Genomic DNA, 72,089 nt, shown 5'->3' on the forward strand with positions numbered 1-72,089 from the left:
AATCAATAAATATTAACCTAAATAATAGTACTAATTCTAGATAATATTAATAATAATATCACATAATATTAATATTAATATTAATAATAAAATTAATAATATTAAATACTAATAGTTAGAAGTAATAAAAATTACTAATAATAATCCAAAAAAATGCAAATTGTTAGTAAAAGGAAAATAATATTAACAAATGATGAAACCCTTGAAACACCTGTTAATCGCACCCCATTTATTTCTCAGGATATTTTATAAGAGGGCGGGTTTGACAATAGGAATGTCAAACCCCATGACTCTTAATTTTGACCCTTGATGAATTAAAAGATATAGATCTTATCGGGCAAATTTTGGGGTATGACAGCAGTCTATACTAAAATTATCAAAACTGGAGCTCCGAGAATCCGATTGAGGCATTCTAATAATCGCCGGAAAGCTAACCGAAAGAGCTACAACTTTCGTGTTGGAGTCAAAGTCATATTCGAAGCGCATATTTTCTAGAATTTTGTTTGAAGCTGCAGCATTAGTTTTATTTAATTTTGGATCGTTAGTTTTGGGCCTGAGTTATGTTTATTTGACCCAATTGGGTTATGACCCGAATTATTGTTTCTCCATTTACCTAGGGCTGACCGCTAATGTTCATGGTTACGTTGTTACTATTCACGAAATTATGAGGCAAGCTTGTACGAATTCCATGAAGAACTAATTCCTTTGAGACAATTTGTTGTATTCAGGTTCCGACCTTGAGGTTATTATAATTATAATTCAGTTCTATTCCTTTCAATATTAATCTATGTCTCTTGTTTGCTTAATTCGATTTGCATAGACTATATTGATTTAATTTGATTGGTTGTATGATCCTAACTATAGTCACGTTATCATTTGCTTAATTCGTTATCGTGTCCGTTTAATTCATGTTTGCTTAATTCATGAAACTTAATCTCGTTTGCTTAATTCGGATAATAGGAACATACAACATACACTATCAATTGCGTCTGTCAATGGATAATATAATCGAATAGGAATAGATAATCCGCTTAGGAGGTTGGAATTACAATAATCAATGATAGATAGGAACCGAATCAGCAAATTGTCGTTTCAGCTTATTTTATAATCACTTAATTTAATCGCTTATTTTGTCTAAAATTCCTAAATCGAATCTTAAAACCCCCCAATCGAAACTTCAATTGGTTGATAATATTACAAGAATCCTTGTGAGAACGATATCCGAGTTGTCGTTACCGTTACACTATATTTTCAAAAGTTACTCGTTTTTGATATGTGCGCAACAGCGGATCAATCTGTCGCCGATATAATCAAGATGTTAAAATATCCATAATCATCTAGTATTGTCTACGCTTTGTTCTTTATTATTGTTTTATTGATTTATGTAATTGTCTGTGTTAAGTTATGTTAATTACACAATTAATGGTATATCTTTTGGTAACAACGTCAATAAACCTACAAAATAAAGCAAACAAATCTCTTAATAAAATCTAGAAGTTTGAAATACTTTAAAGTGCTACCAAACAAATATGAAGAAAGATAATAAACCTAAATTTGTATTTTACAAAATAAAGACGGAAACAATAAATAAGAAAAACAAACATCGACAACAAATATGTATACATAAAGATAAAAATATATGTGTAAACGTATTATTATTATTATTATTATTATTATTATTATTATTATTATTATTATTATTATTATTATTATTATTATTATTATTATTATTATTATTATTATTATTATTATTATTATCATTATTATTATAATTACGGGGCGAATGTGGTAACTCAACTAACAGTAACTTATTGGGTTACATGGGTCCAAGCTCTTGGTCCAGGGGATTTTTTTACCTTATACCCCTATCATTACCCCTCTCCTCTACCCTTACTTTTTTTTAAATATTTCAATTCTACCCTTTTAATTTATCAAATAATTTTATTATTTAATATTTACCATTTAACACCCCCACCAAAGTGCATCAGATAACTTACAATCAAGTTTTTCAGTTTGTAATTTTTTTTCGCCAAATAACTTGCAGTCAAGTTTTCCGGTTTGTAATTTTTCTTCACTGGATAACTTGCTGTCAAGTTTTCCGGTATATAATTTGTGTTCACCGGATAACTTGCAAACAAGTTTTTCGATATGTAATTTTTCTTCATCGAATAACTTAAGTTAATGCAACAATGAAAAACCATGTCCTAAAGTAAATAAAACCATGGTCTATTCTAATAGACATGGGATATACAATTTCCCATAAGTTGCAAAAACTATGTCTATTAGAATAGGCTGTAGTTTTATTTACTTTAGGATAAGGTTTTTGATTGTTGCATAAATTATTCGATAAAGAAAAATTACATACCGGAAAACTTGATTGCAAGTTATCCGGTGAAAAAAATTGCATACCAGAAAACTAGACGGTAAGTTATTCGGTGAAGAAAAATTACAAATCGGAAAACTTGACTGCAAGTCATCCAGTGAAAAAAAATTATAAACCGGAAAACTTAATTGCAAGTTATCAGGTGCATTTTGGTAGGGGTGTGAAATGGTAAATATAAAATAATAAAATTATTTGATAAGTTAAAAAGGTAGAATTTGAATATTTTAAAAAATGTAGGAGTAGAGGGATAATAATAGGAGTATGACGTAAAATTTTCGGTCCAGAGCTAATCACTGGCACCGTCATTTATTGTATTTTCTTTCAAACATAAACAAGTTACTGATATTTATAAATCAACATCTTTTATAAAAATAAAATTATTATTTCCAAAATAGAATTATTTTAATGGTATTTTTACAAAAAAAAAATTAAATAGAGAGGTCATTTATTAATATTTGTTTAAAACTTCATTATTATACATATCATGATTAAAAAACATTAATTTTCATAAATAATGATTCTTATTTTAAAATATAAACTTATAATCAGTCAAAAATGTAATATAAATAGTAAATTTTTTATTTTGAAAGAAAGAAAAGAATAAAGAAAGAGAATAACAAATTTTCAAAAAAATCTCATTTTATGTAATAATTGTATTAAATATTAACAAACGAATGAAAGTATAATATTTGGTGTCACTATTTGTGACAAAAGATATTTATATATATATATATATATATATATATATATATATATATATATATATATATATATATATATATATATATATATATATATATATATATATATATATATATATATATATAATATGAGAAGTTTTACAAAAGATATTAAAGAAAATACATTACTTTCTCTCTATCCCATGAACATTATTTACTTAAAAAAGGACTTATACTATTAGTTCTTATTCCACGGAAAGCAATCTAATCGTGATCCTAGGACTCGACATGGTCCTGCTTTCAATATTTTCCAATCGCATGTTTTACAATCAGATGTTCTTCTATTACTATCACTGAATATATCAAACCAATGCAATTGACCATTCCATCCAAAGCCACAAAAGAATAAAGTTTTCAAAAAATAATGTTCACCAAAATTAAAACCATAACTCTGACCATGACGTAGAACATGTTTTCCAAGATCATCATCTCCAGATTTGCAATGAACAGTCAAATCTAAATTACCTTCTAATGAGTTGACAATATTCACACGAATTGCATGGATTTTGTGCATTGATAACAACATCAATACACATAGCAATATGACTTTCTTCATAAATTGAGACATTTCACCTTGAGATAATCTTTAGGTGTAAGTAATATATGATATTTGAATGATGAAAAACATATGCTTATAGTGAACAATATATGCGAGAAACAAATTTTGAGGCGTAAAAGAATGAAAGAATTATGAGTAGAAACTAAAATAGGGATGATTTACCTTATTTGTCGTGCAACAATGATAATAAGAGAGAGAGAGAGAGAGAGAGAGAGAGAGAGAGAGAGAGAGAGAGAATATATTTTTATTCTTGATGCCTCCGTTGCATTAATTTCTATAATTTCTCATATATGCGAATACCAAGAGAGCCCTTAAGATTTTCAAAAAAGGTTGCATCTAAGGCCTTAGTGAATATATTGTCTAGCTGATTATCAATTGCTACATGCTTAAGGTTTTCAACTTTATCTTCCACGTGATTCTTGATTAAATGATGGAGAATGTCAATGCGCTTGATTCAAGTGTGTTAAAATTGCTTTTTATGTTAATAACACTTAAAATTGTCGGAGTACAATGTCATGTTAGACAAGTGACCCAAATCAAAGAGGGGGTGAATTATGGTATTTAAAATTCAAGACGATTTTAATATTTTATTGATTAAGATCATATTATTAATTATTTAGAAGAGTAGTTTGCAGCAAAAGAATGGTTTGAGGGTAAATTGTTGAAAGTAAATAGCGGAAAGTAAAAGATAGAGTTTGAGAGATGGCACCAGAGATTATCCAAGTTTGGCTGAACATTGGTCTAGTCCATAAGGGTTCTTCTTGAGGTTTTTACTATAAACTTTGAGCTTTTGAAGGTTATGCCCAAAAACCTTTAATAGAATATGATATTTAGATTATATAGGCTTATTCATAGCTTTTACCCAAGCTAAACCTAAGAAACCATTTTAAGATTTTATATTAATCTCAAACACAATCTATCAACACTATCGCACTCTTAAGATCAGGAACATACCTCTGATGTCTAATTGGTACCACATGCATTAGAGTCGAGGTGTCGGTCGCATTGAACGCATATCTGCATTGTGACATCATTATTGTTGTTGTGAGTTATTATGTGCTTGGTGACTGAGTTTATTAATACTATCCATTTATTGTTGGTGTACCGCTAACTCTATTGAATGTATTTTTCACCCCTTTCCTGTTTTGTTGTTATACTATGTACTCCTTTGGAGTGCAGATAATCAGGTAGAAGAGTAGTTTTCATGTGAGCTAGAGGATGGCGTTGAGGCCTCCTTCTTTTGTTTATTGCTTTGAATTATTTTAGTTTTGCGTCGCTGTGATATTGTAACATTGGTAGGGATGAAGTTTTTATGTTTTATTTCTTTTAAGTTGTTATGAGTTAAATTTCCTAGGTTGAAAACTGAAGTTTTGTCCAAATAAAATTATTTATTACGAGACTAAAATGAGTTGTTTAAGATTTATATTAATTCTGCTACGTGAGTATAATATTGATGAACAAGTGACAATGAAGTGATTTTGTGACACCCTGTGTGATGTATCTTTTATGCATGTTTCGTTTATATTACAAGTCGGGTTTTTGGATTGTTGCACCTACCACCCTCCAAGATTTCATATTACCCAAAATATCATTTGTCAAATTTTTATTCAAAATTAGCGCATGAAAAATTTGGTAGTGTAAAGAAAAAAATATGGTAGTAACATAAAAACCCAGTAAGCTATGCTAAATGTCCTATTTGTAAATTTAAATGATTTTTATTAAAAAAATCGGTGTGTGGAAAAAATTTAAATAGAAATGTCATTTATTAATATTTATTTTAAACTTCATTATTATACATATCATGATTTAAAAATTAATAATTTTAATAAAATAATTATTCTTATTTTAAAATATAAACTTATAATCAGTAAAAAAAAATGTAATGTAAATACCTTAATAGACCAATAATTTAATTATAAACCTTTAGATTTTTTTGTGGATTTTAATTTTAGGGACTAAATTCAAAAAAAAATAATTATATTTTTAAGAACTTTATCTAAGAAAAATTAGATATAGGGACGAAAATCAAAAACACGCTAACATATAGGACCAAAAGACTATGTAAGCCTAGATTTAAATTAATCCTAATATATTTATAAGGCTTAGTCTCGTGAAAGCAATTGAAGTTTTAGCCATTGGTCTAATCCTCTTATAAGGCTTAATTTTTAATCATTTCATTATGCATGTTTCCAATCATAATATATATTATTTGGAACCCTTGCCATTACCATGTTCTTGCTCATATAATTTAGTGTGTAATAAGTGTATTATTAGTCACACGGGCTTTAGGAATGAATATTTCCAAAAACACATGAATAGGGATCCAGATGGTTATTATGGTAAGGATTTTAAAAGTTCAACTTTTAAAAATAATTTATACACTCTCCATTTTTATTTATAAACAAATTTTGACTTTTTAGATTCATTCAATAATTGTTGTATTTGAATGATATAAAGACTAAATACATTATTTATTCAATGAAATGTAAAAAGTTAAAATTTTCCTATAAATAGAAATGGAAGGAGTATTAAATAATCAAGGTAATCTTTAAAAATAATAAGTATAAAACCACTTCCTTATGCTGAAATCTGTTTTGATGGAGAAGTGTGTGTGGCAAAGGCTGAAGGTAGTAGTGGCAGAGTTCTAAATGTTAATCTTAATTTTGGTTTGAAGTTTTCTCTATTCATTAGTTTAATATTATTATTGATTCAATGAATCAGAACATTGCTGCGAAATAAAGTAATTTATTACATCCATCAATAGTAGATTTTAACTTTGATCATTGTTTGTGTTCACTAAAAAAAGTAACATAATGGACTATTATGCAGGCTGCTGCTGGTTCTATAGCAATTAGGAGATGTAAATCTTCTTGAGGAGATCTATTCACAAGGGGGGTAAAGGTACTAGCTTCTTGACTTCTAGCTTGCTTTGTCACTAGAAAATCACAGTTTTAAGCCATTCATAATGGAGTGTATAAAAAGCTATGGCTTTTAAGGTTGCATTTGGCTCATCATTTATTATCTCTTTCTTTACACGAGTGTTTTGAATTTGACAGGGCGTAAAGATTGACGATTTCATTTTTTTTTTTTTTTTAATAGGCAATTGATTGATAAAGCTCGCACTAGGGGTGCAACCCTTACAAACAGAAAACACTAAAGAGTGGTTGCATCGGATAAAGGAAGTTTAAACCAATCGTAGTAATTGGATCTAAACTTAGAATATCCGCTAGATAACCATCTCCAAGAAAGAAAAATAATATTAGAACAAACGACATCGAAACAAAAAACCTTCCCGTCGAAAATAATTCCATTCCGCATGATCCAAAGACACCAAATCGTAGAAAGCCAAACCACATTGATCCTAGCCTTTCTACTAATGTTCTTCACCTTTTCTTGCAAAACACCAAAATCAAGAAACTCCGCCAAGGTGATCGCCTCCGGTATGCCAAGCCAATCAAACATATGATTCCAAATCTCTTTCGCCATTTGACAATGAAAAAAGAGATGAAAAGAAGTTTCAACATGATCACCACAAAACACAATCCGGATTATCCAAATTAGAAACTCCTCTTAATAATAAAAGGTCTTTGATCGGGAGGCGCTCGACGAAAAATCTCCAAGAGAACATCTTAATCTTTGGCGGTAAAGGAATGCTCCACATAACTTTCAAAGAACGAATCACATGAAACTCCCAAGCTACGGATTTAGATTCATTAATAATCCCCGAAATGCCCGCTACCGAAAAATCCTTATTCGAATTAATAAACCAATCGTAAGTGTCACTCGCCACTTCGCTCGGATTGAAACCATCCAAAAGATCACAAAACCGGTGCCAACTCGGCGAAGAAACCACTGCTGCCCCCACAACCGAAACACTACCTTCCTCCCGGAAAAATAAAGCTTGAACATCCCACACATGTCTTCCATCAACCCAACTCAAAATATCCGCTACCGCACAAAATTTCTTGTGAGATAAATCATACAAATCCGGGAAAGAAGCGCGAAGGGGTTTGTCTCCCACCCACAAGGTATGCCAAAAAAGCGTATCCTTCCCATTCATGCAATTACTTTTGAAACACCCGGTAAAACCGTACTCCGCTTGATCATCTAATAAATTAATCTTGCTCAAATCCCTCCACCAAATCGAGTCGTCACTACTACTCAATTCTCCACTAGAATCTTGCATCTTGACGATTTCATATATTGCACTCGTTGTAAGCTTTGACTAGCGGCAAAGAAAACATCTATTAAGGAAGTTGTGGCAAACTTCTCATGGAATTTTCGATCATATTTGTATTGTTGGTAACATTTGCAGAATTTTTCTTGTCAAAAAGTAATGTTCTTAACTAAATTGATTGTACGTGGTTAATATAAATCGATTTTTCATTTTTTGTCGAAAAAACTAGATAAAAATCCGTTGGATTACTAAAATGTGTTGGATAGATTTATTTTAATCCATTAACTTATTTTTTTTATTTGGTAGATGAATTGGATGGATTTTTTTTATAAATTTATTTTGTCTTAATGAATTCAATTGTCACCCTTAAGTATAACTATACACGAATAAAATCCAATATTTTTTTTAAAAATACACAACACATAAACAAGAAAAAAGGAAATATAAGGCTATGTTTGGGAGTTTGGAGGGGAAGGGAGTGGAGGGCTTTAGAAAATAGAAAGAATTGAGTGAAAAAAATAAAGAGATTTTGGGTATGAGGGCTTTGGAGGGTTTGATTTTCTTCATAACATCAAAAACCCCATAAAATGGGGAACTCAAAAATTGTATTGAATGAGGACTTTGGAGGGTTTTGAAGGGCTTACATAAATTTTCCAAATATCTTTTAGGTTGTTATACTATTTTGAAAATTAAAAATTTTGTAATGATAATGACTTTTTTATAATTCTAAACAAAATCATTTTTTCAAAAAATGCCAAATATTTTTCTATATTTTTTTAAAAATTCGTTTTCGGAAGCCATCCCCTCCAAACTCCAAAACATAGCCTAAGAAAACGAAAGACGAAACACTCGCACTGCCAAGCCTACTCTGGCCATCCATATAACATCGTCCCCAAATCCGTATCATACCCTGATTATCTCTCAGCCACCAAATCATCACCATATATCGCCGCCGCTACATCCTGCAACCATAGACAAAAAAGCAACCTTCGTTACCCACTCGTCTAGTGACCAACCTTCATTGTCGAAGATACATAGTAATCTCTCCACACTTTACTTCTCTCTCTCTCTCTCGTGCACAGCAACCCTCATGTCTCTCTTTCTCTCATACATCGTTTAATTTTACTTTGACTATTATTTCTCAATTTTGATTTGGTATAGTTCAAATTTTAATATTCAGGGTTTTTAGATAAATTTTGTTGAATAAAAAAATTAATCCAAATTTAATTTGAATTTTTGTATTTCATCATTTCAATAAAACATGATACTTTTAAGAAATATGAAAGTTAAGATAAATCGGTCACATGGATGCTACATGAAACTGACAAAGACGCCACATGATAAAAAAAGTTAACTCTATTTGTAGGAAAATGACGAAAAAGACTAATATTATACAGTGAATAGATCAAAATGAACTATGAATACAACAGACGAAAAGAATATTTAACCTAAATATATGTAAAGAATATTGAAGAGTGTTCTGGACTGGGCCGAGCAGGTCCAGCTCTTGTTGCTAGCCGAGCAAGCCCAATACGTTTGGGCCCATTTCCTTGATTATCGTTACGAATCAGTCAAGCATGAAGACCACGTGTAACGCTTCAGCGAAGGATTCGGTCAACCTCCTCCGAATCCTACGCCACGCTCATCCAGAACGTGAGTCACCTGCTGACTCAGCCCTAGCAGAGGGTGTTCTGCCAGTTTCCTAGCACGTGGGCTTCCAACTGGATTTGGCCCAATTAGGAAACCTTGGCCCAGCGCTGGGGGCTATAAATACCCTCTTTCACCAGAGGGTCAGGTATTTATTCTTCACTTCTTAAACCCTCATTCTCTCTGATAGCTGCTGACTTTAGCATCGGAGAACCTTGCAGGTACCCCCCCATCCTGTTCATCAACCTAGATCCTGCTGCTGTGACGATCCACTCTGATCCGGTAAGATCAAAGAGTAATTCAATATTCATAAGATGAGCATCATAAGTTCTGATGTTGGCTGATCTTCTGATGGTTACTCAGAAGATAGTGTTGACCAGAAGTTCTACCTTCTGGGTCCTGTTAGCTTAACTATTTAGTTAGTAAGGGTACTTTAGTATTTTGTAGTACTGTACTGTTTGTACCTTAAACTTGTTCACTAAGTTTAGTCTGTTAGAGCTTAGGTGGCAAATTTTCTTTTGTATAAATAGTCTTGTAGTAGCTATCATTTATTAACAACGGAAGTAGAATATACAATATTATTCTCTCTCATTAATCTTTGTGTCGTTATTCTCTTTGTCATCATCTTTATTCTTTGTGCACCAACAATTGGTATCTAGAGCTCCGGTTCCAAACACAGGGAAACACGAGTGAACGTGAGTTTGTGTAACTGTGTGATTGATTTTGTTTCTGGGAAACAAAGTTGTGTTAAATCACATTTTTCTTGATTGTTTGTGGGTTAGGAAACACTGTGTGAGTGTGAGTGAAATCTAATTTTGTTGCCCAAGTTTAAAGATGAGTGGAAGCAACTTGAATACCAAACTTCCAGTTCTTGATGGCAAAAACTGGAATAGATGGATGATTCAAATGCGTGTATTATTTGGTGCTCAAAGATGTTCTAGATCTTGTCATTGGAGGATATGTTCCGGTTGCAGCGGATGCAACGGAAGAACAAAGAGAAGTGCAGAGAGAGACGAAGAAGAGAGATCAAAAGACGTTGTTCTTCATCCATCAGTGTATGGATGTGAATGTGTTTGAGAAGATTGCTGATTTTATGACGTCAAAGGAGAAATGGGATATACTGGTCAGGTGTTACGGTGGTGACGTATCAGTGAAGAAGGTGAAGCTTCAATCCCTGAGAAAGCATTATGAGAATCTCAACATGAAGAACAATGAGAAAGTTTCTAAGTATATCTCTAGAGTGATTTTGATCACTAATGAGATGAAGGCTTGTGGAGAAACTCTTTCTGAACAAGTAATCATAGAGAAGATATTGAGGTCACTTACTCCTCAATTTGATTATATTGTTGTATCTATTGAACATTCTAAAGATCTGGAAACCATGAGAATAGAAGAGTTGCAAAGTAGTTTAGAAGCACAAGAGTTGCGTCTGACTGAGAGAACTTTTGAGAGAGAAGTTGAGCAAGCTCTAAAGGCTTCTTTTGTCAAGAAACACCAGAAGCATAGACGTGGTGATAGATTCCAGAAGGAAGCATCAACTTCTGATGAGAAGAGATATCAGAAGGGAAAGGATAAGAAGAAAGTTCAATGTTACTGTTGCAAACAGTTTAGCCATTTCGCTAGAGACTGTTTGGAAAACAAAGGAAGGAAATCAGAAGAAGCAAATATAGCTAGAGGTGATTCAGAGGATGAACCTGTGCTATTAATGGCTTTAGAGTCTGACGGAAGATGTTTTCAGAGTGGTGGTATATGGACACTGGGTGTTCAAATCACTTGATTGGAAACAAACAATGGCTGATAGATTTTGACTCTGAAAGGAGGACAAAGATCAGATGTGCTGATGACAAGTACCTTTATGCAGAAGGAATGAGAAATTTCAAAGTCAGAGTGAAGAATGGGAAGAATGTTCTGATCAAAGATGTTTGGTATGTTCCTGGAATCAAAAGCAATCTGATGAGTTTGGGTCAGCTCATTGAAAAAGGTTTCTCAGTTGTTATGAAGAACAACCTCTTGAAGTTGTATGATTTCAATCAGAAGTTGATTATGCAATCTGAACAGGGAAGCAATAGAAAATTCAAGGTGAATGTAGAAACAACTGAAACAGAGTGTCCGAGTGCAGAAGGCTCAGAAGGTGATAGTAAGCTGTGGCATAAGAGGTTGGGGCACTTGAACTATAGAAGTCTAGGGCATCTAAGTTCTAAGAAGCTTGTACATGGCATTCCAAAGATTGTGAAGCCTGAGAAGTCGTGTGAGGTATGCATGAAAGGCAAACAACCCAGACTTCCATTTGTATCAGAAGTTGCTCCAAGAGCAAAGCATGCTCTGGGAGTAGTGCACTCTGATGTGTGTGGACCATTTCCAGAACCTTCACTTGGAGGAAATAGGTATTTTGTGTTTTTTGTGGATGAGTTCACAAGAATGACGTGGGTAACACTTATCAAGTTTAAAACTGAGGTGTTCACAGAATTCCAGAAGTTCAAGGTGAAGGCTGAGAAGCAGAGTGGTCAGAAGATAAAGATTCTCAGAACGGATGGTGGAGGTGAGTATAACTCTACAGAATTCCAGAAGTTCTGTGATGATAATGGAATTGAGCATGAGGTTACTGCTCCTTATACTCCTCAACACAATGGTCTGACTGAACGTAGAAACCGTACTTTGTTTTATATGACGAGAAGTATGCTAAAAGAGAAGAAGCTTCCTCACAATCTCTGGGGAGAAGCTGTTGTTACTGCAGCATATGTGCTCAACAGGATCCAACGAAGAGGCTGAAGGAAATTGTTTCTTTAGAGAAGTGGACTAAAGAGAAGCAAAGTGTTAGTCATCTGAAGGTTTTTGGTTCTGTGTGTTTCAAAGATGTTCCAGAAGCTAGAAGGAAGAAGCTGGATGATAGGAGCAAAGTGATGTTACTGGTGGGGTACCACAATACAGGTGCATACAAGCTCTATTGTCCAGAAACTAACAAAGTTGAAGTCAGCAGAGATGTCATTGTGAAAGAATCAGAAGTTTGGGATTGGAGAGAGTCTCAACCAACTTCTGATGTAGAGATAAATTTTGAAGAAGAGTTAGAGTCAAAAGATGAAGAATCTTATGAAGATGAGTCAGATGGTGAATCTGATTCTGATGATGATCCAGAGTCTGGTGGTAGTCATGATTATGGAAGGGAAAACTCTGAAGACGTAGAGTCTGGAGGACAAGCTTCTGGAAATGATCGTGAAGGTGGTGACTCTAGAGGTGGTGACTCTGGAGTAGGTGACTCTGAAGTAGCTCAAAGGCCACAAAGAGTCAGAACTATACCTAGAAGGTTTGCATATTTTGACATGTTGCAAGACACAAAAGTTGACTCAGAGGGAGATGTCATTCAGTGTGCCATATTAGTAGATTCTGAACCTATAAGTATTGAAGAAGCGCTCAAGAAGAAAGTCTGGTTGAATTCCATAAAAGAAGAACTTGAGGCTATAGAAAGAAACAAGACTTGGAAGCTGTTAGAACTTCCAAAGAAGAAGAAAGCCATCAGCGTCAGATGGGTTTTCAAGTTAAAGCTGAAGCCAGATGGATCAGTTGGTAAGCACAAAGCAAGGCTAGTGGCCAGAGGTTTTCTTTAGAAACCTGGACTAGATTACTTTGAGGTGTTTGCTCCTGTAGCTAGACATGAAACAATCAGGCTGGTGATTGCTTTAGCTGCAAACAGAGGTTGCTCCTTGATGCATGTGGATGTAAAGTCTGCATTTCTGAACGGTCCATTACAAGAGGAGGTATACGTGTCACAACCCCCTGGCTTTGTGAAAAAGAATCAGGAAGGGATGGTGTACAAATTACACAAAGCTCTGTATGAATTAAAGCAAGCACCCAGAGCTTGGAATTTGAAAGTTGATTCATTTTTCAAGAAGCAAGGGTTTCAGAAGTGTGAGATGGAATATGGAGTTTATGTGCAACATTCTTGAAGCAATATGATTCTGTTATGCCTTTATGTTGATGACATATTGCTTACAGGGAGTTGTCCAAAAGATCTGATGAAGTTCAAGAAGGTGCTGATGAATAAGTTTGAAATTACAGACCTTGGGAAAATGTCATATTTTCTAGGGATGGAGATTCTGTACTCAGAAGATGGAATCATTCTGCATCAACTGAAGTATGAATTGGAACTTCTGAAGAAATTCAAGCTGGAGAATTGCAAAGCTGCTGTTACACCGTTAGAAACGAATCAGAAGTTGGACTCTGAATCTGAAGGTGAAGATGTTGATGCTACGATCTTCAAACAACTGGTTTATTCTCTAAGGTATTTGTGTAATATCAGGCCTGATATATGCTATGCAGTTGGATTGGTTAGTAGGTTCATGAGTAAACCTAAGTGGTCCCATTACCAAGCTGCTGTCAGAGTCTTGAGATATATCAAGGGAACTCTGAAGTTTGGCATATTATTTCATTCTAGGAGAAAGGAAGAATCAGAGTTATTGAGTTACTCTAACTCTGATTGGTGTGGAGACAGAGATGATAGAAGGAGTACCTCTGGATATTTGTTCATGTTTCTGGGAGGTCCTATTTCTTGGAGTTCCAAGAAGCAAGCTGTTGTTGCTCTATCAACCTGTGAAGCTGAGTACATTGCAGATGCTGTAGCTGCATGTCAAGCTATGTGGCTTCTGAATCTATTAGAAGATCTGAAGATTAAAGTGAAGAAGCCTCTGAAGCTGATGATTGATAACAAGTCTACAATCAATCTTGCCAAGAATCCGGTGTTACACGGAAGAAGCAAGCATATTGAGACTAAGTATCATTTCTTGAGAAGCCAAGTCCATAATGGAACATTAGAAGTTGTGCACTATAGCACCCAGAAGCAGATGGCAGATGTTCTGACGAAGGCAATCAAGACCGATCAATTTCTTCGCTTAAGGAATGGAATTGGTGTTGTCAGCTTTGATTGAAGAATATGAATTAAGGGTTGGTATTGAAGAGTAATTCAATATTTAGAAGATGAGCATCAGAAGTTCTGATGTTGGCTGATCTTCTGATGGTTACTCAGAAGATAGTGTTGACCAGAAGTTCTACCTTCTGGGTCCTGTTAGCTTAACTATTTAGTTAGTAAGGGTACTTTAGTATTTTGTAGTACTGTATTGTTTGTACCTTAAACTTGTTCACTAAGTTTAGTCTGTTAGGGCTTAGGTGGCAAATTTTCTTTTGTATAAATAGCCTTGTAGTAGATATCATTTATTAACAACGCAAGTAGAATGTACAATATTATTCTCTCTCATTAATCTTTGTGTCGTTATTCTCTTTGTCATCATCTTTATTCTTTGTGCACCAACAAAGAATCATCAATATTCAGAAGATGAGCATCAGAAGTTCTGATGTTGGCTGATCTTCTGATGGTTACTCAGAAGATAGTGTTGCCCAGAAGTTCTACCTTCTGGGTCCTGTTAGCTTAACTATTTAGTTAGTAAGGGTACTTTAGTATTTTGTAGTACTGTACTGTTTGTACCTTAAACGTGTTCACTAAGTTTTGTCTGTTAGGACTTAGGTGGCAAATTTTCTTTTGTATAAATAGCCTTGTAGTAGATATCATTTATTAACAACGCAAGTAGAATGTACAATATTATTCTCTCTCATTAATCTTTGTGTCGTTATTCTCTTTGTCATCATCTTTATTCTTTGTGCACCAACAAAGAATCATCAATATTCAGAAGATGAGCATCAGAAGTTCTGATGTTGGCTGATCTTCTGATGGTTACTCAGAAGATAGTGTTGCCCAGAAGTTCTACCTTCTGGGTCCTGTTAGCTTAACTATTTAGTTAGTAAGGGTACTTTAGTATTTTGTAGTACTGTACTGTTTGTACCTTAAACGTGTTCACTAAGTTTTGTCTGTTAGGACTTAGGTGGCAAATTTTCTTTTATATAAATAGCCTTGTAATAGCTATCATTTATTAACAACGCAAGTAGAATGTACAATATTATTCTCTCTCATTAATTTTTGTGTCGTTATTCTCTTTGTCATCATCTTTATTCTTTGTGCACCAACAAAGAATCCAAAAAGGATTTCTGAATTTTCTACATTCTAATTAATTTACTGAAGTGATTAAGTCTTGCATCCTAGTCAATAGTCAGAAATTATAGATAGTGGAGGTCCACCGTGATAAGCACCTTACTATTAATTTTGTTCTACTTCTAATACAACAAAGAAGCCAATTTGGTAGGCAATTGAATAACTCAAACCGCGTGAGAAAAAAAATCAAATTTTGATCATCTCATCAACTAGTTAAAAAAATATAATCAACGTTTTTTAAACAGAAAAGTATATGCAACTTCAGAAAAATATACAATAGTATAGATTAAAGAAGCACATTCGATTGCAAAATTTTGAACTTGAAGTTCTGAAGGTAACATCCACAATTAATTAGCAACAATAATTTTATTTCAACTCTTTGTCTTGTTTATAATATATACGTTCAATTGGTCTAAGGCAATTCAAGAATAGTTCCTTTCTTCTGAAGAAAATTCAACAACAAATTTTATTTTTTTCATTGAAGAAAATACTGAGAAATTTCTTAAACAGTTGTATTAGCATATCATCACTATGACAGCATAAATATGTTAAGGTGCTTCTAAGATCCACAAATAAATCTTAGCTCTAAACAATGATTCTACCATTCACAATATTTCATATCATTGTTTTAATAATATCTCCTCCACTAGCCTCAGGTTGTAATTCAACATGTGGAAGTTTGTATATTCCTTTCCCATTCGGAATGGATGAACCTCATTGCTATGCACACAAATGGTTTGAAATAGAATGCAAATTAGGCAGAAATTCTTCTGATATTCCTAAACCTTACTTGAAGTCGTTAAATCTTGAGGTAAGAGATTTTGACGCAAACTCGAGCTTGGTTACAATTATGAGCCCAATTTACCATTCCAATTGTAAAAAAAAAACAAAAACAGTAGCAACAGTAATAAAATTGTTACTCTTAGCGACAGTCCTTTTGTCTATTCACAGGATGAAAACACATTTCTAGCTGTGGGATGTAACAATCTTGCTTTTCTTCAGTCAAACGGGACAACTGTTGGTGGTTGTGTATCAATTTGCGACAACGACAACAATAAGAGTAACAATTTCAATTTAGGTAACTACGATTGTAATGGAAAGTATTGTTGTAAGACTTCTTTGCCTTCACATCTTTCAGAGTTTAATGCAACAGTCAGAGGTTTAGGCGAACTGAGTAGTGGTGGGTGTGGTTATGCTTTGATTGCAAGGACTTATTGGATAATATTCGGTAGTTCGGATAACAGAGCATATGAGATTGAGAAATTGAATGAATTGAAGAATATGGAATATGTTCCTGCACTTCTTGAGTGGGAGATTTTGAATGATATGTTAATTAATTCCACATTTCAACTACCTCCAGATTGTTATGACTCCAACGTTACTTCTTTAAGTAGTAAAAACACTGGTAGGCAATGTCGATGCTCCGAGGGTTACTACGGCAATTCCTACCTTGCTGGAGGTTGCACAGGTTTTTCAATGTCTTCCTTTATATAGTATAATATGTCATAATGTTTTATCATTCTCGGGAACAATGTTGCAGACTTAGTTGCTTCTCTAAGAAATCATTAACAAATTTCCTTAGAACATCTTTATTACTACAGAAAGTAAAATAGATGTTTTTGAACTAAACATAGTTTATAAAGTTTATTGAATTTTATCTGGTTCCATGCCCCGTTTCTAATTCAATTTGACTTTAAGAAGAAATATATACGAATTTTAAACTTGGTTCTTTTGTTTCAGAAAATCAAAGATTTTCATATAAGAATAATCGGGTGAAGAAGTGGGCTATTAATGTAGGTATGTACCAAATTCATAAATGAAGAATAATAATTTTATAGCTTCTCATCGACCATGTCTGATGGTAAGCTAGAGCTTGGTAAACATGTATACTCACCACATATTTATAATCACCTAATATATGATGACCGTAGGAATTTCATCAAGTCTCGGATCCATCGGTTTGCTCATTGGTCTATGGTTTTTGTACAAATCTATAAAACGAAGAATGGTAAAGAAACGCAGAGAAAACTTCTTCAAAAGAAACGGTGGTTTGTTGTTACAAAAAAGAATGTCTTCAGGAGAAGTAAATGTTGATAGAACTACTCTATTCACGTTAAAGGATTTAAAAAAAGCCACCGACAATTTCAATAAGAATAGAGTTCTTGGAAAGGGAGGCCAAGGTACAGTTTACAAGGGCATGTTGGTGGATGGTAAAATTGTTGCAGTGAAAAAATTTAAGGTTGAAGGAAAGGTTGAAGAGTTCATCAATGAGTTTGTGATTCTTTCACAAATCAACAATAGAAATATTGTCAAACTATTGGGATGTTGTTTGGAGACAGAAATTCCGTTGCTTGTTTATGAATTCATTCCCAATGGTAATCTTTTTGAGTATCTGCATGACCAAAATGACATGGGACATGCGTTTGAGAATTGCCTGCGAAATTGCTGGAGCTTTATTTTATTTGCACTCAGTTGCATCTCAACCTATTTATCATAGAGACATCAAATCAACAAATATACTATTGGATGAAAAGTATAGGGCAAAAGTAGCAGATTTTGGAGCATCAAGAATAATTTTAATTGAAGATACTCATCTTACCACAATGGTTCAAGGTACTTTTGGATACATAGACCCGGAGTATTTTTACACTAGCCAATTTACCGAGAAAAGTGATGTTTATAGCTTTGGAGTAGTCCTTGCTGAACTTTTAACTGGTAAAAAGCCAATATCTTCTACAACAACATCCGAGGATTCACAAAATTTATCTTCCTATTTTGTTCAGTGTATAGAGGAGAATATGTTGTTTGACATTATTGACAAAAGGACCATAGAAGGAGGGGAGAAAGAACATATCATTGCAGTTGCAAATCTTGCATATAGATGCTTAGAAATAAATGGAAGAAAACGACCAACTATGAAAGAAGTCACATTAGAATTGGAAGGGATCAGTGGATTCAATAACAAGTTTAATGCACAACAAAATGACGAGGAAATTGAGTTTTATGGAATTGAACAATATCAACCTTGGGATGGGTTTTCTGCATCAAATTCATTATCAATTATGAGCAACCAAACACACTCCACAGACTCGAAGCTTATGCACATTCGTGCAATAGAATAGTTTTTTTTGTTTTTTTTTTTAGAATAGTTGATTTGCTTAATTTCTTTTCTTTGGTATTAATTATTGTATCATTTTATTACAAATAAGAGTTTGCTTAGAATTTGAAAATCAGATTTATGGATAGTGAATTACATTTGGTGTATTTTGTAAGCATAAAACTTAACGGTCATTTGCTTAAGGTCTTGTGTGTAAAGATGTGAGAATAATGTTTTTAAAAATAAGATATTACCATTTACTGTAGTTATTCTCCTTTTCTTTCCTTTTTTACATGAATGATGGTAAGATGCCTTGAAAGTCTGTGACAATAAAATGTTATCATGGATGGTTGATTGGTAGAGGAGGTTGATCTCGAAGATGGTATTGGTTGAACAATCCAAAGATGTAGATACTGATTCCTCGATATACCAGTTCACATAAGCCCCTCAAGCACAAGGATTGAAAGGGAAAAATGATTAAGTCTAAAATACAAGCAGTACGACTTGAGATCAGTACGACTTGAGATTGTCTTTAATTAGTAGGAAATTTGCTTCTCTGTAGTTTTAATTCATAATATTTCGTAGGGAGTCGCCCGTAGACATGAGGATACCTTGGAGGGTTTCAACATAATCCACCGAGAGAATAGGTCGCAGGTGCAAGGATACCCTTAAGGGTTCTAGAATAGTGTCCTAAGTATCCCATAGGCTCAAGGATACGTCGGAGGATTATTCCAGTATAATATCCTGTAGGCGCAGGGATACCCTAGAAGATTTCAACATAATTCCTCGTAGGGAGTATCTTGTAGGCACAAAGTTAGTCCGGCGGGTGCCAGCAAAATGCCCCGTATGAAATAGCTTGTATGCACAAGGATATTTTGGAGGGTTCGAACATGTTACCTCTTAAGGCCTTGAATATGTTGTCTAGTCGTGTGCCTGGTTCATAGCATTGATGAGTTTATTTGACTTTTTCATCTTTTATTTGTGAATCTTTATCTTTTGACAAGCTTAGAAATTTATGACATTTATCTTTAATCATACCGGCTTATAATGTTGCAAACTTATCATTGTAAAATAGCTACCAGTGTAACAATAAATAAAACTAAAAATTATGCTTTATTTGGCACACTAGCCAACGGCTGGCTTAACCTGGCCTTACTTACTCTATTGGGCGAGCTATACTTTGCGGCGGCGTTTTTGACTTTGTCCTAATAGGGATAGTCCAATTATTCCCAACTTTAAAGTAAGTGTATAGCCACAAACCTCCCTCATTATGATGGCATATGCCTTGCCGTTGATTTAATTCAATCTACCTTAAAGGCTCATATCATAACAACGGATAGTCATTTATTCATTGATATTTTGCTTTCATATTAACAGAAAAATGTATAATAAAATATAATGCAGTGTAGTCCAACAACTATAGAATAAGCATCCCAAATTCTTAATTATTTTCAATATCATAAAGTAGTATGTTTTGCGGCAAGGAGTTAGGGACATAGAATCTATTTTGTTCAATGGTAGCAAGAGGTAAAATTAGCATATGTAGAAGTTCATATTATTATCACCTTTCCGAGCTACAACTAAAATAAATATATGTACTACCAAAAAAAAAGTTGTTAAGTCGGTTAAAAATAACTTGTTAAGTCGGTTGAAAATAACTTGTTAAGTTCACCAAGGAATTACAGACGTAAGAAGTTTTGTCTCTTAAGTCGGATTTGGATCTGACTTAATAAAACATTATTAGATCATTTAAAGGTCGACTTAATAAGTCTAGGCTATTTGAAAGCTTACAATTCATACCCGACTTAATAAGATTATTTCTTAAATCGAATATGCTTAACCGACCTAAAAAGTTCTATTTTTTGAAATCACATATTTCTATATCACATATATGATATACTTTTATTTAAGACTTTGAATTTTTTTTTAATTAAATGTAATCGAAATACTAAACTGTGCAAGTAAAACACAACAAAAACAATCACACCCATGTATATGTAAATTATTTGACAAAGTAGCATAGAGGAAACAACTGTTAGTCATACGGAAGAAGGCCTTCTTCAAGTGGTTCCCAAGTGTCGGTATATCAGTCCATCCAATTACTGTGTTTTGATGCAGACCAATAATCCTTCTCTGAAACAGGTAGAAAGATCAGGTCACAACAGTTAGGGATGCTCATGGACGGTTTTTGTCCATAACCAATCCATATCCATATATTATCCATATGGTATAACCGAATTTTAAAACCAAATTTCATAACCGGATTTATTTTTTCAAAACCGGTTATAAACCGGATATCCATGACCAAATTTTATAACCGGTTTTAAATTTAAAATTTTCATTTTAAAAATTTAATTTTAAATTAAGTTATTAAAATATTAGTATTTTTGGAAAATCGACTTTTCATTTTTTTAAAGACACGATTTTTCAAAAAAACTCGAATTTTTCATTTTTTCAAAATACTCAATTTTTTGTTTTTAAGGAAAAAAAACTCGATTTTTTCGTGTTTCCGAAAAAAAGTCAATTTTTTTGTGTTTCCGAAAAAACTAGATTTTTTTTATTTTTCAAAAAAACTCAATTATTTCGTTTTTTCAAAAAAAACTCGATTTTTCATTTTTTCAAAAAAAACTCGTTCTTTCATATTTCTGCATTTTTTCGAAAAAAACTCGATTTATCATTTATTTTAGAAAAACTCAATTTTTTCTTATTTCCAAAAAACTGAATTTATTCGTATTTCGAACCAACTCGATTTTTTTCGTATTTTCGAAAAACTCGATTTTTTCGTATTTAAAAAAAAAACTCTATTTTTCAATTTTTCAAAAAAACTCGATTTTTCATATTTTCGAAAAACTCATATTTTTGGTATTTTCAGAAAATTCGATTTTTTCGAACTTTCGAAAAACTCGATTTTTCATTTTTATGTTTTTTTCTTCTTTCTGCAAAATATTTTAAAAATTTATATTTTTTTGTGATTTAAAAATAATAGACCAATTAAATTTTTATGTTGGATATGGTTATCCAAAATATGAATTTGGTTAAAACCATATTAATAATATATCTAAAATATGGATTTGGTTAAAACCATATTGATAATTAACCGGTTTTTAATAACCGGTTATGGATATGGATATGGATAAATCCAATAACCGGTTTATTTGAACATCCCTAACAACAGTCAACCAAACAAAATGCTAACCATTTTAATCCATAGAGATATCTCTACCCACACCCACCTTTATTAGTTGTACGTCCCATTGCTTTGAGAACGATTTCATCAGTTCCTTTCTCCTACAGAAAACATATGCAGCGCAAAATGTAAATAAATTTCACAAAAAAAAAAAAAAAAGAAAAATATTAGTTCATTTTAAATGACACCAAACAAATTATTAAAAGATAAAAGTCATAAAATCATCGTAATTGAGGAAAAACCAAATTTTATTAGCGACCAATCTTATCCAACCTACTTCAATCAAGAACAAAAAAAAAAAAATGCATAAAGTGATAACTAACTTGAAAAAGTTATAACTAACAAGAAAAATAAAAAGAAATGCATAATGTTTGTGGCACTACATTATGATTGTATTATGAAGAATTAATGGATATTGCAACTAATTAAATTACTCATGAAAATAATCTCAATTATAAAGAATCAGTTGGGGTATGACGACATATGACTTATCTTTCCTAAGTCCAATATCATCTGCAAGCTCAATGATATTAGCTGTTCAAAACAACATTTTATGTATTAAAGAAAAGATATTATGAATATTTCACATTAACATGTCATCTAGTAATTGGTATCACGAAATGATCCAATGGATTTCATTCAAAGGTATTGTCGATTCAACCACAATAATATTGCATTCATTTCATCTGTTCTATCTACTCTATCTACTGTGGTTAGGTTTTTTAATAGTATGTCACTTTATTTTTTAAGTGACTAAGGCCTGAATAGATGTCAAACAAAATAACCATTACTACTACTGAGTATGAAAAAACATTGAACATCCAAAATATTTCACGACATTCATTCAATATTAATACGATTTGCACTTAATTATTGTTGGTTTGAATAAAATTTCAACTCAACATGACTTAATTCACACAACTAAAAGCTAATTTCCATAACATCTTACAGTGTAAAGGTTTTTTGTCGAGAGTAGCAAAAAAAGGTGATAGATAAAGGCCATACATATTATCGACATGTCAGCTCTTGCAATATGCATACTGCTGACATGTTAGAACCTGCAAAATGCTTAACCAATGTATTAAAACTTGTAGAAAGCTTATCAGCAACATATTGGAGCTTGCAAAAGAATTATCAGATTGGAAAATTTTACCATTTGTTCCTTCCACCATGCCTTTTTCCTTTCCTACTAGTATAACAAAAAAAATGGATACTTGGGGTTTGGGAAAAATCTTAACTAACAAAAATTCCTTGCCACAAGCATAATTGTAAATACTATAACCTACACATTAATTTTAATAGGAACAATCTACTTTCTAGCACCTTAAATCAATCCAACATATGATGAAAAATTAAATGCATATAGAACATGCTTTGACTAATTGATCTTCTGTCTCAAGAGGTTGAAAGGATGTATCTTAGTGATGCCTATGAAGACAAAAACCTTGAAATTCTTAGTGATAGGATCCAAGCAATTATTAAATAAGCAGCCTCCAGCCTTTCTGTTGGTGTTAGCCTTGGACAATAGTTTGGATATTTGTATTGAATTATTTATTAATAATAAAAGATATTTTTTATGGGTTAAATATGTTTTTGATATTATAAAATTATCAATTTTTTTTTGTCACTATAAAAAAAATGACATGTTTTATTCCCTACAAAATTATTATGCACGTAGTTTTAGTTCTATTGTTAACCCAGTGTATTTTTAAATGATTCTTTTGCAGACATGTTTAGAACGTTATAAAAAAAATTTTGAAAAAAATTTAAAATTTAATTTCTAAGTCGAGATTTTCATTATCGAAAAAAAATTAAAATAACCATGTTTTAAAAAAAATACAAAAAACTATAATTTGGAAGAATTTACAGAAATGACCAGGTTTGGTATGGCACCCAGGTGCATGAACCACCTGGGATGGCGCCTACCTTTAATTTTTAGGTGTATGTGGCGCCAATGTTGTCCCTAAATTAGGGTTGCCATCTCAGATGGCACATTAGTGTAAAAAAAATTGTTTTTTTTTATTTTAATAAATATTGATTGAACGATTCAAAAAAAATCGGAAACAAACAATTTCATTAATTTAAACTAATAGATACATTAGAAAACAATAGAAACAACAACTGATAAAGGGAATTTAAAATACGATTTGTGTCGTCAATAAGGTCGGTGTCAAGGAAATCGTCAAGGTCACCGTGACGTCTTGGAAGCTGACTGTCGTAAATTCGGTTACCCATTCCCCATAGCTTTGAAATGATGGTGGGGGAGGGGGTGGAGTTATGATTTCTGGTTGGTAGCACTCAGCGGCACTTGCACTTCCTTGATAAAAGGCAAATGTTTCAGTTGGTGTTGCGTAGCCATATGGACTACGGTGGTGAGAAGCTTGTGATATTAATGGGTTGCGGCGGTCACATTTATCTTATGGACCCAAGTCGGGACTTAGTTGGACTCTTGAGGAACCAGCCTCGTTGTGTTGGATGAATGGAATAGAGGAGACTGCCACTTAGTAATGGGTGGGTCGTCTACGGTTTTGGCGGGTGGTTGACTGCGTGGTTGAAATAGTGGTTGGGACTGGGTTTGATATGGGTTGTGTTCTTGGTATTAGTCTTGTTGTTGGTAAAGTGGATGAGACTGAGTTTGGAATGGGTTGTACTCTTGGTAGTTGTGTTGTTGGGAGTTGTACTGGTATTGGGTTTGTTTTGGGTACTGTTGTTGTTGGTGGTGGTGGTGTTGTTGTTAGAACAAGATTTGTTCTGATCAATATTCTTAGTTTTGATGATAACAAGGATATGAATTTTGTGTGAGATAATGTGGTACTCTAATACATTGCAATTTCCATTTCAGGAAATATATAAAGAGTATGCACAAATCAGCGCTCAGAAGCTTTGTCTCAGAAGGTTCAGCATGCAACATCAGAACATGGTCTGGCAAGACATCAGAAGATGGTCAAGGCAGAATCAGAACATGGGTCTATGGAAGCATCAGAAGAACTTGAGATCAGAAGCAGAAGCACTGAAGTTCTCATGGTATCACGCTCAGAAGCACTTCAAGGTCAGAAGACAAGAAGATGCTTTGCACCAAGCTGTTTGACTCTGATGATATTCAAATATTATATTCACAAACATCAGATCAGAAGAAAGTACAAGTGGCAGGCTACGCTGACTGACAAAAGGAACGTTGGAAGCTATTAAAGGCAACGTCAGTAGACACAGCGTGAACAAGGCTCGAGGTAGTTGACAAAAGCGTGAAACATTAAATGCAAAGCTGTACGGAATACGCAAAGCATTAAATGCGCTTAACGGTCATCTTCTCAAACGCCTATAAATATGAAGTTCTGATGAGAAGCAAGGTTAACAACTCTGAACCAAATTCTGTGAATATTAACTTGCTGAAACGCTGTTCAAATTCAAAGCTCAGAAACTTCATCTTCATCAAAGCTCACTACATTGCTGTTGTAATATATTAGTGAGATTAAGCTTAAACGTTAAGAGAAATATCACTGTTGTGATTATAGCTTTTCAGAAGCATTTGTAATACTCTTAGAATTGATTACATTAATTTGTAAGTAACTAGAGTGATCAAGTGTTGATCAGAATACTCTAGGAAGTCTTAGCTTGTGTCTAAGCAGTTGTAATTAGAGTGATCACGTGGTGGTCAGGATACTCTAAGAAAGTCTTAGCTTGTGCCTAAACATTTGTTCCTGGAGTGATCAGGTTGTGATCAGGATACTCTAGAAGACTTAGTCGCGGACTAAGTGGAAAACCATTGTAATCTGTTGCGATTAGTGGATTAAATCCTCAGGTGAGGTAAATCACTCCGTGGGGGTGGACTGGAGTAGTTTAGTTAACAACGAACCAGGATAAAAATAACTGTGCAATTTATTTTTATCGTTCAAGTTTTTAAGACTACACTTATTCAAACCCCCCCTTTCTAAGTGTTTTTCTATCCTTCAATTGGCATCAGAGCGCCGGTTCTAAGGTGCAAGCACTTAACCGTGTTTAGAAAAGATTCAGGAAGAGAAAAACGCTTCAGTAAAAGATGGCTGGTGAATCTCAATCAAATCCAACTGCATCTACATCTGGCTCTGCTGAGCAATACAATGGTAACAATGGTTATACTAGACCACCAATATTCGATGGTGAAAACTTTGAATATTGGAAAGATAAACTGGAAAGTTACTTTCTTGGTCTGGATGCTGATCTATGGGATCTTCTGTTGGATGGTTACAAACATCCTGTTAAAGCTACTGGTGTAAGGCTCACGAGAAGCGAAATGAATGATGATCAAAAGAAAGATTTCAAGAATCATCACAAATGCAGGACTGTTTTGCTGAATGCTATCTCTCATGCTGAGTATGAGAAGATATCTAACAGGGAAACGGCTCATGACATATATGAGTCCTTGAAGATGACTCATGAAGGAAATGCTCAAGTCAAGGAGACCAAAGCTCTTGCTCTAATCCAGAAATATGAAGCCTTCAAGATGGAGGATGATGAAGATATTGAGAAGATGTTCTCAAGATTTCAAACTCTAACTGCTGGATTGAGAGTTCTGGATAAAGGCTACACCAAGGCTGATCATGTAAAGAAGATTATCAGAAGCTTACCCAGAAGATGGGGTCCAATGGTAACAGCATTCAAGATTGCCAAGAATCTGAATGAAGTTTCTTTGGAAGAGCTTATCAGTGCCTTGAGAAGCCATGAAATTGAGCTAGACGCAAACGAGCCTCAGAAGAAAGGTAAGTCTATTGCATTAAAATCTAATATTAAAAAATGCACTAACGCTTTTCAGGTTAGAGAAGAAGATCCTGAAGAATCAGAATCTGAAGAAGAAGAAGATGAACTATCCATGATCTCCAGAAGGGTGAACCAACTCTAGAAGAGCAAGCAAAGGAAGTTCAGAGGCTTCACAAGTTCAAAGAGATTTGAACGTGGAGAATCTTCTAGTGACAGAAGATCTGACAAGAAGAAGGTTGTCTGCTATGAGGCAATGAGCCTGGACATTACAAGAATGAGTGTCCGAAACTTCAGAAGGAGAATCCCAAGAAGAAGTTTCATAAGAAGAAAGGTCTTATGGCAACATGGGATGATTCTGAATCAGAATCAGAATCAGACTCTGAAGGAGAGCAAGCCAACTTTGCGCTGATGGCTACAGAAGATGATGGATCAGAATCTACATCAGAATCGGATTCTGAAGAGGTATTTTCTGAACTATCTAGAGAAGAGTTAGTTTCCAGTCTAACAGAGCTTCTTGAATTAAAAGCTCATCTTAGTATCAAATACAAAAAGCTGAAAAAGCAATTTGAATTTGAAACTAAGAAGCTTGAGTTGGAAAATTCTGAATTAAAAGAAAAAGTTTTAAAATTATCCAATAATGTTGGATCTCCTTCTGATTCAGAAAAATTCACTCCCAATCTGAATCATATTCTGAAAGAATATGATTTATGTTTCAGGAAGTTCTTATCTAGAAGTATTGGCAGAAGTCAGCTAGCTTCTATGATATATGCTGTGTCTGGGAACAAGAGAGTTGGCATTGGTTATGAGGGTGAAATCCCATACAAGCTTGAAACTGTGGATGATATGAAAATATCATACAAGCCTCTGTATAACCAATTTAAATTTGGCCACTCCCATGATATTAATCACACATCACATGCACAAAGTTTTCACATAACACACACCAAGAAGCATGTGACACAACCTAAGAAATATCATGGAACTAAGAATAAGAAGTATCATATTGTTCCTCCTGCTAAATATTTTGCTAAACCCAAGTTCAATCAGAACTTGAGGAGAACTAACAAGAAAGGACCCAAGAAATTGTGGGTACCTAAGGAGAAGATAATTTCTGTTGCAGATATCCTTGGCGGCAAAGAGGACAGAAAGTAAAATGTCATGGTACCTGGACTCTGGGTGCTCGCGACACATGACGGGAAGAAGGTCTACATTCTAAGACCTGGTGCTTAAACCAGGTGGAGAAGTCAAGTTTGGAGGAGATCAGAAGGGCAAAATCATTGGCTCTGGAACCATAAGTCTTGGTAACTCTCCTTCCATAACTAATGTACTTCTTGTAGAAGGATTAACGCATAACTTATTGTCCATAAGTCAATTAAGTGACAATGGTTATGATATAATCTTCAATCAAAAGTCTTGCAAGGCTGTAAGTCAGAAGGATGGCTCAATCCTATTTACAGGCAAGAGGAAGAACAACATTTATAAGATTGATCTTTCTGATCTTGAGAAGCAGAAGGTGACTTGTCTTATGTCTGTTTCTGAAGAGCAATGGGTCTGGCACAGAAGATTAGGACATGCTAGTTTGAGAAAGATTTCTCAGATTAACAAACTAAATCTAGTCAGAGGACTCCCAAATCTGAAATACAAATCAGATGCTCTTTGTGAAGCATGTCAGAAGGGCAAGTTCTCCAGACCTGCATTCAAGTCTAAGAATGTTGTTTCTACCTCAAGGCCGTTAGAACTCTTGCACATTGATCTGTTTGGCCCAGTCAAAACAGCATCTATCAGAGGGAAGAAATATGGATTAGTCATCGTTGATGATTATCGCCGCCGGACTTGGGTAAAGTTCTTGAAACACAAGGATGAGTCTCATTCAGTGTTCTTTGAATTCTGCACTCAGATTCAATCTGAGAAAGAGTGTAAAATCATAAAGGTCAGAAGTGATCATGGTGGCGAATTTGAGAACAGATTCTTTGAGGAGTTCTTCAAAGAAAATGGTATTGCCCATGATTTCTCTTGTCCTAGAACTCCACAGCAAAATGGAGTTGTAGAACGAAAGAATAGGACTCTACAAGAAATGGCCAGAACCATGATCAATGAAACCAATATGGCTAAGCATTTCTGGGCAGAAGCAATAAACACTGCATGTTATATTCAGAATAGAATCTCTATAAGACCTATTCTAAATAAGACTCCTTATGAATTGTGGAAGAACAGAAAGCCCAACATTTCATATTTCCATCCTTTTGGATGTGTATGTTTTATTCTGAATACTAAAGATCATCTTGGTAAGTTTGATTCCAAAGCACAAAAATGCTTCCTTCTTGGATATTCTGAACGCTCTAAAGGCTACAGAGTATACAATACTGAAACATTGATTGTAGAAGAATCAATCAATATTAGGTTTGATGATAAGCTTGGTCTTGAAAAACCAAAGCAGTTTGAGAATTTTGCAGATTTTGATATTGATATATCAGAAGTTGAAGAATCAAGAAGCAAAGCTGCAGAAGCTGGCAGTCTCAGAAGCAATGGATCAGAAGATCAAGTTGCTGCATCTTTAGAGAATCTTAGGATTTCTGAAGAACCAACTATCAGAAGATCACCTAGACTTGCCTCAGCTCATTCAGAAGATGTGATCCTTGGAAAGAAAGATGATCCCATCAGAACAAGGGCATTCCTTAAGAACAATGCAGAATGTCAATTAGGTCTTGTTTCTTTGATCGAGCCAACTTATGTTGATCAAGCTCTAGAAGATCCAAACTGGATAATTGCCATGCAAGAAGAACTAAATCAGTTTACAAGGAATGATGTATGGGACTTGGTTCCTAGACCAAAAGGATTTAACATCATCGGTACTAAGTGGGTTTTCAGGAACAAGCTAAGTGAGAAAGGTGAAGTGGTAAGAAACAAAGCCAGACTGGTTGCTCAGGGTTATAGTCAGCAAGAAGGGATTGATTATACAGAAACCTTTGCACCAGTGGCCAGGTTAGAATCTATTCGTCTATTAATTTCTTTTGCCACTCAACATAACATCACTCTTTATCAGATGGATGTCAAGAGTGCCTTCTTAAATGGTTATATAGATGAAGAAGTTTATGTTCACCAACCTCCTGGTTTTGAAGACTCCATGTCTCCAAATCATGTTTTCAAATTAAAGAAATCATTATACGGATTGAAACAAGCTCCCAGAGCTTGGTATGAACGTTTGAGTTCTTTCCTTCTGGAAAATGATTTCACTAGAGGAAAAGTGGACACTACTCTCTTTTGTAAAACATTTAAAAAGGATATTTTAATTTGTCAAATATATGTTGATGATATTATCTTTGGAACATCTAATGCTACACTTGGAAAGGAGTTTGCTGAGTCTATGCAGGCTGAATTTGAAATGAGCATGATGGGAGAACTCAAGTATTTCCTTGGGATTCAAATCAACCAAACTTCTGATGGAACCTATGTTCATCAAACGAAGTATGTGAAAGAACTTCGGAAGAAGTTTAATCTTTCTGAAAGCAAAGAAGCCAAAACTCCTATGCATCCAACTTGTGTACTGGGTAAGGATGAGGTAAGTAAGAAGGTAGATCAGAAGTTGTACAGAGGTATGATTGGATCTCTTCTATATCTAACTGCTTCTAGACCTGACATTCTCTTTAGTGTTTGTTTGTGTGCTCGATTCAAATCAGATCCAAGAGAATCTCATTTAACAGCGGTTAAGAGAATTCTAAGGTATCTGAAAGGTACTACTAATGTTGGTTTAGTTTACAGAAGATCTAAAGATTACAACTTAGTAGGATTCTGTGATGCTGACTATGCTGGAGATAGAATAGAAAGAAAGAGCACTTCTGGAAGTTGTCAATTTCTTGGAAGTCATCTGATCTCATGGTACAGCAAGAAGCAAGCTACTATTGCCCTCTCAACAACAGAAGCAGAATATGTTGCTGCTGCTGGTTGTAGCACACAAATGCTCTGGATGAGAAGTCAGCTGGAAGATTATCAGATATATGAGAGTAACATTCATATTTTCTGTGATAATACTTCTGCTATATGTTTATCTAAGAATCCTATTTTACATTCAAAAGCTAAACATATTGAGATTAAACATCATTTCATAAGGGACTATGTTCAGAAGGGTGTTATATCTTTAAACTTTGTGGATACAGACCATCAATGGGCTGATATCTTTACAAAACCCCTTGCTGAAGATAGGTTTAAGTTCATTCTGAAGAATATCAGTATGGATTTATGCCCAGAATGAGAAGATGAGAAGATCTTATGTATGAGTATCTTCTGAAATGAAATTGGATTTTTTTATAAGAAGTTATGATTGAAATCAATTAGAAATTGTGATTCAGTTATTACTAACGTTTCATTGTCTAAGTTGATTCAGAATCTCTTTAAAAGCAAAACAGTTGTAACTGGCTATCCAGATGGTAAACACGTGTTCACTATTTCTGGACAAGCGTGCGTGCAGTTGAGGGGACGTCTACTTAGGTAACTGTGCAAATCTCGTCATTTGTCATAGTCTCTCTCTCCTCTTGTCACGTAACATTAAATTCCATTGATCATTTTCTTTATTTTCTTTTTCGTTTTTATATCCGTCAAACGTTTCCCTTCCCTAGAACGTTTCCTTTCCCACATTCCCTCTATTTAATTCTCCATTTCTTTGCATTCTTCAATCAATCTATGAGCTCTCTCTCTCTCTCTTTCTCTCACTTTTCTATGAATATCTTTTGCATAAACCCTAGTTCATTCTTCATCGATCTAGCGTTCATCATGAATCCTTCGCCTAGTTCTCTTCATCAAAACTTTAAACCAGTTGAAGAAACTAAGTCTCAACAGTGGCTGATCTATTTGAATAGAACGGATGGAAGGGTTAATAGGCTACAGGATGAGAAACATATCTCGGGATGGCATTCCAAGTTTTTCTCAAGTCAGATCTCTTCTTTGATGTTGTTATCAACATTTGTCCAAAGAAAGAAGACTTTCTTGAGATATTGGATGAAGTTAGGTTCCATAAGGACTTAACTTCTATGTTAAGGGAAAGCCCATATGAGAATACGCTCTCTCCTGGTGAACTGTTCTCAGTTCCTCCTTTGTATTCATTTACTTCTTTCTCTGGGAGCTGCTCAGGCATGCAAAGTTTCAAGATTTGATGACCAAGCAAGGGCAAGAACAACGCTGGGATTCATGATATACTGGCTTAGATTAGGACTAGGCTAGGGTTGTAGTCTTTGTGTCCTTGTAGTTTTCTTTGCTTGTTGCACTTGTGTATCAGCATACATCTTCTGTAACTCTGTTTGGTTAATCAATGAAAAGCTTATTCTGCATAACTCTTGTACTTCTGCTTGTTTTATCAATGACTATTTGTTTCTCTTTCCATTTGTCCTGTGCTTACATCTGAATCTTTTACATTCTTTTTGATGTTATGACAAAAAGGGGAGAAATAGTGATAAATGATTTGATTTATATTAGCAGTTGCAGGGAAGGAAGCCCCCACATTACTAACAGAAGCTGCAAGCTTCATATGTTTCTAAGTTGTGTTGTTGCAGGAATCAAAGATTCAAAATCAACATAAGAAGCAACAGAATGATCAGAAATAGCTCTTGGATTCTTGAAGCAAGCTGAGTGCTAGGAAGCTTCAGAATCAGAAGCAAGAAGGAAGAATGATCAGAAATTCTGATAATAGAATATGATCCAAATCATTGTCTATTTGCTCTGATACATTGTCTATTGGATCTGATATATTCTATATGGCTTATATGGCTCTGATACATATTTTGTGTTCTGATACACATTTTATGTTCTAACTCATTCATGCTGACTTTTGTCGTTTAGTTTTGTTCTGTAACATTTCAGGATGTAGAGATGCTCTGATGATGCTCTGGTACATTCAACAATGTTCTGATACAATCTAGCATGAAGTGATGTAAGAAGAAATTCAAAGCTCTGAAGCTATCCGAGGGAAGCAGAAATCAGAAGCTGTGAATGTTCTAAAGATCCAGAAAACTCAAGTTCTGAAGCTGTCCTAAATGGAAGCATGAATCAGAAGCTGTGAATGTTCTGAAGATCAAAGAAATTCAAGTTCTGAAGCTGTCCTAAATGGAAGCAGGAATCAGAAGCCGTGAATGTTCTGAAGATCAAAGAAATTCAAGTTCTGAAGCTGTCCTAAATGGAAGCAGGAATCAGAAGCTGTGAGTGTTCTAGGGATCTAAAGAAATTCAAGTTCTGAAGTTGTCCAATGGAAGCAGAAGTCGGAAGCTATGAATTATCAGAAGACAGAAGCTTATGTGATCGTCTCTACCGAAATAATCAGGGAAGTCTTTTATTATTAAAGTTCTTCGAGTATTTATTTCAGGGGGAGATTATTCATCTCAGGGGGAGATTGTTAATCTCAGGGGGAGACATATTCACATGCTTATGCTATAGCTGTGTAATTTGTCTTTAGCCGTCTGCTCTTTCTGATCGCAAATTCATATCATTTATATATGTTTTTGTCATCATCAAAAAGGGGGAGATTGTTAGAACAAGATTTGTTCTGATCAATATTCTTAGTTTTGATGATAACAAGGATATGAATTTTGTGTGAGATAATGTGGTACTCTAATACATTGCAATTTCCATTTCAGGAAATATATAAAGAGTATGCACAAATCAGCGCTCAGAAGCTTTGTCTCAGAAGGTTCAGCATGCAACATCAGAACATGGTCTGGCAAGACATCAGAAGATGGTCAAGGCAGAATCAGAACATGGGTCTATAGAAGCATCAGAAGAACTTGAGATCAGAAGCAGAAGCACTGAAGTTCTCATGGTATCACGCTCAGAAGCACTTCAAGGTCAGAAGACAAGAAGATGCTTTGCACCAAGCTGTTTGACTCTGATGATATTCAAATATTATATTCACAAACATCAGATCAGAAGAAAGTACAAGTGGCAGGCTACGCTGACTGACAAAAGGAACGTTGGAAGCTATTAAAGGCAACGTCAGTAGACACAGCGTGAACAAGGCTCGAGGTAGTTGACAAAAGCGTGAAACATTAAATGCAAAGCTGTACGGAATACGCAAAGCATTAAATGCGCTTAACGGTCATCTTCTCAAACGCCTATAAATATGAAGTTCTGATGAGAAGCAAGGTTAACAACTCTGAACCAAATTCTGTGAATATTAACTTGCTGAAACGCTGTTCAAATTCAAAGCTCAGAAACTTCATCTTCATCAAAGCTCACTACATTGCTGTTGTAATATATTAGTGAGATTAAGCTTAAACGTTAAGAGAAATATCACTGTTGTGATTATAGCTTTTCAGAAGCATTTGTAATACTCTTAGAATTGATTACATTAATTTGTAAGTAACTAGAGTGATCAAGTGTTGATCAGAATACTCTAGGAAGTCTTAGCTTGTGTCTAAGCAGTTGTAATTAGAGTGATCACGTGGTGGTCAGGATACTCTAAGAAAGTCTTAGCTTGTGCCTAAACATTTGTTCCTGGAGTGATCAGGTTGTGATCAGGATACTCTAGAAGACTTAGTCGCGGACTAAGTGGAAAACCATTGTAATCTGTTGCGATTAGTGGATTAAATCCTCAGGTGAGGTAAATCACTCCGTGGGGGTGGACTGGAGTAGTTTAGTTAACAACGAACCAGGATAAAAATAACTGTGCAATTTATTTTTATCGTTCAAGTTTTTAAGACTACACTTATTCAAACCCCCCCTTTCTAAGTGTTTTTCTATCCTTCAATTGGCATCAGAGCGCCGGTTCTAAGGTGCAAGCACTTAACCGTATAAGATTAATATGCAAGTATAATACAATAGAATGATATCCATAATGAAAAAACTTACAAATGATTGGATGTTTTCCTTTGTCCCTCGGTGCTTGTTTCCCCACGTCAAGAGAGACATAGTTGGTATTATGAGACTGGAAATACTTAAGCTTTTGATTTTCTTATGGGTTGATAGATGTGTTGCGGAAACCCCATTGCTTCCCTAACCTCCAACTAAATCACATGCATGTCCATATCAACTACCTATTTCGATTGCACTACTATCTAAAGCAACTTAAATAACCTATGTTACCTAAATCATCATTCAAAAAACACACACACACAAAATGAAATGAAAAACATACCAAATCAAGGTTGTGGGTGAGAAGCTTGTAAGGAGTGAGTAACTTTGCAGCAAATGAGATAGAATAGAGTGAGTGAATTTGATGAAACTTCCTCAAATAAAGTTTGGAAATTGTTTGCAGTAAAAGAACAAATGGGTGTTTATAAAAATGCATCTCAAGATTAACCTCATATGCATACGAAGATACATTTCCGTATTAAATTTTGACAAAATAAGAATAACTCATTAATTTACTCTGAGGAGCGTAGAAAAAAATGATGCGTCTAAAATTAGGGATAGTTGTAACTTTTCACCATGGACCGGAACCACATGGAATGAGTAACCATGTAACTTTTCACCATGGACCGGAACCACATGGAATGAGTAACCATAAAGTATTCTATTGTATTTCATTAGGAAAAAGTAAATACCAAAAATCAATAAAGTCTAGGGTAAATAGTTTCCGCAATGGGCGTAAATATTGTAAATCATGTAATATCGATTTGTATTTATAAAAAAAAATACATTCAGTTACCAATGTTTTTTATATTTTAAAGTAAAATTATTAATTTATAAATATTTAATAGTTTATTAACATTAATAAATAAATTTAAATAAATATTATTATTAAAAATTAAATTTTAAATCAATAATTTATATTTATTTAACTCAATTAACACATATCAATTGAATTTTATATTTATAAATTATGTTGCTCTTCTTTTAATTAGAAAATCTGCTAAAGGTGGTGGAATTGCTCTCTTGTTGAATTGGGATACTAAATTTTCTAAAAAAGAAATCTCTTATTATAAAAAGTTAAAATTGTTTTTTATTTTCTTCTAAGCAGATGTGAAAATAGAATAGAATTCCAAGATATGTGTGAAATTTTTTTTTTTTTAATCTTTAATATATTTTTCAAAAATTTACTCAAAATTAAATTTATGTAAAGAATCCAAATAAGTTTCTGAATCTTCTACATTCTAATTAATTTAATGAAATGATTAAGTCTTGCATACAAGTCAATAGTCAGAAATTATAGATAGTGGAGGTCCACCGTGATAAGCAACTTACTATTAATTTTGTTCTACTTCTAATAAACAAAAAAGAAGCCAATTTGGTAGGCAATTGAATAACTCAAACCACGGGACAGAAAATAAATTTTTGATCATCTTTAAAAAATATAATCAACTTTTTTAAAAAAGAAAAGTATAATCAACTTCGAAAAAATATAATATAATTTAGATTAAAGAAGCTCATTCAATTGCAAAATTTTGAACTTAAAACTCTAGTCAAAGTGAATGTGAGTTGAAGGTAACAACCACAATTAATTAACAATTTAAATTGAGAATTTTCTTATCTTATCTCTTGGACTTCTTAGGCACCATGTGCATTTTTAAAAATATTTCATTGTTTTTTAGATGTATCTCTCGGCGCACCTTTTTTTACTTAACGTCGGTTTGTTCCGTAGGTGCATCTACGGAAATATTCATGTTATGTATCTCCGAAATAATTTGATGTTAAACTCGCGCCAGACTCTTCTCCTCCCTCGTTCTCAAATCTTTTCTTTTCACCAACACCAAACTCTCTCAACCTTAAAAATCTTTCTTCCACCAAAGTTGTTTTTTTTTCTCTCGAGATCGACAGGGAACATCAACATCAACGATCAAAATACTCCAGCTCGTTTGAAGTTCAATTTAATTGGTAAGTTTCGAGTTTCCGAGTTATTTTCGAGTATTTTCTATGATAGAGTTAGAATACACTTTTAGATATATAAATCATTAGATAGTGTTAGAAACATAGTTTAGATTTGCATAGTTTTATATGTCATTGTTGTGTTTTGGAAGTTGCAAAACGTTCTGTAGGTGCATCTACGGAAAGTAAATGTTAGGGTAGTTCCGTAGATGCAGCTCTGGAACAAACCCAATTGTTATAAATATTGGGTGCTTTTGTAACTGTATCTACAGAAGCTTTCCACATGTACATCTATGGAGTTAAAATTTGTATTTTTTTTAACTTAATTGTGGATAATTCAAATTTATTTCTTATACCTTACAGACATTATGGTTGATGGGACCGGCCGAATCATACATGGGAGGGTTGCATAGCATGCATCTGTGCGACTTGCACGGAGCTAGATGGTGCTAGAGGGAGCCGACACCTCTGTTCCAACAGAGGTCACGGTTGAGGCTACGCCACAGCCTGCTCTTCAGCCTAGTGCACATGCGTCATCCACTTCTACTACTTCATCCCGGAGGCGTCAGGATGATGGTGAGGGTACATCACAGGCGCCATCCTCCCGCGGACCTCGTCGGGATATGTATGTGTCACCTCTAGAGGGTCTCGCTTCTCCAGTTCCACCTCTAGCCGGTGATGATCCTTATGTGCCACCTCTAGAGGGTGTTGATCCATTGCGTGAGGATGCTGATGAGGGTTACCCGAGGGGGTCCCTCCAATTTGTCGCTGCTGACAGGTTACGCCGACTATACCGCCAGACATGTCTGGGATGGAGAAGCAGCCCCAGAAATTTTATAACCATGGGAGGAAGATATTAGCTTTGGAGCAGCCACAAGAGGTGTGGTTCCAGGATGTCCTCACAGCCTCTAGCCTGAAGGATCTTTGTGAGATATGGTACACCGTGATCCACAACGCGGTGCTCATGGCATTTGCGGAGAGATGGCACCCTGAGACGTCCTCCTTCCATCTACCTCATGGTGAAGTCACTATTACATTTGGACGATGTCTCATGTATATTGCATATACCTATTAGGGGTGCCCTCATCCGTCACAGTAGGATGACGAAGGAGGAAGCGAGAGAGCTTCTGGTTGAGGAGGTGGCACATGGGGCACTGGTGTACCGCAGACATTGCGCCAGGACGAGTGAGATAGTAGACGGTAGAGGCAGAGGTGCCGGCAAGGGAAATGGTGGACGTAGAGGAGGCGCTAGAGGTAATGGGGGGATGCAGATGTTGTCCGACACACATAGTAGTGACCGTGCTAATTATTTTGATGTATGTATTTTGATTACATTGATGTACTTTCTTTTTTATTATGTGCATGACATTTGACTATTTGAATGATGTATATGATGTATTATTTTGATGTACTATATAACATTGAGTAGACATATTTTGATGCACTATATTTTGATGTATTATTCTACTGCACAAAAAAATTTGAAGTTTTGTAGTGATTTATAGTTGGTTTACAATGTAGCAGAAGGTTCCGTAGGTACATCTACGAAATATTCAGTTTTTGAGACGTTCCGTATGTACAACTACGGGAGTTTTCTGAACTAAATTAAGTTGAATTTCCCACGTTTACCATTTTAAACTACTTCCGTAGATATAGCTCAAAAAAAACACAAATTTTAAATAAAAAAAATATGCTTCCTGATATGTATCTCCGGAAGCATGGGACTCTAACTTAATTGCGTCAGATACCTAAAAGTATCATGAGGTGGATTGAGATATTTACCTTAAATTTTATTTCAGTTGTTTGTCTTGTTTATAATATACGGTCATTTCGGCAAAGACAATTCAACAATAGTATCTTTTCTTTTGAAGAAAATTCAACAAATTTTATTTTTTTCATTGAAGAAAATACTGAGAAATTTCTTAAACAGTTGTATTAGTGTTTTTCTTTACACAGCATAAATAAGGTGCTGCTAAGATCCACAATTAAATCTTAGCTCTAAACAATGATTCTACCATTCACAATATTTCATATCATTGTTTTAATAATATCTCCTAGATTAGCCTCAGCACAAGAAGATGGAAGCATAGCACAATATGGTTGTAATTCAACATGTGGAACAGTTTCAGTTCCTTTCCCATTCGGAATGAATGAACCTCATTGCTATGCACACAAATGGTTTGAAATAGAATGCATATCAGACCATTCTTCTTCTTCTCATATTCCGAAACCTTACCTGAAGTCGTTAAGTCTTGAGGTCAGATATTTTTACACAGACTCGAGCACCCTTGAGATTATGAGCCCAATTTACCATTCCAATTGTCAAAAAAACAAAAATAGTAGCAACAGTAATAAAATCCTTACACTTAGAGACAGTCCTTTCATATTTTCACAGGCTGAAAACACGTTTCTAGCTGTGGGATGTAACAATCTTGCTTTTCTTCAGTCAAATGGGACAACTGTTGGTGGTTGTGTATCAATTTGTGACGACGACAATAATTTCAATATAGGTAGCGACGGTTGTAATGGAAGGTATTGTTGTAAAACCTCATTGCCTTCACATCTTTTAGAGTTTAACGCAACAATAAGAGGTTTAAGCGAACAGAGTAGTGATGGGTGTGTTTATGCTTTGATTGCAAGTGATTATTGGGTAACATTAGATAACTCATATATGAGTAATTATGAGATTGAGATATTGAATGAGTTGAAAAATAAGGAATATGCTCCTGCAATGCTTGAGTGGGAGATTTTGAATAATATGTTAATTAATTCCACATTTCAACTACCTCCAAATTGTTATGACTCCAACGTTACTTCTTTAAGAAACATAAACACTGGTAGGCAATGTAGATGCTCCTACCTTGATGGAGTATCCTATGGCAATCCCTACCTTGCTGGAGGCTGCCCAGGTTTTTCAATATCTTCCTTTTTATATTAAAATATGTCATATTATGTTTTATCATTCTCAAGAACAATGTAGAAACACTTAGTTTTCTAAGAAATCAATAATAAATTGTCTTGGTATAAATTATATCTGCTTCCATGCCCCATTTAAAATTCAATATATACGAGTGTTAAACTATAAGCTAACTTGGTTCTTTGTTTCTGCTGCTCCAGATGGAGAGTACTACTTTCATAAGAATAACCGATGGAAGAAGTGGGTTATTGTAGGTATGTACAAATTTCACAAATGAATAATAATTATTTTATTGCATTACATCGAAGTTGGGTGATGCTAAGCTAGAGTTTGGTGAATTTACATTTAATTGGTACTTATACAACTATAGCATCCCATTAAATAGAATAAGTTATTTGAATTATACTCAATTATCAAAATGTTCTATTCAAGATCATGTCTATTTAATTTTATTAATTTTGAGATCTATCTTAATAGATTACCTTAATATCTGTTTGAGAGTTGGTTTTAATACACTCACATGATTTATTATGACAAATATGTAGGAATTTCATCAAGTCTCGGATCCATCGGTTTCCTCATTGATCTACTGTTTTTGTACAAAGTTATGAAACGAAATATGATAAAGAAACGCAAGGAAAAATTCTTCAAAAGAAATGGTGGTTTGTTGTTGCAAAAAAGAATGTCTTCGGGAGAAGTAAATGTTGACAGAACTACTCTCTTCACTTTAAAGGATTTAAAGAAAGCCACTGACAATTTCAATAAGGATAGAATTCTCGGAAAGGGAGGCCAAGGCACCGTTTACAAAGGCATGTTGGTGGATGGTAAAATTGTTGCAGTGAAAAAGTTTAAGGTTGAAGGAAATATTGAAGAGTTCATTAATGAGTTTGTTATTCTTTCACAAATCAACAATAGAAATGTTGTTAAATTATTGGGATGTTGTTTGGAGACAGAAATTCCATTGCTAGTTTATGAATTCATTCCAAATGGTAACCTTTTTGAGTATCTGCATGACCAAAATGAGGACATTCCAATGACATGGGACATGCGTTTGAGAATTGCCACTGAAGTTGCTGGAGCGTTATTTTATTTGCACTCGGTTGCATCTCAACCAATTTATCATAGAGACGTCAAATCAACAAATATACTATTAGATGAAAAGTATAGGGCAAAATTAGCAGATTTTGGAGCATCAAGAATAATTTCAATTGAAGCTACTCACCTTACCACAACGGTTCAAGGTACTTTTGGATACTTAGACCCTGAATATTTTCACACTAGTCAATTTACAGAGAAAAGTGATGTGTACAGCTTTGGGGTAGTTCTTGGTGAGCTTTTAACTGGTAAGAAACCAATATCCTCTACATCAAGATCTGGGGAATCACAAAGTTTAGCTTCCTATTTTGTTCAGTGTATGGAGGAGAATATGTTGTTTGACGTAATTGACAAAAGGATCACAAAAGGAGGGGAGATAGAACATATCACTGCAGTTGCAAATCTTGCATTTAGATGCTTAGAAATGAATGGAAGAAAACGACCAACGATGAAAGAAGTAACATTAGAATTAGAAGGGATCATGGGATTGAATAAGAAGCTTAATGCACAACAAAACCATGAGGAAATTGAACTTTCTGGAATTGAAGAGTACCAACCTTGGGATGGGTATTCTGCATCAAATTCATTGCCAATTGTCAGCAGCCAAACACACTCCACAGACTGAGATTATGCACATTCTTGCAATAGATTAGTTGGTTTGTTTAATTATTTTTTTTTCGTATTGATTAGTTAAAACATGCATTATTGTATTATAAACAAGAGTTTGCTTAGGCTTTTAAGATAAGGATGTAGTTGAATAGTGAATTATATTGGATGTATTTAATACGCATAAATTTTGACAGTTGAGGGACACTTTGTGCTTGATTCTTTTTTTCTATCACCTACTTTTTTCAATAGACTCTTTTCAGCAAATTCAGACTGACATTAGCCATTTGGGATGTGTTGATATGTTCGTTAAATTTTATTATCTCCCAGAGGTTTTATCCTCTTTCAAACTTTCTACATTGTCAAGGAAAACTAACTCCTGGTAATGGTCAACTGCTAATCTTCTTAATAATGGTACCTTTATTATCGCTACAATTTTGACCCTTTGAACCAATTTTGAGGGTAAGACAAACATTCAGGGAGCCTAATGTAATTCAGGTAAGAGCATCAGTAACAAAAACTAGCGGTGTACATCACTGATAAATAGGACCCTATACAAGATAATCTTCACTTGTGTTTATTCTTACACCTATATAAAAATGTTCTATCTTTCAAAAAAAAGTATACAACTTCTGGGGCTTCAGTGGGGAAAATGTCCATGGGAAAGTTGCCCATAAACAATAAATAAATAAACCATGTCTGGAAATCCAATTTATGGTCAAATAATGAAATTCCAGTGACTCATAAATATAATCTCAATAAATATCCTATGATTCTTATATATATAAAAAGAACCTGTGATCTTTGTGAATGCAAGTACTTCAGTTGAATTTATGGATCATCTACTTAGTATTGTGAGTGGGGACACTGAGATAAAATTTGGTATTCTTGAAATCATCCAAGAGTGGGTTGTATCCATCCTTGGTTATCGTTTTTGTGGGCAAACCAAACTCTTCCATGAAAGCCGATGTTTCCAGCTGCATTAAATACAAACTAATAAGGTAAAATACACAAAGTTGGTAAAATATGAAAGAAAAAAAGAACCTATTGTGCAATTTCTCATAAGAATAGAAAAATATTCCAAAGCAAAAGTCAAGGATTTCAAACTAAAACACTAGCATATTAAGCACATTGAAATATCTAAAACTTTCTTAACAATTCAACTTTTATAAATGAATATTACTATTATTTTATGTGTATTTTGTTTATAAGATCTGTCATTAAAAACCATTAGATAAGGATATGGAAAATAGAATGTAGTGCACTCAATCATGAAATACACATCAGTAGAACGATATGTAGAGACCCAGTACTTCAACTTTTGCCAGATGTGATGATAATATTAAAAAAATAAGACAATAGTCCTAACCGTAATTGTTCTCCTTTTCCTTCCCTTTTTCGATGAATGATCATCTTGAAGTTTTAGCCATCCAGAACAATAATGATCAATTCGTTCTAAAAGCCAAAAGTCTGTAGGAAAGAAGATATCAGCATCACCCTGCAACAAAAAGCATAAGCTTTAGTACAGCAATGTATATGTTTAGAAGTTCTGGAAGAAATTATTCTATATGATAGGATCATCACTTGTATAGTACAATAGTCATTATTAGTATTGTACTCGTATGAAGTAACTAGAATAATTGAGCCTTGGTAGTTTCTTGGTGCAAGTGAATGCAACAAAAAAAATGTGTTAAATTTAAGCAAGTTTGTTTCAAGCTATAACACCTTAAAATGAGGAATGTAGATTGAAAAGGAAATAAGTTAGTGCTAAACAAAACCTTAGCCTCCATATAATCTTGGTAATCTGTGCTGCTCCCATCTTTCTGCAATGCATAAGGAAACACTCTGTCAATTAAGACAATCATAATTGCTTCTATTTGATTTGTTGAGGGAAAACATAAAGGGGTGACTTCTGAAGATCATAGCCAATTATCATATCTGTACATAAATTTTTTAAAATATCAATACCATCCATGAGATGGAATAAGTAGGAGCTCAATCATGAACGTGTATTCAATAAATTGATTATGTTTATTCAATAATCCAATAGAATAATATAGCAATATTTTAGTCATAAAAAGTGAAGTACCGTGATCAAGAAACAAAAAGGTTTTTGGTACTAGAGTCTTTTGCAATCTAATTCTGGTAAGTAACAATCCAATAGGATAATATTGCAATAGGTTAGCCATATAAAAAGTTACATTGATAAACTACTTTTACAAAATCAACATTGCTTAAACTGTACATAAAAGAAAGATGGCAAGGTCTCTAAAATGGCAGTTCCATGGAGCAAATGAACACTGTTTCATAACCATATCACTTGTGCAGTGTAGAAATAATCAAATAAGACACAAAGCAATAAGGACTCTATTTTAAGAACTATTGCATGATAACTTTGCTCTAATGTGTATGAAATGAGAAGGCATACAATTTTGCTATTTAGGAAATAAATAACAAGAATATACTTTTGTTGAAACCAATGGAGCACGTTCACCAGGTATCTTCACATCTGGCAAGTAGCTGAAATCAGAAGCAATCAAAGACATCTTTGGTAGCACCTCATGGAGAACCTCAAGTAATTTCTGGAAGACACAAAAATGAGCATATGGTGAATGTAAAAATCCATTTGTATATCAGGCTTGAAGCAAACTTAAGAGACTCTTACCAAGCAACCAGTTGGCAGCCAACATCTACGCGGTTTTGGGTGAACTTTAGACCAAATACTTTTAAGTGCTGTTACTGCACTGCTCTGTGGTGTTTTAGTTTTATCCAAGTCCGTGATCTCAACACAACGTGTAACAAGTGAGTCTTGCAATGGCTTGTATAACTCGCTGAGTGTTTTTCTTTTAAGAGTACAAAATGGTTGACGTGTCAATAAAACCAAGCCACAGAATTGTTATAATGACAATCACTCAAAAGCTAACATTTATCATAACATTTTTTTAATTGATATTAACTAATGAATCCCTAGAATATGTGCTGTGGTGTATCATGTATGTAGCATAATGATCTGGATCTACGCACAAACTTACCGATCATGTTGTCTTTCAACCCAAACTTCCATCCATGGGGAGATTTGACTCTCTGAATAGACAACATCATGCGGAAGATTGTCAAGTACCTGCATAAAATAATAAAGGAGGTGCAAAATATCTTAGCAATAGTAGTAATCATACAATATAACATTTAAATCAGAAAAGGGGGGAAATTAATTTCTAGTCTGCAAACAATACTTGGGTCATGATCAAATCCCAGATAAGTTAACTGTTTCAAACTTTTAAAGATGCAAGTATAGTAACAATGGGAGATGGGAAATATGCCGGATCTTAGCTACTAAAAGGAAACTGCCAGCACAAGTGTTTAGGGTCATCATCATACAAGTATGAAGTCGGTGAGGCAACTCCTAGATGCACCAGAATGCTTGAGTCGTGTTTCATAGTCTTTGCTCAACCACTATTTCCCATAACTTAATTGATGTAGGAGGATTGTGCGTATCAAAGAAGAAATTGCGCGTCGGAAAGCATTTTAATATTTAAGCAATTTTAGTTTTAATATTTAAGTAATTTCTATTTTATTTGTTTTATTTAATTTTGTTTTGGATTAAAGGCCCATAAGGCCCAATAGGATTTATTTGTTTTCTGTATTTAAAGACCTTTGGCATGGCCATAAGGATTATCTCTTTTATTATAATAGAATCCAAAGTTTTCTTTATTCCTGGTGGACTCCAGAGCTTATCTATAGGGTTTGCGCTTGCAACCCTGTTTTCATTCAAGGTTTAGCGCTTGCTATTCCTTTGGGCGGCTTCCGACTGCGTCAGTTGGCATCAGAGCAGGTATTCCTTTGGGCGGCTTCCGACTGCGTCAGTTGGCATCAGAGCAGGTTTTCTCCTGTTCTTTTCATAGCTTGACAACTATGGCGGATCAACCGGTGACCAAAGCAGATCTTGAGGGAATTACCACGGCTTTTACCGCGGCTCTAACTGCTTTGACTGAACAGATGGCGAATTTAGCAAATCAGGCGAACAACGCCAACAACAATGGGAATCGGCGAAGAGACAGGAGAGGGGAACCGATTAGGGTTCTACGGGGTGGAAACTGTGTCGAAGATTCGAGTTCTGATGAAGAAGAACCTCACGTGAAGAGGATAATCGGGGGAATCTACAGAACAACCATGACTATCGAGTGAAGGCTGATATTCCATTGTTCTACGGAACTATGGGAGTGGAGGAGTTTCTTGATTGGCAGATCAACGTCGACAGGTTCTTCGACGTTATGGGTGTCCCTGAGAACAAGCAAGTCAAGATGGTTGCGATCAGGCTTAAAAGTACTGCAGCTGTCTGGTGGGATAAACTTGTTGTTCAAAGGCAGAGACAAAGAAAGGGGCCAGTCAGAACTTGGAGAAGAATGAAACAATTGATGCTGGAGCAGTTTTTACCGGAGGATTATGAGCAGATTCTTTATAAGATGTACATCGAGTGTGTTCAGGGCAAGAGAACCGTGACTGAATACACAGCTGAGTTCCTGCGGTTTTCTGAGCGCAATGAATTAGGAGAATCAGAAAGCCAGAAAGTGGCTCGATACATCAATGGCCTAAAGGGATCCTTGCAGGAGAAGATGGGTTTACAGACTGTATGGACCGTAGCTAAAGCATCCAGTTTGGCTTTGAAGGCGGAATTGATGGAGAAATCCCCTCGAAATTTCTCGTCTATTGAAAGGTATTCACCCCAAAGTAACTGGGAATCAGCAGGTGACAAGGAAAAGAATGCAACACCCCGGGATTCCAATCTTGAGAATAAGGGACCTAGCAGCTCTAGCAGTGTGCAGCATGGTAAAGCACCAATTCAGAGGCCAAATAATCCATATGCTAGACCCGCAATAGACACATGTTATCGTTGTAACGGAAGAGGCCACAAATCAAATGTTTGTCCAACAAGAAGAGGCGTTGCTGTTGTGGAAGAAAGGGAGGAAGATGAGGAAAGAGAAGATTCTACAGTTAAGAACGATGAGTATGCCAATGTTGAGTTTGCGGTGGAAGAATCTGATGAGAGGGTAAATTTTGTGTTGCAGCGAATGTTACTAGCATCCAAAGACGAAGGGCAGCGCAAGAATTTGTTCAAGACACATTGTTCTATCAAGAACAAAGTGTGTAATCTAATTGTGGATAGTGGCAGCATGGAGAATCTGGTGTCGGAAAAATTGGTAGATTATTTGAAGTTGTCCACAAAACCACATGAGAAGCCGTACAACCTCGGTTGGGTAAGTAAGGGCTCCCAAGTTCGAGTAACACTAACCTGCAGAGTTCCTATCTCCATCGGAAAACATTATAGAGAAGAGGTACTTTGTGATGTTCTTGATATGGATGTTTGTCATATTTTACTTGGTAGGCCTTGGCAGTTTGATAATGATATCACTTATCGAGGACGGGATAACGTGATGATGTTTACATGGGGCACACATAAAATTGCTATGGCTCCTGTTTTGCACTTTGATAAGAATCCAGGAGGAAAGAATCCTAGATTCTTGATGATGACGCAGAGTGAAAAGGAGCTTGATGAGGCTGTAAAAGAAACTGAATGTTTCTGTCCAGTGGTGATCAAAGGGTTGATGAATGCTGTAAAGGAGGAAACAATTCCAGAAGAACTGCTAGGGATCCTAAAGGATTTCAAGGAGTTGACCGCAGATGAGCTGGCAAACGATTTGCCTCCTATGCGAGATAAACACATGGAAGTTAAAGTTTTCAATGTGGGAGAAGATGTGATGGCATTTCGGCGTAAGGAGAGGTTTTCAGTTGGTACTTACAATTATAGCAAGCTGCCAGATGAAGTTCTTTATCAAGAAGAGAACTCGGGGTCGAGTTCTTCAGAAGTGAAGGAGACTGATGTAGGAGGATTGTGCGTATCAAAGAAGAAATTGCGCGTCGGAAAGCATTTTAATATTTAAGCAATATTTAAGCAATTTTAGTTTTAATATTTAAGTAATTTCTATTTTATTTGTTTTATTTAATTTTGTTTTGGATTAAAGGCCCATAAGGCCCAATAGGGTTTATTTGTTTTTTGTATTTAAAGACCTTTGCCATGGCCATAAGGATTATCTCTTTTATTATAATAGAATTCAAAGTTTTCTTTATTCCTGGTGGACTCCAGAGCTTATCTATAGGGTTTGCGCTTGCAACCCTGTTTTCATTCAAGGTTTAGCGCTTGCTATTCCTTTGGGCGGCATCCGACTGCGTCATTAATAATATGACTCATAAGTTTAACCATCTATAATTTATAAAATTTTGGATATCTCCCTTGTTCTTATGAATTGAAATTAAAGTGTTTCTTCTCCACTCTTCTCAATAAAAAGTTTTGCTCTAAATTTGCTAATGATCCTAACATAAAATCTCTGATCCTAACATTAAAAGTTAATCTTGGTATGCTTACATTTTACTTTTATCTATCATTATGTAATGTAATTCACATTTTTATACTTCCTGTTCCATCAATCCCCAGTCCTTTTCCCTTGGCGTCATGACACTCAAAGCATCTCTTCAATGGTAAAAGCCAACTAGTACTAACATTGATATAATAACATGGCAATGAAATAGTTTGAAGAATTATGGAGGAATGAAATCAACTCATAATAGAACGCACCTCTAGCATTATTACCCAACATGGTTGTTGCTCCACATCCCCTGTAAAAGAGGGAACAACGATATTAGCATTATGTTATAAGCATTCCACAAAGAAATTCCCATAAATCGCCAAAAAAGGAGCTTCGCGGCTTAGAAATTGAACTTCTAAAAGAAATTACAATGAGTGTGTGTGTTGTGTGTGTATCCCAAAGACTCTTAGGGTGTAAAAAATAATAGATATTAGAGTAGTTAAAGTAGTTAAGAGTTGTTATAGAAGTTAGTTAGTTAATTGAGGTTGTTATAGAACTATTGGTATAAATAGAATAATACAATGTAGAGTTGATCACTATGAGTAGTCTAATCTTCAGTTTCTAACCACTTCTAGAGGCCACAGTAAAATTTATGTTTACTCAATAGAGGAAATTTTTAATAGCATCCTACCCCATCCACTCCTGTCAGCAGCATCACGGCATTCTACTCTGAACTTGGGGATATGGCTGCGCACTTCGCCAACAGTTTCTTTTTGCACCTCGGCAAGTGAAGGACTAATCTCAACTGACCTGTCGTTAGAAATAGGATATTAACTTGGGCGTTAATCATATGATACACAAGAGAGTAAATTTACTCCAATTCAATTCACTAAGAGCAATCAAATAATAGGATATTCATAAGACTGGTAGACGATTATTACAAACATGAATAAGATATAAAACCAAATTTGTAAAAAACTAAACATATAATGCTTACAAGAAGAAAAATCAGAACCAAAAATTGATATCTACAAATCAACAATACATCATTAGTATAAATACTATTGCATACAAATTGAAGGTTCAAACCCTCCCGTTCACATCGGCAAAGAACAAAATAGAACAAATAAAGTAAAACCGGAAGGTGTTTAGCTTGCTAGTTTCTCACTTTATCATTTATATTTCAGGTCATATGTCAATGGAATGAAACTATGAAATTAAAGAATGGCTCCAAAATATAAGTTACAAATAGGATTATCATACAAAAAAGATAATAAAAGTACAGTAAATTTAAGCATAGCTAACTGTCTTAACAAAAAGTTTTAAAGAAAAGTGGCCAGAACATTATATTTTGGTTTATTATAAAATATATAGCATACTGAATATCTAGGCACGTACGTGTAAGTCATACTGTTATAAACTTTTGGAGGAGCATTCAACATTATGTAATCCATTATACCCTTGGCACATGTTCCTGATCCACCACCAATTTCATAAATCTGATTGCAAATTAGAGGATAGTATCAACTACTGATACAAGTAATAAAAAGTAACATTGTTTATGCGCCATAGACTTATAATGCTTACTAAATATTTATCAAAATGAAAATGAAGCTTATCAAAGAAAAAAAAATAAACAAATTACAAATAGAAAGCCGGTGAGAGAAGTATTCATATAGAACTGAAACACTATCAAATAAGTGGTTAAGTGAAAAATAAAAACATAATGCAGGGCTCACAGTCTAGCTGCTTAACTATAAGAGATGCTGTTCTCTCAGGCTATTAATAGAAGATTTGCAAGAAACAAAGGGAACAATATTGTATATGGACATATGTTAATGGTAAGCCTATTAAGAGTAGACATGATGATAAAAGACCAACTACCTGACGTAATACATCTTTAAAGAGTTTCGAAATCTGTTGAACTCTGAACTATTTTTCCTATTCAATGATTGATGATTCAATCTCAGAGAATCAACTTGTATGCATGATATATTTAGTTAAGCAATGATTACAGTCGATTAGTTCATATTTAAAAATTGAATTGAAAAATTGCATAAAATTCATATAAAAAATTTAAAATGAAAAAGAAAATTACATTTCAAAACTCAAAACTATATGAATATGCATCAATAAGTACAGCAGTCTCCTAATGTTAACATTTGTCAAAGAAGATCGTGTGCAAAAGTTACAGTACGCTTACTTTTAGAGGAACAGAGAAGTTTGCGGTGCGCATGATGGCTTCTGCAATAGCATGGGCATACCAAGGCTGCAAAAAGGAAAAAAATCAGAACCTAAAAGAGCAAAAGCTCTGCATCTACATGTATGTTCAAGAAATTAGAAATATAAATAATATTATTTAAAACTCGACAGCAATTCCAGGAAAAATTAATTTCATTAGATTTTAATACATATAGGGTCCGGGAAAATTGCATACCGAAGCTCAAGTCTGATATGTGCTTGATTTGATTGTGCATTTAAACAATGATCAATTCCACCACAAAAATAGGATAAAGTTGAACATCCCAAGGTATACTATCCTGCCCGCAGATTATTTAAATCAAAAGAAAATGAAAATACTTCACAATTTTCATTTTAATGAATGAAAACTTTATGTTTTCAATACGAAATGCAATTTAGTGTACTCTGCAAGCCATAGTTAGGTTTCAAATCAAATTATGGGGCACCATTATTTCTTGGTCTACTGTGTGTATCATTCAGTGCTACTTTACCTTCCTATCCAGCAATTAAAACTCTTTTAAGAACAACTAACCCAATGATCAAAACAGATTTCTTTTTTAAAAAATAGGGCAAGCAACAAACTCATAAGTGGCCCGGGCAGCAGATTACGAAAAGTACCAATGAGAAACAGCAAGATAAAATCTGTGTAAAGTTTATTAACAAAATTTGTTGGGAATTAAATACCATCCAGTCTGTTGTTAATATGTGATGTAGCATAAACCAAATGAAGAAAAATAAAACTTCTATTTCAGTCCATAGAGATGATGGTATGATTAAGAAAAATATGCAGGTATTTCTTACAGCCTTGAAACATAATCAATTGATTCCTTAAACACAATAATATTCCATTAGAATCAAATTTTTAACATTTTTTTCCTCTTAAACTAACAGCTAGTAGAATCAAATTTTGAATCATATTATTATATATGCTGAGGACTAGAAAAAAATTATGACAAGGAATGTTTACCTTAAAAATCTCCACTGGAGTAAACCACGATATGTCACTCTGCTTATAAATGTTATCCAAATATTTCATATAAGCTTTTCGGCCTGAAACATTTCATCAATCTACAATATTAGAAGTTCCAACAAACCAATGAAAAATTATAATTAATATTTAGAGGTGTGAATTATAGTCAGAGACCAATCTGGTTCAATAGGTTTCGACCTTGAAATCAATCGCGAGTTAAGTTACTACATAATCGCCAATAATTCGGGATTCCGACATCTAATTGACTAAAGATTGAATCTAAATCGATAGATTGTGACTGTAGATTCGAGTTAACAACAGTTAAACACGGGCATTGGAACTAGTAGTTAACTAATTTGATAAACAGAATTAATCAACCTAAGTAGTACATAATGTTGGTTACATGGAGTATTAATGAATGATAAAGAAAAAGGCACCTTGAAGTTGGTTGAATCGAATGGTATTGGGAAGAACACCGACGGAGCGAGATTTTTGGGAGAAGTAGCCATATAATGGATGGTAAAGTGCAGAATGAATGAAATCTCGAACCTGTTTACGAAATTGATTAGACGATTTGGAAGAAATGGAAATAGATGGAGAATGGATTGGTTGGCACTTACCAGAACGGGTTTATCTCCGATAATGTGAGAGGAGTAGAAGGCTGAAGATTTAGAAGCGAGAGAAATGAGCCTGAGATTGGTGCGAGTAAACATTGCTTAGTAGTGGGAGCAGGGAGGTGAAGGATGGTGAGTGTTTATGTTTTCTTAAACCCTTTCTCCCTATTACAAGCTTTTCACTTTGCTTCTTCTAAAAATATAAATAAATAACTAAAATTATTATTATTATTATTATTATTATTATTATTATTATTATTATTATTAATTATTAATATTATTATTATTATTATTATTATTATTATTATTATTATTATTAATAATAATAATAATAATAATAATAATAATAATAATAATAATAATAATAATAGGATTTCTCCTTACTGTAACACCCCAAATTCTACCCGAAAAATATAATAAAATCAGAGTATAAATTTCAAACAAGTTCATTTGAGGTATCACATATTCGTTATTTCAAAAACATTCTCGACTTACTTGCCTTCATATAGATACATAGCACAGGAATTTAAAATTAATCCTAAAAAATTACTTTATCAAAATAATTATTTTATCTAGTAGCGGAATTCACAAAACTTCACAATTTTCAATTTAATCATAACTTCTTCGCAAAATAGCTTTAAGCTACAATTCAACAATAAAACATCACTAAAAATTCAGCAAGTAAGAAATAATTAAAACACGCATTTATCCCCCCGAGTGCTACATATCAGAGCGACCATCTACTCGACTCACATCGTCTAAATCTTCCTCAAGGCTATCACCTGCACGTTACCAGTTTAAAAGTAACGGCAAAACAACTAAAAGGGGTGAGATATCAAACAATATAAACAAGGTGATGATAAATAGTATATATACGGTTTAAGTCATAATAATCATCACTTTGCGGTATAATCATTACCGTCTAGTTTACTTCACTATTTAAATCAAAATAACACACGTCACCATATCTCACATAAATTCATATTCAGATTTCATAATAATTCACATAAGTTCACACATCACAACACATAAACTCATAATCACACAAATGAAATGCGACTCTAACAAATGCACATGCATGTGGTACCTAGGGCTTCAGCCCCCATCGCCAATTGCCAATAAATAGAGGCATCAAAACAGGCATAAGCCTACGTTGCTGTTTGCCAATCCAGGCCGTCACTAAAACATGCAAATCATGAAACACTAATGAAATGCAACAAATCACAAAAATCACAAAACAACGTCACGAGGCTTACGCCTATATCACAAATATTACCGATCATTAGGGTAACTCAACGTCGCTTTATTTCCTGCATTTCGCAATTATCGCCAAATCATAACATTGCATCGTCACTTGCCATAGGCCTACGACTTAATATCACCACATCACAAGCCAACACCATTAATCAATATTCCACACTCAATAACAGCATATATAATTTTCCAGAAAATCACAAAATAGCGAACACCAAATAATACCAAACACGGCGATAAAATTATAACCCAACCCCACATACGGTCTATCATATCCCCATTTATAGAGCAAGAACATCGCCCTTACCTTGTATTGGAGATTACTCTATAATTATACCGATATAAGCCTTCTAGCCTTAGCTTCTAACCCTTGCATCTTTTAATCAGAATCAAAAGCTGAATTTTTTTCCAAATATGCAGCTATAGTAAGATGATGATATCTCGCAACTCAAACCTTATTTTGAAGATCCCAACGGTCAAAATTTAGATATAGGTGTTGCGAACCTACCCACAAAATTTGGCGACGATCCAACGGTTAACGAATCGGGGATCTTTGATTTAGTGAGACTGCTGCAAGAAAAATGGGAATGCGTTTCTCTCCTCTTTTCTATCTTCTCTACAACTTCCCATGACGAATTTCCCAAGACTTTTTCTCTTCTAATTAACTTAATCCTTATCTTAACCTAATTTCATTAAACCTATTGGGTCTAACATTCACACTCCACCTTTTACTACCACCATCACTTAATTAAGTCCATATAACAAATCTAGTATTTCTTCATTACTATTTCTACAACTTAATCAATTAATTAATCGACTAATTAATCATAAAACCCATGTCAACAATTCTTAACACTCCACAAATTCAACAACTAAATTCAAAACAATTTGAAAGTATATAATTAAATAATTAATTAAATATCGGGTGTTACATTTACACCCCAAGGATTTCTTAGACACCACGGGAAATCTCAATTATGCCCTCAACCTTCGTAGATGCATCTCCAAAACGTTTTTTTTTTTGAAAAATTTGTTTTGTTCCATAGATACATCTACGGAACCGTTAAAAACATAGTATAGCACAATTAATTTCAACATATTTTCAGGTCAACAAGCCTTCTGTATATGTATCTACGAAACTTGGTGAAAACAGAGTGTTCCGTAGATGCACCTACAGAACTGTCTGTTATATTTTCAATTCATGTTCATTTCAATCCAAAACTTAATTTATATTACAAAAGTAATGCATTTTAAATCTAAAATTAAAGTAATGCATTTTAAAGACAAAAGTAGGTAGACCAATAAAAATACATCGTATAAACAATGTCGGTCATAATGTCGAATACAATAACATAATAAAATGAAATTGAAATACATCATCAAAATAACTATTGTGTATATCAGACATCATCATGTGCATCACTTATGCCTCTGGCCCCATCTCCGCCTCTGCGTCCACGACGCTCTCTGTTGGCTTTACCCATAGCGTCAAGTGCCCCACCAGTCCTGATACGATGTCTACGATATAGAAATGCCTCCTCTGTCAGCCTGATCATAGTGTCCACCACACGCCTCTAGTCAGACCCCTCGGAGAATAAACCATCTGCAATGGTTGTCAGGCCCGTGTCGGCTATCTCACGACACCGAGGAAGAACATCCTGAGTGTGTTCCAAGTCAGCTTGAGTCGTCTGCAGAATCTCCTCGTAGGCTAGTCTGGGCGGATCTCTAGCTGCAATGGGAAGCATGTACGGGTGTGACACTCATAGTACCAGGTGATGTATCCTTCGGCACAACTCTAGTCGTGCTCTTCTTATGTCGCCAGAGTCTCCTCAGGAACCATGTGATGCTTCTAGTCTGCATAGACCTTATCTAACTGCTGACGGGTCATGGAAATAGGAGCGGAGACAGCAGGGTCGCAAAGTATCGTCTGTGTGTAGTCAAACTGATACATGACGCGCACCAGAAGATAGCGTACAATAATGATCGATCTAGCGGCCAACCATCCGTAGTATAGTGATATCTCATCAAACGGAACCGTCTCACGGTACTCAGCATAACAGGCATATTTGATGTCCTCGGCAGCCATGTGATCAAGTCTGCGCCTATAAGGATTTGACACCCAGTTCCCTCTGAGGGAGATGAGTGCACTGGCACGCGGCATGAGCTCTATGTATGTAGGCACCTATCCCCAACCAATAATGTCTAGGAAGTGTTCTAGTATCCAAGCCTGAAAAAAAACATGATAATTTTAATGTACTACCACAAATATATAATAAGTAGAATGGTATAAGATTGTTACCACTAAAAGGGTTTAATTGTACGCCATTGTCCTTGTCTTCCACAAGCATCCCTCTCCAAGTATGTGGTAACTGTACGCCAGTACAGTCGCTCCCCTATTGTACTCTCGGATACGTGTTGTATCCAATAAGTACGTCAGGTAGACGATGTTTGTGTACGTCGAGCTCGTGTCCATAAAGAGCTGAGTGCCTATCAAATATAGGAAGTAACATCTCAACGCTTGTCTCTGTGTATGTCCGCCTCTACATCATCATCAACTGCCTCATGTGCCGCAAGAAGCGCCTCATCGTATCTCCGCTGCAAGAAGGAAAACCTCACGTGGGCCCCGGGGTCCTCTCCGCCTCATCAAAGGCGTTAGCAGGATCAGCCCCCAACTCCACAAAGAAGCTGATAGTACCTCCTGGAACCACGGCTCGTCAGGTTGCGCGAGATCCCTAATCATTCGGTCGTGGTTGTAGAACATCTAGGGAACCCTCTCCTGAAATTTTAAAAAAATGGTGATTAATAAGCAAGGTCAGAAACTGAAGATAATAAATTAATAAGTAATTACCAAAGAAAACTTACATCTCCCTCCCATATACGCCTGGCTGCATGATTTGCATACCCAGTTAATAAGGATGCGTCTTCAGGGCCCCCCGAGTACCAGACAGGCGGCGGAGCCACTGGATGGTCCTCGTGCAGCTCTAGAGGTGGCACAATGGTAGAAGTAAAAGAATTTCCCCGATGATGTCTCCGGGGGTGGCATCTGTGAGGAACCCTCATCATCAACATCCTCTAGAGACCTCCGTGGAACGGATGGAGAAGGCCCGGCTGGAGCAGGTGTGGTGGCTGGAGAAGGCCCGACTGAAGCGGGTGTGTTGGATGGTGAAGGTCCGGCTGGAGCGAGTGTGCCGGATGTATGAGCGCCAGCTGCAATAGGTGTAGGAGGTGTAGAAATCCCAACTGCAACAGGTGTAGGAGGTGCATCAGGTGGAACATTATCTCCATCAGTGACCTGAGATATTACAAGCATCTGTTCTCGCCGCATGGACGCGTGTTGTGTAGTCCTCCCATGTATATCTCTATCTGGATCGTGGGTCATAATGTCTGCATTATGATACAAATAACCTCGAGTTAGATATCGTGTATTTATAAATAAACAGGAAAATATGGATGTGCAAGCTTATCTGAGTAAGCTTGATGCCTTGAAAGCAATTTACGCAACCCTCACTCCTTACGCATGTGGCAACCGGCTTAAAAAATTTAATAAAACAGAGCCGCCACCCTTTATTTAAAGGAAAAAAGGGAAACCTTACAAAAATGAGAGATTTTGGGTAAGTAGGTTAATTAGGCAAAGGGAAAGTGTTAGGCACCCTTTGCCTCCCTTGTACTCAAGGGGACCCATTTAGTCTTTAGGTTTTGGTTTTGACAATTGTTGACTAATAAAAATTATAATATATAAAAAAGTTAAAATTAAGGGGTCGGCCTCATACAATATTTCCGTCATCGGCCAAAAAGAATACAAATGGTAAACCCAATGGTTTTGATAGGGTCATTGTCAGATCGAGACAACAATGACCAAAGGCCAAAAACCGTGTATAGTAAAAAAGGAGACAACAATGGCTAAAGGAGTGAAAACTAAAGCATAGCAAAAAGGGCCTCAACGTATCATCATTGACCAAACGAAGTTTTTTAGCAAAGAGAGGCCTCATAGAAATCATTGGCCAAAATAAACATTTTTAGAGCATATAAAATCATGGGTTAAATAAGTTTTTGGTCCCTTTAAATATCTCAAATTTCATTTTTAGGCCCTCAAAATTTTTCCTTCAAAGAATGGTCCTCCTAATATTTTCCGTCCACACTTTTGGTCCTTCATGTCAACTTCCGTTAACAGAAGCTGACGTTTTGAAGGTCCTCCTAATATTTTCCGTCCACACTTTACTTTTGATCCTTCATGTCAACTTCCGTTAACAGAAGTTGACGTGGCACGTCACGTGGCCGTGCCAGCGTGGCAAGATGCTGACGTGTCATGCCATGTGGCTAAGGTCAACCTCATACTTAAATCCATAAAATTTCATAGCTAATCGGTAGCTAAAATCGCAACTAGTCTGTAGCAAATTTATTGCAGGAAATCTGGTTCTAGAAAAATACAATCTGATTTTTCATGTATGATTAAAGAGGCTAAAGCCTTCAGGATGGCTCTGGCGTCTCTTGTTTGAATGGGTAACATTTAATACAAGTAAACAATGAATCAAATAATATATTATAGCAAAAAATCTGAATTTGTTGAGTGGCATTTTGGCTTACAAATAAACATCAACTACTTGTAAAATGGTATAATCCTTAGAGCCATTTGTTTTGAAATTGAAAACTACCATCACCATTACTGAGCACATTAGAGCCATTTGTTTGTGAACTTACCGGCTATAGTATCAGCCAATAGTAGGATATGTCAGTGTTATAGCAAAGTATATCATAAAAAACCTACTATATCCTAATTCTTTATGAAGTGAAAATATAGTTTTTGAAAAACATATTTATTCATCTATTCCTACTTTCTATATGAATTCCTTATTCATATTCAAATAATAGATAATAGTGTTATAATATATTAGCTAGTTAATTTGTTGTGCCTTACTTTAGCTTCAAAGATAAAAGATGGTCACTCCAAGGAATGACAGCTTTAGTAACTGGTGGAACCCGAGGCACAAGGTCTGCTCTTTAATACAAATTTTATCTCTTATGGCAACATGCAATTTATCATGTTAATTTATTTAACTATTCATATTGATTAACAATGTTTGGTGAGTGAATTTTTCAAATTGTTAGGTAAACAATGCTGTAAAATTTATTCCTAAACCTATCATAGATTATAATACCGATGAAGATGTGGAAACTATAATGAGTATCAATTTTGTGTCTGGTTACCATTTGTGTTAACTTGCACATACACTTCTAAAAGAATCTGGATATGGAAGCATAGTATTCATATCCTCAATTGCATGTTTCAAAGCTTTGGATATTTGTTATGAGGTATCGAAATCTTCAAACAATGAATGTGTATGTCTCATGAAATTAGGATGGGAGTTAAGAATAGTAGTTAATTATCTTTGGTGCAATGTTATCCATAGCAAATTAACAATATTATAGACCATATACCATATGCTTTTACATACTACAACCATTGGAGATTATTTAATTGCAACCACCATAGAAGAAAGGAATATATAACAACAAAAGACATCTATTCTGCATAAAATAGCAAGTCTAAACCATATCACCTCATTCATTTACTGAGCACACATCGAAGACATTGCCCTCCATGCAAAGTCAAATTATGGGTAATGTACTCGTCAACCTTGATTTCCTGCAAAAGAACAGACATGTAAGCAGACAAAATTTTAGCTACGAATTTGTTATAGAATAGCTATAATTTTAGCTACAGATTAGCTACAAAATTTCATGGGCACAAGTATGTGGTTGACCTTGAACAAGTATTTTAGCTATAGATTATCAAGTCAAATTATGGGTAATGTACTTGTCAACCTTGATTTCCCGCAAAAGAACAGACTAACTTTCGTTAACAGAAGCTGACGTGACACGCCACATGGAAATGTCAGCATTTGTTATTGCTAAGGAGCCTTACACTAAATGGGTTCAAGAAAGGGTCGGAAAAATTCTACTTCCATTCATTGTGGATCCAGCATACAAGCCTGATTCTCCTAATCTTGTTCCTCTATCCATCGAAGAGATAGAAAGGATCAGGTCTGCCCTAGAGGAGTCCCGAAAGGAAAAAGAAAAATTAGAGCTTCACGTACATCAACTGACCAACGAAAAAAGTCAACTGCGGTGCGACCTTAAAGAGAAGAGCCAAGAGCTTCAAGCCTTTAAGGAAGAAAATGAAAGGGAAAAGGGTAAAAGGAAGCGTGCAACAGAAGGTGTCCTAAGTGCTATGTGAGATATTGGATCGAACTCTAGTATGGTCGAAGGGTAGCTTCTTGGTTCGATAGGATTGAGCATGAAGTCGAAGGTTGTTCACATGCTTGTGTCGAAGATGCTAGGGTTGTTAGCATGTTAAATTAGGTTTTAGTGTTTAAACCCTAATTTGTTAAGTTAGCTTGTTTATTAAGTTGGCTTGTGTAATGGGCCTTGTGGAAAAAGCCCATTAGTTAGTATGTTAGGTTTTATTATAAATAGCATACTAGTCTCTCATCATTGCTAAGCTGCAAATCCTAATTTAGGGTGAGAGAGGTTATTTGTTATTCTTGTAAACTTGTAATCTTGTTCTAAGAGAAAGTGAAAGAATAGCAGTTATAACCAATTCTTGTGTTCCTCTTCTTCCTTGTCCTTTATTCTTCCTTGTTTTATACTTTGTTCTTGGTATCGGTTTTCACAACAAATTGGTGCGGTGAGCGTGGAAAGATGCCTTCAACAAAGTATGAGATTGAAAAGTTCACTGGAGTGAATGATTTCGGTCTGTGGCGCTTGAAGATGAAAGCCCTACTGGTTCAGCAGGGTTGTTTGGAAGCGTTGAAGGGAGAGGCAGCCATGAATGCTGCATTAACGGTAGGGGAGAAGACAACTATGATCGAGAAAGCACACAGCGCAATTCTGTTGAGCCTTGGTGATAAGGTTCTACGACAGGTATCAAAGGAGACGACGGCATCAGGGTTATGGGCGAAACTTGAAAGTTTGTATATGACCAAATCGTTGGTAAATCGACTCTACCTGAAGCAGGCTTTGTATTCATTCAAGATGGTTGAAGACAAAGTGTTGGCTGAGCAGTTGGATATGTTCAACAAGCTGATTCTTGATCTTGAAAATATCGATGTAAAGATTGATGATGAAGATCAAGCGCTGTTACTATTGTGCGCTTTGCCTCGATCACATGCTCACTTCAAAGAAACTCTCTTGTATGGAAGGGAGTCCCTGACGTTTGAAGAAGTTCAATCAGCCTTGTACTCTAAAGACTTGAATGAACGAAAGGAGCATAAACCTTCGACTGTTGGCGAAGGTTTGGCCGTTAAAGGAAAACTCTTACGAAAGGATGGTAAGTTCGACAAGAAGAAAGGCAAAAGTCAGTCGAAGACTTACAGTGGCGAAGCATCTGGCATTCGATGCTACCATTGTAAGAAGGAGGGTCACACAAGAAAGGTGTGCCCTGAACGCTTGAAATATCATGGAGGTAAGGATAATGGCAACGCTGCCATTGTTCAAGATGATTTCGAATCATCTGATGTTCTTGTGGTTTCAAGCAGTGACTCTAAGAAGGAGTGGATTATGGATTCAGGTTGCACTTGGCACATGACTCCAAACAAAGACTTGTTCGAGGAATTATGTGATCAAGATGGTGGATCAGTATTGCTGGGAAACAACAAGGCTTGCAAGATTGCAGGTGTTGGATCTGTGAGATTCAAGCTCCATGATGAGTCAATAAGGTTGTTGACTGAAGTCAGGTATGTTCCTGATTTGAAGAGAAATCTGCTTTCTCTTGGTGAATTCGACAAGAAAGGATATGTTTTCCAAGGAGAGAAAAGTATCCTAAAAGTCATGAAGGGTTCGAAGGAAGTCTTGAGAGGCGTGAAGAAACAAGGCTTGTATACCCTTGAGGCTGAAGTTGTAAGTGGTTCGACAAATGTTGCATCCACGAAATCTTTGTCGAAAACAGAAATCTGGCACATGAGATTGGGCCATGTCAGTGAAAGGGGTCTGGTCGAATTAGGGAAACAAAATCTGCTTGGTGGAGACAAAATCGAAAAGCTGAAGTTTTGTGAACCCTGTGTACTTGGAAAATCTTGCAGAGTGAAGTTCAACAAAGGCAAACAAAGAACACATGGATCCCTTGATTACATCCATGCTGATCTTTGGGGGCCTGCAAGGTGTCCATCACATTCAGGAGCAAGGTATTTTCTATCCATAGTAGATGATTATTCCAGAAAATTATGGGTATTCATCCAGAAGACTAAGGATGAAACTTTTGAGAATTTCAAAAGTTGGAAGACTCTGGTTGAAAATCAGACTGGCAGAAAGGTCAAGAGGTTGAGAACCGACAATGGCCTTGAATTTTGCAATGAGGCATTCGACAGTTTTTGTGCTGCCTCTGGTATTGCAAGGCATAGAACTACTGCAGGTACTCCACAGCAAAATGGTTTGGCTGAAAGGTTTAATCGAACTATTTTGGAGAGAGTCAGATGCATGTTGACTAGTGCGGGGTTAACAAAGGTGTTCTGGGCTGAGGCTGTTTCGACAGCAACATATCTGATAAACAGATGTCCTTCGACAGCGTTAGATATGAAGACACCTGAAGAAGTTTGGTCGGGACATCCACCAGATCTCGACAAACTGAGAGTATTTGGCTGCGTAGCCTATGCTCACATTAGGCAAGACAAGGTCGAACCTAGAGCTCTGAAATGCATGTTCATGGGATACCCTGAAGGAGTCAAAGCTTATAGGCTATGGTGCCTAGAGCCAGGTCACAGGAGGTGTATCACCAGTCGAGACGTAGTTTTCAATGAAGCTGAAATGGCTTTTAAGAAAACTGATGATGTTGGTCGAAGTACAGAAACATCTGACGAAGAGCTGGAACAGGTAGAGATTCCTGTTGAGGTGGAGCATGTTGATGCTGAATTGCATATCCCAGATGAAGTCGAAGAAGAAGCAGAAGATGCTGAAGTTGAGGAAACTGACGATGACTACCTATTGTCGAGAGATAGGTCGAGAAGAGTCATCAAGCCACCTCAAAGACTTGGATATGCAGATCTTATAGCTTATGCCTTAATCTCTGCAAGTGAGGTTCTAGACGAAGAACCTAGAGACTATAAGGAAGTTATGAGGAGTCGAAATAAGACTGAATGGCTGAAGGCCATGGATGATGAGATGAAATCTCTTCATGATAATCATACTTGGGAACTGATCAAGAAACCTGATGGGGCAAGGTTAGTCAGCTGTAAATGGATTTTCAAAGTTAAGGAAGGAATTGAAGGAGTGACGTCGAAAAGATACAAGGCAAGGTTAGTTGCAAGGGGTTTCACTCAGAAAGAAGGTGTCGACTTCAATGATGTGTTTTCTCCTGTTGTGAAGCATAGGTCCATTCGAATGTTGCTTGCCATGGTGGCACAGTTCGATCTTGAACTGGAACAGATGGATGTGAAGACTGCGTTCTTGTATGGTGATCTAGATGAAACGATCCTGATGAGGCAACCTGAAGGGTATGTCGAAAAGGGGAAGGAAGATTATGTGTGCAAGTTAAAGAGATCTTTGTATGGGCTGAAACAATCTCCTCGACAGTGGAATAGGAGATTCGACAAGTTCATGGCACGCATAAGTTTCATTAGAAGTCAGTTCGACCACTGCGTTTACTTCAGATTTCGACCTGGTAATTCATTTGTTATTTTGTTGCTTTATGTGGATGATATTCTCATAGCAAGCAACAGTGTTGAAGATGTGATGAGGGTGAAGGCTGAACTCAATAAGGAGTTCGATATGAAGGATCTGGGAGCTGCTTCCAGGATTCTTGGAATTGACATTCGGAGAGATAGAAAAAAGTCGAAGATATGCTTATCTCAAGAGGCATATCTACGGAAGATTCTTGAAAAGTATGGTATGTCGAATTCGAAGCCAGTTGTGACTCCAACAAACCCTCAATTCAAGCTGAGTATTGATCAGTGTCCCAGTACTGATGTCGAAAGAGCCTATATGAATAGCATCCCATATGCTAATATAGTCGGCTCTTTGATGTATGCTATGGTCTGTACTAGACCCGACATAGCTTACGCAGTCAGTCTTGTAAGCAGGTACATGGCGAATCCTGGAAAGGCTCACTGGCAAGCATTGAAGTGGATTTTAAGGTACATAAATGGATCTCTGAACAGAGTTCTAATTTATGGTGGAGCCTTGGGTGAAGATAGTAAAGCAGTAATAGAAGGATATGTCGACTCTGATTATGCAGGTTGTATGGATTCCAGAAAATCTATTTCTGGATATGTTTTCACTATGTTTGGCACTGCAATTAGTTGGAAAGCAACACTTCAGAAGGTTGTTGCTCTATCAACCACTGAAGCGGAGTATATTGCCCTAACTGAAGCTGTGAAAGAAGCATTGTGGCTTGAAGGTTTTGCGAAGGAGCTGAAACTTCAAGGTCGAGGTATCACTGTTAAATGTGATAGTCAAAGTGCAATACACCTGTCGAAGAATTCAGCCTATCATGAGCGAACTAAGCACATTGATGTGAGGCTGCATTTCGTCAGAGGAGTAATCGAGCGTGGAGAAGTCCAAGTGTTGAAGGTTTCGACTGAAGACAATGCTGCTGATATGATCACCAAGACATTGCCGAGTTGCAAGTTTTTCCACTGTATGCAGTTGATAAAGCTGCATGAAGAAAGCTAGTCTGTTCCTTGATGTTGTAGAGTTAGATCCAAGGTGGAGATTTGTGAGATATTGGATCGAACTCTAGTATGGTCGAAGGGTAGCTTCTTGGTTCGATAGGATTGAGCATGAAGTCGAAGGTTGTTCACATGCTTGTGTCGAAGATGCTAGGGTTGTTAGCATGTTAAATTAGGTTTTAGTGTTTAAACCCTAATTTGTTAAGTTAGCTTGTTTATTAAGTTGGCTTGTGTAATGGGCCTTGTGGAAAAAGCCCATTAGTTAGTATGTTAGGTTTTATTATAAATAGCATACTAGTCTCTCATCATTGCTAAGCTGCAAATCCTAATTTAGGGTGAGAGAGGTTATTTGTTATTCTTGTAAACTTGTAATCTTGTTCTAAGAGAAAGTGAAAGAATAGCAGTTATAACCAATTCTTGTGTTCCTCTTCTTCCTTGTCCTTTATTCTTCCTTGTTTTATACTTTGTTCTTGGTATCGGTTTTCACAACATGCTAAATTCAATTTAATTGCACATAACGAAATGTTAGAACAAGCAAGTGTGGAAATTGCCAAGTGGAGAAGGTATTACGAAAAAGCTTCCCGTGACAAAAAGGAGTCCGAGGAAAATCTAGAAGTTGTAGTCTTTGAATTAACTTATAGGACTAAAGATCAAGAGGTGCAAATAAGGGATCTTAAATATGACCTTCAAGAAGCCCGCAATTCTGGACAAGAAGAGCGCTCAAGGAGGTTGACCACGGAAGAAGCACTCGTACAACGCACCAATAAGCAAAATAGAGCACTTCTAGCTTTGGCCGCACTTACGCAAGTATTTATAAAGCAAAGAGAGCTATTTGAGGAAGCAAGGTATGAAAAGGATTATTGGAAAAGACAATATACAATTGTTTCTACGGCGAGTGAGCATGGTTCCTAAGATTCTTAAGGATTATGAAAAATGTCGTGAGAATTATGACAAGATAGTCTTCTTGTGTAACGACTTAATCCAAGACATTCCGAAGAGTTTGGAAAGAGCGGAATCTTCTCCCGTCGTTCTTCCCGAGGTAGTGAAGGGATTCATGGAGCTTTGTAGAGATATGGTGGACAAGTTCAAAGTGGATATCCAAAGGCGTTCTTAGCCACTTACTATTTCCTTGTTGCATTTATTTTTTGGTGTTTAATTTTCAGTTTCTACTTTTTGTAATTCAACAATGAGTTTGTAATTCTTTTTCAATTTTTTCAATTAATAAAGTGTGTTTACTTCCGCATTACTCATTGTTCCTACAATATTCACCAAAAGGATTAAAAGGATAAACATAGAATAAGCATGCATATCATTTCAAGTTAAAAGGATAAATTGTGGATAAGACATGAACATAAGCATAAACATAGCATTCATAGCATGCATATCATTTCAAGTTATTTTCAAAAACATTAAAAGGAGGAAAATTGTCTTTTTCTCCAGTCACGCCATTGGAGAAGATAACCAAGCAACCATACCTCCGTACGAAACAATGTCTCAAAAGAGGAAAGCAATGGAGCAATTAGAGCAGAATCAAGCCGCCCTTCGCGAAGAAGTGACCCAACTGAAAGGTACTGTGGAAGAGATTAAGGGAGGAATGACTCAAATGCTGAGTTTCATGAAGGATCTCAGGGATAAAAAGGAAAAGGATAAGGAAATTCAAGATCAGTCCGAGGAGGTACTGGATGATGGAAACCCGCTGATGAGTTACATTCTAAGTGGTGACCCTCACAAAACGAATTCGCGCTCTTCTAAGAGAGTCACCAGAACCCATGAGGAAGGAGAGACTTCTCAGGAAGGATTCATCCCTACTACACAGAAAGAAGGGGTATCCCACACAGTTTGCATCCCTGTCAACAATCCTCCTAAGGATGATGACTACTTGGATCTACAGTATAAAGATATGGATAACACAAATCAGGTACCTCAATATAAGAAAATTTCCCCTAACTCTGGAGAAGATTCCAAGGATAGCGGACAAATTAAGGCACTAGAGGAAAGGCTAAAGGCGGTTGAAGGTTACAATGTCTTCGATGTGGATACCTTCGAAATGAGCTTAGTCCCAAACTTGACTATCCCGCTCAAATTCAAGGTTTCTAACTTTGAGAAATACAAAGGACTCACATGCCCAAGGAATCACTTGTGCATGTATGTACGAAAAATGGCTGCCTATGCCCATGATCAAAAGCTAATGATACACTTTTTTCAAGACAGCTTAAGTGGAGCATCTGTTGACTGGTACATGCAATTGGGGAAATCCTATATCTAAAGCTGGAATGACCTTGCTAACACATTCCTAAAGCAATATAAGTACAACTTGGATATGGCACCCAACTAGATGCAACTACAAAATCTGTCACAGAAGAAGGATGAATCACTCACAGAGGCCCAACCCAACCTTCGCAAAAAAAAGGAAGGGGAGACCAATGCAGTAGTGCATCAAGAATCTAGACCTCCTATGTCATTTCCACCACAACAAAACAGGTTTCAAGGCCCTCAAAGAAGATTTGATCCCTTGCCTACATCCAAAAGTGAAATACTGAGATACTTGATAAGCGAATCATTGGTAGAAATCAAACCATTATCACCTCCTCCTCTAGGAAAGGCTACGCCCAAATTCAACGCCAATGTAAGGTGTGAATACCACGCTAATTCTCCCGGACACACATTGGAAAAATGTTGGGCCTTCAGGCACAAGGTTCAGGATCTGATAGAGTCAAGGGCAGTTGCCTTTGACAAACCCAATGTGAAGACGAATCCTATGTCCCACCATGATGGGGCAGTCAATGCAATAGAGGTCGTTACCGAGCAAGAGTTGGTTCAACAAAGAAGTTCCCCCATAGATGCACTTAAGAGGTATATACTTATAAAGGGGTTCATCTTAGAACATAACGAAGCTTTTAAAGACACTCTGCAAAGGCTCGTGGATCAAGGGCTGATGAAATTGAAGGAAAATTCTGAGGAGGAATATGTGGCTATGGTGGATAGGAACATTGATGATACCCAACCAAGGGGCAAAGAAGCCATTAATCATCCCATGTTCTAAACCACCAATGCGGATACCCACATAAGAGCATACTAGGGTCATCCCGATCAACCAGAATAGAGCTCTATATCCTTTGGACAAGATGAAAGTAGTACCCTGGGAATACAATTCCAATGCTAACGCTGCTATGTCAAATATCTTGGGACCTGGAGGCATAACCCGTAGCGGTCACATATTCAAAACTGTGGAGGTGTTGAAAGTATTTTTGGGTAAATATTTTCGGTATATATCGTATCCACAGAGATTGGTTTAATATTACTGCCGTTCTATAGTTGTTTATTTTGAGCGAGAAAATTAGTTGGGTTTGTTTGTTTGTTTTCAAATTTCATTTAACAAAATAATAATTGACTGGTAAAAAGCTTAAAGATGATTAACAATGGTGAATGAATATGTTGAGTTCTAGGGTTCATCAACCTATTCCTATACAACTTATTAATTAATCCTTATTCGAACAATCATTTGAACCATTATCTTCACTTATCCTCAAATATGATTCCATGTCTGCAAATCAAATTAGATAAACTTTTACCGGTATGAGATTCGATCTCTCCAAATATCGATATCGATAATAGTAATTAAGAACGATAATTATGAAAACCCAATCACAATTCCATCTCTGCAAATTGGGATTGAATCAATATAGTAACCTAGGGCAAAAGTTAGAATCCTTTCTTTCGATCAAAGACTCCACAATGATTTAAGATAAAAACAAGGTTTCTTATTGATAATAAATTCAAACAATTGTTCATAAGAATCAATCAACGGTATTGTATATTCATAAGTTAACTACTACCTTAAACTCAACAAGAATGGTTTAGCTCTCCATAGACATGAAGAACAAGCAAGTTTTCATGGATAGATTCATCTTCATCAAGGGAATGTCTTCAATTGTGTTGAATTCTCCGTCGGATGTTGTTTGTTGTTATGGATTAGGATTGCTCTCTTAATTTCGTTCACCAAGGATCCCTTCTTATGAGGACTAGGGCTTCTATTTATAATAATTTAACTTTGTAACGCAGCCACCGCGCCTCGGCACGCAATGGCGCGGCGCGAACTCAAGGCAGAGAGTTTGGCGCGTCTCGCCCATTTATTGCCGCGGCTCGCCCTTTAATTCTTCTTTCTTCTTTGTGATTCTTCCTCTCTAGAGCTCCACGCCTGCGTGTTTCTTAGTTTTTGCCTCTTAGCTTCAATATCTGCACAAATAACACCCAAAGTGATGCAAGTTGTTCTAAGATTAGCATCGAAACTCGAAAGTTCAATTCTAACTATAAAATCCGTAAAATTCACAAGATCTATTCATTTTTGGCTCCAAAGGTAGTTAATTTAACACATGAACTTACCATTAATTCACTCCTAACAAACTCTCCCCAACTTAGAGTTTTGTTTGTCCCTAAACAAAATTACTTACCTCAACAAAACATACAACCAATCATGCACAAGTTTTTCAAAAAGGTTTTTCAAGTGGTTCAATTCAGCAACCAAATCGGATACTCCTCGTCTCCCTGCAAACTTAGAACATATACATGAAACAAATTTTGAAAGAAAATTATCTCCAGAAGTTCAAAACACTACACAATTGCAATTGAATCAGCACTAATCACTCACATCAAAAAGTATGATGAATAATAGAGGGGTTAAACACTCATCCAAACAATTAAATCAACAAGAATCCATATCATACGTTCACCATGTTGTTTGCATCAAGTCCTGTGGAATCTGAGAATCAGAAGGTCTTTCCAGGGTTGTAATGTGGTTTAAGATTCAAAGAAAAGAAGACAAACAAGGGTTGTTCCTATTTTAGGGAAGCATCCGAGTCATAACTCCTTTCCTTTTCCTTCATACCTTCAACTTTTTCACCCCTTCTTCTTTTTCATTCGTAGCTCGATGTTTCTCTTTTTATTTTCAACAATTATTTTCTCTTTTTTTTTCGAGCTACGAATTTTTTTCGTTCTTTGCAAATTACCACCTATAGACTTACTTTTCTTTTGATTATGACTCTCCCCAACTTGGAGATCAACCTGTATTTAGATTATATGAATGCTCCCCTACTTCTATGAAGGTCAAAGAGAAAACACATCACCAAATTTTATGGTTGATGGTCCAAAACAAAACTTTTTATTGAGATCAAAACTCACCAGGTTTTTCCTTGGTGCATATGATGAAATTTACCTTGATCTCAGGCTCAAAGAATGGTTAGCAAAGGATCACACTCTCACAGAAGAAAATAATTTTTTTTTAAGATGGAATCGGCTCAGAAAAACTCTCAGATTCAAACAAATGCCTAAATCACTTTCACAGATTTCCACAAGCGATGCGACAAACGGTTTAGCATGATACAAACAAGTCAAAATAATTGATGGTCTCCTGCATATAGTAAACAATGGAAAGCTTTCCTCACAATGGTTAAGGCTAAGCCGATCCAACAGAATAGTGTACCATAAAGAACTTTTGCAAAGTATTTACTAATAACTTACGTTTCATGCACATAGTAGAAGTTTGAGTTTGAAAATTCATACCTGACTTGTTACTTATTGAAAAAGAAAGTGAAAACTGAAATTTTTGAACATTCACTCACTACCACTTTCATACATGTTGCTCCATTGTTGGTACTTTGCTTGAGATTTTCTTTGCGTTTTCAGGACTACTCACTCTAAATTGGGAACAAAATAAACAAATAATAAACATAAAATTGAAAAATGCAAAAGAGTAAATCCACCCCCAAACTTGAACTGAACATTGACCTCAATGTTTCGTAACAAGCCCGAGAGGGTTGACTCACAGAGGGTATTGCAATATCAATTGCCTCTTCCTAGCTTTCACCAGAAAGGTTCCCTTATTATTTCCTGAAATAAAAATAAACAAAACAAAATAAAACATTAGAAGCGTGGTTTGCCTCCCACGAAGCGCTTCGTTTAACGTCGCATGGCTCGACGGTTCATGGTTGAACCATCAACCATTGTCTCGTTTTCTTGGCACTTTTATTACCAATGTGAAGCCCCAAAAGTATTTCATGTTTGCTTGTTTGGTTTCTTCATCCTTAATTCTTACCACTTCAACTCGCGATCTCTCTTCCTTCATTTGTTTTGTCCTCTCCTCAAGATATATAACCTCCTTATCAGTTAATTTCTTCTTCTTTGAGAACCTCTCCTTGATGAATTTGACACATTTTGGCTTTAACTCTAAACCTTCTAAAAATGGGATGGTGATTTGCAAACGGATAAACATTTCCATTGGCCGAAAGTAATGATTCTCATTCCCTTCTTTATTAGAAACTCGTAGAGGAAGTGATAACACGAAAATGTATCACATATTTGGCTTGATTTACAATGATTATTTCCCTATTTTATCTTAATTATGTTGCTTTATGTTGGTATTATGCCGGTATTTTCTATGTTTTCAGGTTTTACGCTCATATTGAGACTATTTGTGAAAAGGAAAGAAATGGAGCTAAAATCACTACTATTTGTGCCTAAAAGATGGAAAAGGGGTGCTGAAGCAAGAAAGGGGTGCAAAGAAGGCCCAATTGTGCAAACTACAAGTCCAGCCCACGAAGAAGCCAATTGCGCGTGGCCCAAGTCATTCCAGCACGTGGAGACGCACGTCTCCAACGTCTCTACGCCACCTCACCAAAAGGAGACGCACGTCTCCAGCTGCCTCCTAGATCTTCCCCACTTGAGACGCACGTCTCAAGTCGTTCAAAGGCTCTCCCCCAAAAAGTGGAGACGCCCGTCTCCAGTCCAATGCCACGTCCCCAAGCTCCAAGCCCACTAAGAGACGCCCGTCTCCAAAAGCACGTGGACCCCGCCACTTTCTCCATTAATTTCGTGAACAATTCCAAGTCCACTCACCCCATGATTTTCTCAACTTCCCACTATCCCACTCTTTCTCACGTGATAACTCCCACTTCCATTCACTATATAAAGAGTCTTAGCATTCATTTGAAGGGATCCAAGTTTTAGGCGCGGAAGCGCTGTTCATAGTTTTAGGCATAAATTATCACTTTGTAAAAGTGGTAGTTTCTCACATTGAGGAACTACCACACCATTAGTTTTAGGCCTACAATTTATGTACTCTTGGATCACAATCTTGCCGACATTATTTCAAAGCTTCATTCAAGATTCATATTTATTTCATTCAGGTTTATTATTTACTGCCCTTATATTATTTATTTGCATGATATATTATATGCCAATTAATATGCCTATTATTATGAACCGAATCTATTTATGCATGTTTAACCATATTAATATGTTTGGCTAATTTATTTAGATGTCGGTATGTAAAGTAATTTAACCGTAGGGATCCGAAATAAATTGGCTTAATTATGTTTTATTAAATATCACTTGTTTTTGGTTTGTATTTCTAATTTAATTAGTAAGTCTTAAAACCAATAGAGCGAAAGTTTGAGGTCTTAAGACGGTCAAAGGTTAAAATCAATAGAGCGAAAGTTTGAGATCTTTAACTGGATAGTAGACATAGGACATTAGTTTTAAGGATGGCGAAAGCGTATTAAAACTAATTGGGACTTATTTATTTTCAAAAAGTGTTTTTATACCCGCGCGGGATGGCGAAAGCGTACGTTAGGGATATTAGCATGTTCCGAGTCAACAGAGCGAGAGTTTGAGATTAGGAGATTTAAGTAGATAACGACTTCATAAAACAAGCATTTTATTAACTATGTTATTTCCAAAAAGCGTTTCTAAATCTGGTGGGATGGCGAAAGCGTACATTATGAGTTAGGATCGTAGTCTTAATCAACAGAGCGAGAGTTTGAGAGGAGGACTTTTAAATGACATAGTTAGTAAAGATCTTTGATTTAATTAGAATCTGGCCAATGGAACTTCGAATCACCTAAGTTAGACGAACTACATACCGATATCTGCGCATTTATATTTTATTTAGATTTAGGATTTTAGTTTCCCCATTTATAAAAAACCCAAATATCATTAGCCTTAGCTTTACATAGTAACTTTAGATAACGGTAGGTCGATTTATAGTCCCTGTGGATTCGATATCTTTTAAAACTACACGACACGACTGTGCACTTGCAGTTATCCCGACTAATAGACACGCAAAGCCGCGATCAAGTTTTTGGCGCCGTTGCCGGGGACTATTTAAGTTGATATCGTAACTCGCTGTTACACCGTAGAGACTAAGGCAATTTTTTTTTCTTTTCATTTACTACTATGTATCACCCAAACTTTTTCTACAACTCCCAACAACAGTATTTCGAGGGATACCAAGAATCCCATAAATCAAACCTCGAAATACTGTTGGAAAATTTCAAAGCGTCACAAACTCATTCTCACCCAAATCACCTTTGCAACTCCCAATCTCAACATTTCGAGGAACCACAAGAAACCTACAATCCAAACCTCGAAACATTAATTGGGGATTACAATTCGACACTAGCTTATCCTCAACCGAATTCCCTCTATAATCACCAATCCCAACATTTTGAGGAACCACAAGAATTTTATAATTCCAACCAAACTTATCCTCAACCGAATTCCCTCTACGATCACCACGCCCAATATTTCAAGGAACCACAAGAATCCTATAATTCTAACCCCGAAGCATTAATAGAGGATTTCAATGCAACGCCAACTTATCATCAACCGAATTTCCTCTACGATCACCACGCCCAACATTTTGAGGAGTCGCAAGATTATCATAAATCCAACCTCGAAATCTTAATAGAGGAATTCATTGAAGCACAAACTCTCTCTAGGCTAGAATCTATGATGACGAAGCACTTTGAGGAAACGAAAAATGCAACGCTAGCTCCCTTTGAAGAACCTCAAGAATCCCATAATTTTAACTTCGAATCATCAATGGAGGATCCCGACGAGACGCTAACTCACTCTAGATTAGAAGCCATGATGGAGCACTTTGTAGAGACATAAACCGTCCAAAACCAAGAGTTTATCAAACAAAGTCTTCAAAATAATGAAACCCTTAGGCAACTGACCACTATGGTTGAGT

The 72,089-nt window shown here is 35.6% G+C and overlaps 1 protein-coding gene and 2 pseudogenes across 1 annotated transcript; 2 read left to right on the forward strand and 1 right to left on the reverse strand.

Moving 5' to 3' along the window:
- The first annotated feature begins 15,830 nt into the window (after positions 1-15,830).
- LOC131595333 (putative wall-associated receptor kinase-like 16) lies at positions 15,831-18,857 on the forward strand (annotated as a pseudogene).
- Positions 18,858-38,312: 19,455 nt separating this feature from the next.
- On the forward strand, positions 38,313-41,182 carry LOC131595332 (putative wall-associated receptor kinase-like 16; annotated as a pseudogene).
- A 39-nt stretch (positions 41,183-41,221) lies between these two features.
- LOC131595334 (uncharacterized) lies at positions 41,222-51,308 on the reverse strand. The gene is made up of 13 exons (XM_058867659.1): positions 51,156-51,308; positions 50,973-51,084; positions 50,533-50,615; positions 49,528-49,593; positions 48,723-48,823; positions 48,016-48,134; positions 47,594-47,634; positions 43,995-44,083; positions 43,628-43,805; positions 43,428-43,544; positions 42,741-42,785; positions 42,332-42,460; positions 41,222-41,939 (listed from the first exon to the last, which is right to left on the reverse strand). Exons 1-13 carry the CDS (start codon positions 51,246-51,248, stop codon positions 41,805-41,807), a joined length of 1,308 nt encoding a protein of 435 aa, XP_058723642.1. The 5' UTR covers positions 51,249-51,308; the 3' UTR covers positions 41,222-41,804.
- Positions 51,309-72,089: the final 20,781 nt, after the last annotated feature.

The sequence above is a fragment of the Vicia villosa genome, linkage group LG4 (assembly GCF_029867415.1).
Source record: "Vicia villosa cultivar HV-30 ecotype Madison, WI linkage group LG4, Vvil1.0, whole genome shotgun sequence".
NCBI classification, from domain to species: domain Eukaryota; kingdom Viridiplantae; phylum Streptophyta; class Magnoliopsida; order Fabales; family Fabaceae; genus Vicia; species Vicia villosa.

Coding starts and splice junctions, on each gene's coding strand:
- LOC131595334 (XM_058867659.1), bottom strand. CDS start 51,248: ATGTTTACTCGCACCAATCTCAGGCTCATTTCTCTCGCTTCTAAATCT. Junction 43,806..43,994: donor GTTGAAAGACAACATGATCG/GTAAGTTTGTGC, acceptor TACTCTTAAAAG/AAAAACACTCAGCGAGTTAT. Junction 41,940..42,331: donor GGAAAAGGAGAACAATTACG/GTTAGGACTATT, acceptor TATTTAATGCAG/CTGGAAACATCGGCTTTCAT.